The sequence below is a fragment of the Camelus bactrianus genome, chromosome 13 (genome assembly GCF_048773025.1).
Source record: "Camelus bactrianus isolate YW-2024 breed Bactrian camel chromosome 13, ASM4877302v1, whole genome shotgun sequence".
NCBI lineage: Eukaryota > Metazoa > Chordata > Mammalia > Artiodactyla > Camelidae > Camelus > Camelus bactrianus.
In genome coordinates, this window is record NC_133551.1 from 56,797,197 (window position 1) to 56,850,653 (window position 53,457).

At 39.9% G+C, this 53,457-nt stretch overlaps 3 protein-coding genes across 15 annotated transcripts; 2 read left to right on the forward strand and 1 right to left on the reverse strand.

Annotated features, from left to right (window-relative positions):
* The first annotated feature begins 239 nt into the window (after positions 1-239).
* SYNC (syncoilin, intermediate filament protein) lies at positions 240-14,972 on the forward strand. 5 transcript variants are annotated; one of them, XM_074376935.1, is made up of 5 exons: positions 258-1,099; positions 5,082-6,228; positions 11,772-11,896; positions 12,072-12,148; positions 13,408-14,972. In XM_074376935.1, exons 1-5 carry the CDS (start codon positions 1,047-1,049, stop codon positions 13,416-13,418), a joined length of 1,413 nt encoding a protein of 470 aa, XP_074233036.1. In that variant the 5' UTR covers positions 258-1,046; the 3' UTR covers positions 13,419-14,972. The 5 variants fall into 5 exon arrangements, with proteins under 5 accessions (XP_074233034.1, XP_074233033.1, XP_074233035.1 ...); XM_074376933.1 differs by having other exon boundaries at positions 240-1,099; positions 11,772-12,148; XM_074376934.1 differs by lacking the exon at positions 13,408-14,972 and having other exon boundaries at positions 244-1,099; positions 12,072-13,332.
* RBBP4 (RB binding protein 4, chromatin remodeling factor) lies at positions 14,781-33,160 on the reverse strand. 2 transcript variants are annotated; one of them, XM_074376939.1, is made up of 12 exons: positions 33,002-33,160; positions 32,289-32,436; positions 29,079-29,224; positions 21,745-21,918; positions 21,392-21,507; positions 21,118-21,278; positions 20,896-21,022; positions 20,684-20,761; positions 19,097-19,173; positions 18,933-18,990; positions 18,733-18,843; positions 14,781-15,767 (listed from the first exon to the last, which is right to left on the reverse strand). In XM_074376939.1, the coding sequence occupies exons 1-12, from the start codon at positions 33,015-33,017 to the stop codon at positions 15,702-15,704; spliced, it is 1,278 nt and encodes a 425-aa protein (XP_074233040.1). In that variant the 5' UTR covers positions 33,018-33,160; the 3' UTR covers positions 14,781-15,701. The 2 variants fall into 2 exon arrangements, with proteins under 2 accessions (XP_074233040.1, XP_074233041.1); XM_074376940.1 differs by having other exon boundaries at positions 32,289-32,433; positions 33,002-33,153.
* A 224-nt stretch (positions 33,161-33,384) lies between these two features.
* On the forward strand, positions 33,385-52,773 carry ZBTB8OS (zinc finger and BTB domain containing 8 opposite strand). Of its 8 annotated transcripts, none has more exons than XM_045514635.2 (7): positions 33,385-33,678; positions 41,054-41,078; positions 41,300-41,473; positions 41,837-41,919; positions 42,856-42,908; positions 44,503-44,539; positions 45,914-47,134. In XM_045514635.2, exons 3-7 carry the CDS (start codon positions 41,338-41,340, stop codon positions 45,998-46,000), a joined length of 396 nt encoding a protein of 131 aa, XP_045370591.1. In that variant the 5' UTR covers positions 33,385-33,678; positions 41,054-41,078; positions 41,300-41,337; the 3' UTR covers positions 46,001-47,134. The 8 variants fall into 8 exon arrangements, with proteins under 8 accessions (XP_045370591.1, XP_045370594.1, XP_010950457.1 ...); XM_045514638.2 differs by having other exon boundaries at positions 41,352-41,473; XM_010952155.3 differs by lacking the exon at positions 33,385-33,678 and adding an exon at positions 33,763-33,911 and having other exon boundaries at positions 41,352-41,473; positions 45,914-52,773.
* The last annotated feature ends 684 nt before the right edge of the window (positions 52,774-53,457 follow it).

A 53,457-nucleotide genomic window follows, 5' to 3' on the forward strand; every position in this document is an offset into this window, starting at 1 on the left:
CCCCACCCCCACCCCTTACTCAAGGCCTCTCAGAATAAACACATCCAGCCCCTTCGCTTGTTATAGAGTGCACGGCATTCTTCTGCGATTGAGTCAAAGATCTACCCAGACAGAGGGGCTAAGTGGAAAAAAAGGCATCAGAAGGGAGAACGCCGGAGGCCCAAGTCTGGGAAAGGGCCGGGCAGCCTCTCGCTTAGGGAGAAAGCCTTCAGTGTTGGAAGTCTGACCCTGACATTGGTGGGCTAAGGACTTGGGGGAGTGGGAATGTCCTGGAGTGGACAGAAGCAGGGCAGGCGGGGGTGACAGGTGGAGCAAGCGGAGAGACCCCAGGAAACCTCGCAGGCGGGGGTGGAAAGCGGTGTTAAATATGGACTCAACCGTAAGAGGCTTAGACCCCTCCCCCGCAGTCCTCCCACCGCCCTTCCCCAGGCTCCTGACTGTCCCCAAAAGCATGGGTGTGGCGTTACTCCTCCTCCCCTAACCCTAGGCAACAGCTGCGGGGCACAGCGCTCAGGCGCGGGGGGTATTGAAGGGCGAAGGCCGGCGGCGAACATCCCCGAACTCCTCTGGGCGGCGGGCCGGGTGCTTCATGCTCTTCTGAGAGGGTGCTGGGTCCCTCGAGGTTCCCAACCCTACCCCCTGCCCTCTTCCCGGCCGGGCCGGGCAAGAGCTCTCCTGGGCCGGCAGAACCACCTTCCTCCCTTGCCCCCGGCAACTAGGACCCTTGGAAGGGAAGGGTGGAGAGAAAGAAGGTTCGGGAAGACCTCAGGGTAGCTGGCTTTGGAGACGTCGATCCCCTCCATCCCCCTCAGGCTGGTCCCGGGAGGGGCTGCCTCTCCCCCAACCCGCCCCACCCCGAGCCGCGAGGCCCGCTCCCTCCTCCCGCGGCAAGAGCCCGGGCCAAGTGGGCGCGCCCGGCCCGGGGCCGGCGGGATCCGGTGTCGGCTGCAGCTGGCAGTGCGGCGGCCGGGCGGGCGCGGGCGGGCGCGGGCGGCCCGCGGGGCCTGCTATTAATACCGCGGCCGCCGAGCCCGGGTCGCTCAGCCATGGCCAGCCCGGAGCCCCGGCGCAGCGGGGACGGCGCCGCCCAGGCCGCGAGGTAGGACGGTCCCCGGCCCGTGTCGCCGCCCCTGGGGAGGGGGTGCTGCTCGGATTCCCTCCCGCCGCGAGCGTCTTTCACCGGGCGGGGGGCAGTGGTCCTGCGGGGGTGGGGCACAAGGCGGAGGAACCCCGCGAAGGGAGTTGAGGAGTCCTGCCTGGGGGCCCCGGCACCACCGTTTGCCTGGGTTTTTTTTTTTTTTTTTAAATAGTTCCCCCTCCCCCTCCCACAGGCGGTGTAAGGATTAACCCCTTCAGACTAATGGGCGTCAACCCTCGGATGCCATTCGGCCCCTAGTGGCCAAAAACGCTACCCGTTTTCTTTCATTCCTCACCCCAAATGCAGCTGGAGATGAAGGCTGAATCTGCCTGTGGAAGACACTTGGTGCAAGGTTGGGCGGCTGCCAGCTTGGAGTTGAGAGTTTGTTCAGGCAGCCCGTTCTCTCTGGTCTGGGGCCTGGGATTATGTGGGGAGGGTCTACTGTCCCAGACCAGCAGGAGGGCCATGGCTAGCCGGGGAGGCCTGGAAGGGAGGGCCTCTCCATCCATCCACACTGTCAGCTTGCCACTAGTTAGGGGGAAGGGACCTGTGGCTGAAGAATTTGGGGCAAATATGGTGCATTTCTGCCCCAGGTCAGCCTGAAGCCCTGGACTTCCCAGTGTCCCAAGAAGTGGAGGTGCAAATACACACACCTGACACCACTTCACTGTCATCAGGGCACAACTGAGCCTAGTTTGCACGTATACTCACCTGTACTGCCACACACACATATGGGTACATGCAAAGTCACACACCAATTCATGCCTGCACAGTGTCACAAACACTCCCAGCCACAGCCCTGATGGACAGGGTTGAGAGCTGCTGGAATCCTCTCAGGACAGGGACAGAGTGGCAGAGGCAGTCTGCTTGGGGCCCAAGGAAACCTGAGGTCAGGGGTCCCATCTGAGCTGGCTCCCTTGTCCCTACATCTTCCATAATCTGCTTTCTCCCCAGCAACTTAGAGAAGGGCACTGTATGAGGGCAGCACCTGGCAGAGGCCTGGCACTGTGGGTGAGGTGACTGAGGCAACAGGGTGTGTGGTAACAGCACTGCCTGCCAGTCAGGAGACCTGGGTTCTACTTCCAGCTTTGCCACTTGACCTTGGGCAAGTTTCCTCCTTGGATCTCAGTCAGTTGCTGCCTGCCTACCTTCTACCATTGAGCCCCACCCTGGGATATAGAGCGAATCACTGTACTTGTGCTTAGGAATGGACTCTTAGGGGAGACAGACACACACTTCTATAATACAAAGCACTTAGCGTGAAGATGAGCTGCATCAAAAATGCATCGAATGGGGTTGTCTGGGAAATGCTTCACTAGGAGGTAGAGTGTAAGCAGGACTTGAAGGAGGAGTAGAAATTTGTTAGGTAAATAGATATAAACACATTTTAAATGCTGGGGCCAGGCTCTGTTATACTTGTTTGGCCTCTTTTAGACTTCATGCTCTCCTGAGAGTGGTAAAAAGGAGCTCGGGCTCTGGGGGCCAGACTGCCAGTCTTCTCCAGGCTCCACCGCTTATGAATTGTAGAACTTCAGTGTGCTCTTTACTCTGTGCTTTGGTTTCCTCATCTACAAAATGGGGATAACAGATGAACATCATATAAATGAGTATTCATGTAAAATGCTTAGAATACTGCCTTGAACAGGATTACATCATTCCTGGGTGGAGGACTCCGCTGGAGCACGATGTAGGGGCTGACTGGCTGGGAAAGCAGAAACTGTGGAGGATTCGGAGGGTCTGGCTGGCCAAGCAGGTGCATCCTTCCTGGCACTAGGAGCTCTACCTTTGCAGGTAGTATAGGACTGTTCTCTAGCCAGGTGGTATTCAATGAGCTTTTTTTTTTTCCCACCTCAGCTGGACCCTTTAGACATTGTGGACTAGGAGTAGGAGGTGTAAGAAGTTAATGCATGTTCTGGATTGTCAAGCATTGGGGGGCTGTGGGGAGTCATGTGAGATGAGGCTGAAAAGGTACGTTTGGGGCCACATCTTTAAGGGCCTTGAATCTATGCTAAATAATTGGCTATCTAGGCGTGAAGTGGAGCAACGTGATTTGCTTTATGTTGTAGAAAGCTGCAGCTCTGTAGAGAATAATTGGGAGCAGGAGGACGGGGGAGAAGGCTCATGGGAAGGCTGGTACAAAAGTGCAGATGAGAGATGATGACTTGGACCAGGGCCCTGGCAGTGGGGTGAAGAGGGGGATGGAGACTGGGGACTTTCTGAGATAGAGGTCAGTGCTCAGTGACTTGGCTGTATAGGGGAGGGAAAGCGCTGTTTAAAGACTTCTCGTCTCATCATCACATCTCGTATATGATGATGTGTTTCTCTGAGCTAGAAAATACAGGTGAGACAAGCTCAGGGGAAAGGATAATTTGGTGGCAGTTGAGTTTGATGTGCCAAGTAATACCAGGTGAAGATATTTAAAAAACACTCCATCTCAGGTAAAGTGAAGTGAATGGATTAGGTGATTGTTGAGTTGTCTTCAAGCATTAGGTTTGGTGCAGGTGCCGGGGTTGAATGAGGCCAGTGATGTCTGGAGCCTGGTGAAGCCACACTGTGGTTTTCAGAGGGCCACTATGAGATACAAAAGGGAAGCTGGGGATTCCTGGGGTGTTAAGAGAGGAGGGCCAAGCGCACGATTTGGAATAAAAATAATCTCTTGGGAACTTGGAGCTAAGAAATGGAGCTTAAAACCTGGACACAAGTAAGCCTTTTCAAGACAAATAAATCAAATTCTTTGCTATGTGGCGCTTTTCATTTATACTTCCTATCAAAAAAAGTTTATTGAAAGCTACATTCAAGTTTAGTCTGTTTTATAACTGGTGCACACTGAGTATGAGTTTCCTGCAAATTACTTAATCTCTTTAACCTGTTTCCTGACCTGTAAAATGGGGATAATAAATGTAAACACCTTATAGAATTGTTATGAGGATTAAATGAATTGATATATGTAAAGCATTTAGAACAGGGCCTGGCACATAGAAGACCTTCCAAAGTGTAATTTATTATTATTATTTCCATGGTATTTTATATTTTTGAAGAATTGCTCAGAGATCCACAGGGGGTAAGATGCATTTGAAACAAGAAAGACCAAAGCCACTTGAGGGTGGCAGGAGAGCATTCTTTAACAGGAAGTGAGTAAGCTAGCAGGCCACAGGCAGCTGGATTAAGGGGCTCATCTGTTAGAGTCACAGAATCTGAATTCAGGAACATTTGACAGGCTAGAAGAACGGGCCAATGCTAACAAGATGAAGTTTTCCAGGGACAAGAGATGTGGTTTAAAAGCACTTGGTGTGAAAAAGTCTTAAGGATTTTACCCAAACTCAGCACTTGTCAAGAATATGATGGAGCTGCCCTTGATGCTGAGGGCATCTTGGCTGCATCAATAGGCATAGTGTGTCCAGAAATTCACTGCTCAGAGCACACCTGGATGCTGCTTCCACTACCCACCCCCAAGGGATAGTGACCCTGTCAATTTGGAGCCTATCAGAAAGAAGTGACCCAAATGACGAGGGCACCGGAAACCCTAGCATGCATGGAATAATAGAAGGATGAATCAGCTCTCTTCAAGTGTCTAAAGAACTTACATGGAAAAGAAGTTAGATTTGTCTGATTCTAGAAAGAAGAATCAAGTCCAGGGGAAATTTGCTGGGAAGGTTTTACCTCAATGCTAGAAGTTTCTTATGACAGTGTGACAAATAGCGGCTCAGGTATGAGTTTCCTGTCCTTGAAGGTATGTAGGCAAAGGCTCGACATTGACATCATGGGATGTTGTCAGGAGATCCAAGCAGTGGGCTGTGTGGGGACAGATCGAAGGCAGGGAGGGGCGGACAAATGTCCCCTGAGCTGTGAGAACTGATAGAATCTAGGCCTGTGGTCTAGTGGCTCTAGTCACCAACCATCTGGGGACTGTGACTGCCCTTTCACCTTGTCATTTCTTTTGCAGAGAAGCAAGAGCAGAGGCTACGTCTCCTCTTCAGGAGGAGAGTTCTGACTCCCTGTATGAGGTGGGCGTCTGGAACCCAGAAGTTACTCTGTCTTTGGAGGGGACCTTGAACTTAGAGGACATTCTCTACCTGGGAGACCCAGGTAACCTTGATGAGGCCCTGTATGTGGAAGAGACAGAGATGCCGGAGGAGACACTGTATATTGAGGAGGCCAGGCCACCAGATGAAGCCCTGTATGTGGAAGAGCCAGTGAAGCCCGAGGAGACGGTGTGTGTGGAGGAGCCTGCGGAGCCAGGAAAGACCACAAACCCAGAGCAGGTGATTTATGGGGGCGAGACTGCCCAGAGCGAGGAGAAACCTAACCTGGAGGAGAGCCTCAGAGCTGGGCCAAGTCCCAGCACAGAGGGAAGCCTGAGCATAGAGGACCTGGAATTGCTGGAGGGGCGTTTCCAGCAATGTGTCCAAGCCGTGGCCCAGCTGGAAGAGGAGAGGGATCAGCTCATCCACGAGCTTGTGTTGCTCCGAGAACCAGCCCTACAGGAGGTGCAGCAGGTCCACCAGGACATCTTGGCTGCCTACAAACTGCACGCCCAGGCAGAGCTGGAGAGGGATGGGCTGAGAGAGGATATCCGGCTGGTCAAGCAGAAGCTGTTCAAGGTGACAAAGGAATGTGTGGCCTACCAGTACCAGCTGGAGTGCCGACGGCAGGATGTGGCCCAGTTTGCCGAGCTCCGGGAAGTGCTGACCGCACGGGCAGCCCAGCTCTCAGAGGAACTGGCCCAGCTCCGGGATGCCTATCAGAGGCAGAAGGAGCAGCTACGGCAGCAACTCGAAGCACCTCCAAGCCAGAGGGATGGGCATTTCCTCCAGGAAAGCAGACGGCTCTCTACCCAGTTTGAGAACCTCATGGCAGAGAGCCGCCAGGGCCTGGAGGAGGAGTATGAGCCTCAGCTGCTGCGGCTCCTTGAGAGGAAAGAAGCCGCAGCCAAAGCGCTACAGAAGACCCAGGCCGAGATCCAGGAGATGAAGGAGGCTCTGAGACCCCTGCAAGCAGAGGCCAGGCAGCTCCATCTGCAAAACAGGAACCTGGAGGACCAGATCACCCTCATGAGGCAAAAACGAGACGAGGAGGTGCAGCAGTACAGGGTAGGCCCACTGGGCATGGAAGGAAGTGTGGTCTTTTAGCCTGGGGAGGAACAGGTGACCCGTCAAATACCTTTGGGCTGAAGGATACTGTCATATGTAAGAACAATCTGTTCTTTGGGGTCAGTCACTCACTTCTTTACTCCATGCTCCGTTCCATTCATTCTGACTGTGCTAGGGCTGAAAGTTATCTGCATTCTTAGTTTACACAGCACTTTGGCACCAATTATCTCACTTGATCTTTGTTAACTCTCCAAGTCAACTATTATCATTTTTCATAGATGAGGAAACTAAGGCTCAGTGAGATGGAGTAATCTGAACTCTAGTCTAACCAGCCCCAAATATTTCAGTGCTCTTTCCACAGCACAGTTTTCCAGTTCTGAGTGATTCACACTTGGGTTTATATAGAGCAGGAGGGAATGGGGCTGGGTAGAATTCATGCTCTCCCCTCTCCCATGTTCACCCTCAAGTCCCACCTGGCTGATCTCTGCTGATCTCTTCCAGTCTTAAAAAACTGAGATGAAATCTATAAAGCTCTATTCCTTATTTTCCTTTTTTGTGCATTTGTTACCATTTCACTTGTATTCAAGCTGCTTCTGCTGATAAGCCAGTTGTAATCTCTTTTATATAAACACTAGTGGGATATAAACACTAGGTGCATAAACAATTCTCTCTCCCCCAGACTGTGAGCTTTCAGAAGATAGGGAGTATATTTTACTTGTCTCTGCCACCAGGCTCAGAGTACACATCAGTCAAGTGCTGACTTAAGTGCTGCTAGGCGCTGTGAGAAGACTACGGTGTGGTGCTTTTCAGAGCAGTACATTTGTCTTGTGAAATACATGTTCTTTTAGATAAACTTAAAAACTTATGCCCTCTCAGAGATTTTGATACATCCTTAAGGGAATGTGTCCTCTTTTGAAAACAGCTGCATTCACTTCACTGAAGATTGTATTATGAAAACCATGGTGGGTTTTTTTTGTCATAATATTGAATATTTTCAAACTAGGCATATGTGTACACCCCTCACTCACCCAACACATCTCCAACACATTGCTTTTTTATAGGGTCACAATCTAGTGTTAGGGCACTAATTATTTTTGCATAAACAAATACTATCCTTAGCAGCTTATACTCAGTCAGATGTTCCATTAATAACTGTAACCCAGGGTAGAAAATAACATGTGATTTAAGAGGTGCAGATAAGAGTGTTATCGGATGATGACGTATTTTAGCCATGGATTAAATCAGAGAACCCTTCACAGAAGATGGTGTTGTTTGAGCTAGGTATTGAAGTATAGGCAAGATCTAGAACAGTGTTGTCCAACAGAAATATAATGCAAGCCACTTATATAATTTTAAATTTTCTAATAGCCACATTAAAAAGGAGAAATACATGAAGGTAATTTTAATATATTTTATTTGACTCAACAGATCTAAAATATAATTAGTAACTTGGCTGCATGTGAAAGGTGAAAAACTGAGAGGTGAGTTGAACTGTAAAGGTAGGTCAAGGCAGATCACATTGGACTTTGAAATCCAAACTAGGGAATTTGGACTTTATTCAGCGATAAGTTGCATTGTTAACAGTATTTAATCAAGGGCTTAACATGATTGTCTCTACTTTTAGAAACAGTATTGGTGTCAGTGTGTAAAATGGGCTAGGTACCCAGAGGCAAGGGACACTAGGAAGCTACAGTAGGTAAGAGAACACAACGGTAGCAGGAATAAAAGGAAGGGGAAGGATGTAAGAACAACTGTAGAATGAACTTGGCTATAGAATGAGTCAGGCAGAGACAGGTGAGAAGTCGAGAGGATGCTGACATTTCAGGCAAGGCTAACTAGGATGGTGGTGCTGTTAAATAAGGAATTCCCTGGATTAGAGTGTTCTGACATGGTACTGGAGTTGCAGAATTTTCCCCCGTGATTTTCATCACTGTACTCGTTTCAGATTTGATGATCTATGCAGCTTTCCATTATATGAAAAACAATCTCGGTGAGTGTCTTCTATCACTATGCCATGATTAAAATAGGGCTAAAGGTCTGAAGGAGCTAATTCTTCTTTCTGAAATGGCTTCTTCCTAAACTGTTTGCCAGAGGTTACATGTAGCATCTGATTACTTTTCAAGGATAGGTATCATTCTTACAATTGCAAACTTTGCCTCTTTCATCACCACCATCCATTCATTCAACAGATATTTTCTAAGTGTCTGTTTACTATGTGCCAGGCAGTGAGCTATGTGCTGGCAAAACAGATAAGAAATGGCATTGGGGGTTGGGGGTGGAGAGGCAGTCCCCACCCCCAAAAAGTTTATAGTCCAGGAAGGATACCAGATAAAATGATTTCAAAAATCTAGGACACTTGATTTTAAGATCTATCCTGAGCTAAGATGTTAAAGAGTGTGAGTTTTAGAATCAATGAAATAATTAATATGCTTCAATGTGATACTGTAATAGTTGTAGGAATAAGGCATTGTACTGATGAAGCAGGTCTAATTACCCCTGCCTGGGGAAACAGGGTATTTCATAAGATTAACAATACCTAGCATGTACTTGAAGTTCTTCACGTGTAATAATTCATTTAATTCTTACCTCTGAGATAGGTCTGAACTACTGTCACCATTTGAAAAACAAGAAAACAGGTGAGTCATGTGTCCAGGGTTACACAGCTAGCAAGTGATGGAGGAAGGATGCCACTGTGTGCAATCTTTCTCAAGTCCACATTCATCACTACAAGATGTCTGAGCTGAGCCTTAAAGAATGAATTCACTGTGTAGACAAGGGAAAGGCATTCTAGGCAGAGGGAACAGCTTATACAAAAGCATGAAAACACAGACATGTTGTGGGACGCGAACAGCTTGGTGTGGCTGGATCATAAGGAATTTGAGAAGCAGAAAGATGAGGCTGGAGAGGTAGATTGGGACCAGGTTGTAAAGGGCTTTATGTAGTCTTTCGGTCAGTGGTTTTCAAAAAGTTTTCTTCAAAGCCACAGACCCCTTCCCCAAAACAATCTTATATAAATGCCAAGATATAAAGTAGGCAAAAGTGGAGCTAACTTCTAACTAAAGAGTAGCAAGGACACTCCAATATGGCCTCCTTCTGGGGTTTCATGGAAAACAGTTTGAAGACCACTAAAGATTCTACTGGCAATATAACAGTTATTAAGAGGATGAGTTCTAAACCAATGGCAAATCCTGGCTCTACCACTTACCAACTGGGAACCTTTGGACAAATTACTTGACCTCTGTGGTTCAGCTCCCTCACATGTACAGTGGGATTAATAGAGCTGTTGCAAGAAATGAACTAGTTAGTATTTGTACAGCACTTCCAATGGGGCCTGGCACATAGGTATGTACTCTTTACATGGCAATGTGGAGGGTGGACTGATAGAGCCTAGAAAGTCCACTTAGACTTTAAGAGAGATGAGAGATGTGAGGTAAAATGGGTAGGATCTGGTGACTGCAGTGATGGGGTGAGGAATTTGCCATAGTTTTTAGTTTGAAATTGGTAGTGTGCCAATGCTAAAGATGGAATATGCTTACTATCTGCATGCTTCACATCAATAAGCATTGTGTGTAGGGTGCTGGACATACTGAGAACCAGGAATTTACAGTCTGGTTGGGAGCTAGACATGAATAAATTGGAACATAAGGGAGCAGATGCTGTCTAGGTCACAGAAATGGCAGGAGTCAAGGCCCAGAAGTCCGACTTGGTCAGACTAGAGCAGCACTGTCCAACAGAAGTACTATGCAAGCCACAGATGTCACTTAAAATTTCCCTGTAACCACATTTAAAAAATGTAAGAAGAGGTGAAATTAGTAATTTTATTTAACCCATGTCAAAAATATTATCATTGTAACATGTAATCAACATTAAAATTTGAGATACTTAGTATTTTATACATACATATTTTTGGTGCCAAGTCTCAGAAATCTGCTGTATCTCATCTTTAGAGCACATCTCAATTCAGACTAGCCATATTTCAAGTACTCAGTAGCCACCTGTAGCTAGTGACTTCCATACTGGACAGTGTGAATATAGGAGTCATGGAGGTTCTAGTTAGAGGTAAGGGTCAAACTAGAGGGGTTCTGAATGCCCTAAGGGACTAAGGAAAGTGGAATTTATGAAATTGAGATGATAAAGCAGTTTCTAGAAAGTTAACCTAGCGGTGCTACATAGGATTAAGACTGGAGATTGTCCTTTACTGTCTGTCACTGTAACAATACTTCCTTCAATCTGTGAGGTTCTCCTTGTCAAGAGTTTATCAGTGATGTGCAGCCTGCCTTCCCAAGCATGTACTTTTGTGAGGTTTGGGAAACTGGGGCACAGAGGTATACAGTTGCTTTCCTTTAGATAACCTGCTCTTTGACGGTAAGGCCACATCTCTGTGTAGTGTCAAAGCATGGCTAGGCACTAAAAAAATAACTTTTGACAATGTTGACAAAAGTTGAGATTCAACCAGAGTATTAAACCCTGCAGACTGACATGCCACAGGTATATCAAGGGCGACTCAGAACAAATTATTTAGATCCTTCTAATGATAGCATGTATCCAAACTGGATTCCTATGTTGTTATTCTTCAAAGTCTGCACTGAAGTCATTGCCCCTTAAAAATATGCCCTTCAACACTCCCTTCCCTTCCCAACTCCCTCCTGATTCCTGAGGATCCACGTCAGCTAGCAACTAAACCAGGCTGATTTGCTGACATCTTCCTTTCTTCATGCCTCAGGCGTTAAACCTTGGCAGAGACAGTTTACAGAATGTATCCCACCTGTTTTGGCAGAATGGGAACTAGTTACCTGAAGACTCCTGAGGGCCTCCAGGGCATACCAACTTCACCTTCCAACTTAGCATTTTAGAACAACTTGTCCTTATGTGTAATGAGTAAAGGATGTAGGAAATTAACATCCACGATAGCCAACATCCTTACTAAGGCATCTATTTGCATGTCAAGTTGTAGTAAATACTAAGTTAAGATTTCTGACTTCAGGGAGCTTCAAATATGAAACTGTATTTACTGTTTTTCCTCTAACCAAACAACTCAAAAATCTTCTAAACCTGGAATTCTATTAGCTGAACAATGCTCCTAGAATTCTAGTTAATATTTCAATAACTGCTCACACAAAGACTTTTTTTTTTCCAACTTAAATTGTTTAAGTTGCAGAATGCTATAAAAACTATTCATTATCTTAATGGGAATATCTAAATTTGCACATAGAGTGAGGGATCTAGAAAATTCTCAGCTCACCAATTAGACAAAATCCTCACCTTCTGAAGATTGTGAAACAAAGAAGTCCCTCTAAGAACTTGTCCACCCTTTGCAGGATTCTATACATTAAGAAGCTGTGGTTAACAGACAAGATTCCTTTCAGGTCACCATTTTCAAAAACAGCATCTCTGTCAAAACAGTTTCTTTGAATCTCAGGTTCTTAACCTCAACACTGCCATGAAGATTAAATGATGTGTAAGAAGGTGCTTTATAATAGTATGGGCGAAGTCAGGTTTTTATTGTTTGGCTGATTAGAAATGTTCTTGGCCTTCTCCTGCAGGAACAGCTAGAGGAAATGGAAGAACGACAGAGGCAGCTAAGAAGCGCGGTGCAACTCCAGCAACAGAAGAACAAAGAGATGGAGCAGCTAAGGATCAACCTTGCTGAAGAGCTCTCAGCTTACAAGTCAGTTTTTGCTGCTTCGCAAATCTCAACACTGGCTGAGGGATGGTGGGGAGGGGAGATAGATGTTCCTCACGGGAAATTTCACTTTAAAGTGAAAAACAAAAAAATAATTTGCAGTGATTTTCAAATTGTGCTCATCCATGACCAGATGGAAAATTGCTCTCTTTTTTTAAAGGGCTATGCTACCAAGGAGCCTGGAACAGGCTAACGCTCCCACTTCTGAGGCAGGGGGAATTGAGACACAGTCACAAGGTGATCCTTGTGGGCTTAAGAGTGGTGTTTGCATTGATGCTGCTATCCTAACCTAACAATACTAATGCCTTAAAAAAAAAAATGTGTCTAACGACAAGTAAGGATATCCCAATTAGGGATAACACATACCTTCAAATGGCCCATTGCAGGCATTCAGGGTTCATTTGTAATGTTTTAACTTTTAGTAGGACTCAAAATATGCCCTAATTATCACCAGGAAACCTGGAACAGGATAAAACATCTAGGCTCTGTGCAGTCTTACTTTCCTCACCCTATCTGACCCTCTCTGCTATTCATAAAGTTTCCTTAGAATAGCAGAGAAGGCAGTTATGCTACCAAATTCAGACTATGACAAAGGAAGCCAAGAAGGCTAAGTTAATTTGCTAAATAATCATTAAAAGCTGAAGAGGGTGTTGTTGAGATTGAAGGACGACAGTATTGCTTAATTTGTGAAACAAGCAACACATCTATCCATCAATTTCTTTACATACCAATTATGTTTTTATATTCCTTATAAAGTCCTATATTCTCTTAGATAAATTTAGGATTAAAAAGTCCAAGCTGGATACTAGATAAATGTCCATAAATTTAAATTTCTTAATTAATCCTACGTCTTGGACACAAATAACAATTTTTTTTAAAGCTTTAAAAATTAAAAAAAATCTTATTTTTAAAAAAATTTTTTGGGGGGAGGTAAATGAGTTTATTTTACTGTTATTTTTAATGGCGGTACTGGGAACTGAACCCAGGACCTCGTGCATGCTAAAAGCACGCACTCTACCACTGAGCTTTAACACCTTCCCCGCAAATAACTATTATAACTCATGCTTTCCCTAATTTACTAAGATTTTCTTTTACTGTTTTATCCAGGCATAACTGATAGTTTGGGAGGTTACTAAAAACTTGTAATTGAAGAAAATGATCTGCTAATTGCCTTTGTGTGGATCAAAGTTCACAAGGGAAAATACAACGATTCATCCAAAGAATCACAAGTACAGAATTTCAGTTCTTGTACTACCTGTGTAGTTAACATGGGCAGAGAAAATTTTTAGCTAGCCCCTCCCATCACCACCATAGGAGATACTCAAATACTTGCTGGGGGAAAAGTCATCCCTGATTTGATGTCAATCACACTCTAGCAATCTCTCCCCAACATGGCCTGCACTAAGCTTCAGAAGTTCATTGTTAAAAATTTTATACTGTATTATTTCAAGTTGCAGAAAATTTAAACTCATCCTTTTTTTCTCTCAAACTTACAGGGGCTGTTTAGAAACCTATGGCCGAATCTGTAACTGAGAAACAACAGAAAAACATTTCCTAGCAAAGGATCACTAAGTATCCTTTGGACAGACTTTTTTTTCCAAATAGAGAAGGGAGTGCCAGGGACTTGGCAAGCAGTTCTGGGGAAGTTACAAATACTGGCTGACCTGTTTAAAAAGATTCTAGGGCTGGCTGGAGGCAGAACACTATCAATCAGCTCTTGGCTGGATTCTGTTTTGTAAGCTTCTGGTACTGATCTCAGCGGACTGAAGAATATATAAATGTGCCTATCACCCAGAAGCAACCCTCCACGTGGCACTGAGTAAAGGATGAATGTATGGACACACCCACCTTGCAGTGCTGTGAAGAATGTTATCTTACCTTGTATTGACCCAAACCAAAAACCTCTTCAGGAACACAGATGGGGTCAAAGACAGCAGATTTTCATTACAGTTGACACTTGAACAACATGGGGGTTAATTTGCATATAACTTAGTTGGTCCTTGGTTATCTGAGGTTCCTCCACATTCATGGATTCAACCAACCACTGACGGTGTAGTACTGTGTGACATTTACTATTGAAAAATATCTGTGTATAAGTGGACCTGCACAGTTCAAACCCACGTTGTTCAAGGGTTAACTGTATATGGGTTTACAATTTTAACTTTTATGCCATGAGTGTTAAGACTTTAAATGAATTCCTTTACAAAGTTTACTTTTCTTTAAGTCTGTGCTGACTCATGTAGATTATGTGTCAATTTTCACTATACTCTAAAAGAACTACTGACTTACAGAAAAGAACCAATCCAGATTTGAACTTAAAGCTTACGGATATTCAGATTTCTCCAAACACCTTATCTCATGACAATGATGTGGGGTGAGAGCAATCTACTCAGTTTAACTGGGTGATTGGCAAGGAACCAGAAGTTTTATCTGGTTATGGCACTTGGCTTTCAAGAGCCTACTTTCCTAACCTCTAACTATAGGCCCCCAGTGAAAAACATACTGGGGAGATTCAACCTCTCTCTGAGAAAAGGTCAAACACCTTTTCCAAATTTAAACTTTGCCTTAAATTCTCTGCCACACTGCCTTTGATGTTCTTGAAAGTCCATGTAGTTCTTAGAGAGAGACTTCAAAAATGTGTTATTTTATCAAAGACTAATCTGTGCACCTCTGATTCAGTATTTTATGTCTTTCACTTTCCCTGGGAAGGAGTAAAGCTCTTTTCTATACTTCTGGGTCTATTATATTTAATTCTGCTCTTGGTTGTCAGAGATCATAGAAAACAACTGTCATCTGAACAACTCTTCTAGAAGCCAGAGACTGGTGTTTGATGGATGTTACATACTAAATAAAACCCATCAGCATGGGGTTATGTAGAAAAAGCAATTTATTCCATTATAAGCACTTACACAGTTAGTCATGGAGAGTAACAGGCCTGCTGGTGAAACAGGTCACCCAGAATAAGAGACGGTATCGAACTAGTGGTCAAGGACTAACTCCTAAAAAAAAAAAAAAAGCAACTCTTATCCAGGATTAATTTAATTTTAAAAACAAATACAAGCTATCAATTCACTCTTCTCAACTTAACTGGACAGTCTACCTGTGGTATAACTGTCAGGTAAAAACATACATCTTTACAACTTGGTGGTCCCAAGTTTTTTTTGTTTGTTTTTTTTAAAAAAACCATTTCACAGAAAGGAAAGAATATGAAAACAGCTCAAGAAATACACTACAAGCAAAAATATATGGGGAAAGAAGAACACGCAGTTTTGATTTAACTGAAGAAAATTAGAGGGGACTGGTCTATTTAAGAAAATGTGCATCCTGGAAAGTTAGGTGTGAAGATTTTAGAGTAGGAATTTATATGACTTGAATCTTCCCTATTTCCTGAATAAAAATGACATCTTGCAGTATTTATACTTCATGGCTCAGACACCTACCTCACTTGGCTCTATTTCTTATTCACTCTAGCCTTTCCTTAAATGAGTCTGAAAAACTTGGGGATATAGCATAAGAAGAAAAATAACCACACACAATATTCCCCCTTTGACCTCTGTTACTAGAAAATTCCTGAAGAAAATTTAAATATAAGTCTGTGGCTTTGCTGAATCAAGCCCCCCAGTTAATATTTAGAAAACACCTTCTGTTTGAGCTAATAACATTGTTGATGGAACTTATTACAGAGGGATAACCAAACAAAGTCTGGTTATATCAAAACCAGTGTTATATCAATCTCAGGGTTGAGAGGAAGAAAAGGGGAGTCTAAAATCACAAGAAGTGCAGACATTATCTAGGACCCTTGTCCTTCTGGATCCACGCTTCCTTCGGGGTCTTCATCATTATAAATGTTCTCTGCCTGCCAAAAACAAGAAAAAGAGAAAAGGATACTGAGCAAACTGAAGGCCGTTTCTTTAAGTTAAGTTTTCAAATACATGAGGCCAGGGAGACAGACTGTGGGGCACATCGTCTGTTTTAACTATTCAACTCTGCAGTTGCTGCATGAAAGCAGCCACAGACAACCTACAAATGAATGAGTACAGCTGTGTACCAATAGAAACACGCAGCTGTCCACAGGCCAACCCCCTGGATTAGGATATTCCCCCAAAACTGAAATATGGGTACCATCTGCCTTTAACCAGACATTATTTAGAATAGTCAAAAAGTAAAAATAATACAAATGTTCATCAACTGATGAATGAATAAAAGTCATATACTGTATGATTTCATTTATATTAAACGTGCAGACAGGCAAATCCAGAGAAAGTACCTTTATGACTGCCTAGTACTGGGTGGACTGGAGGAAAATGGGAGTGATGGCTACCTGGGTATGGGGTTTCTTCTGGGGGTAACTGACTGGTGATGGTTGGGCAATTGTGTGACTATACTAAGTATCACTGAATTGTACATTAAAAAAAAAAGACAGAATCCCTGGCCCCCCAGCAAAATCTTGTTCCAAGTCTCAATCTATAAATATTTAAAAAAGAGAAACTGCTCTTGTATAAAATAAACTCCACTTCTACTACTTGATGAAGTATCCACACCACAAGCATCCTAAATATAGAAACCACTTTTCCCTTGGGCAAAATTTACTGTTCTTAGTATCTACTATGCATAAATCACTAGGGTAGGTGCTGCAGAGGATGGATAGTCTTACCTTACAATCTGACTACAGGGGAAATGTATACAATTAGGAGATGTAGTCTCGGGGGAAGGTATAGCTCAAGTGGTAGAGCGCATAATTAGCATGTACGAGGTCCTAGGTTCAATCCCCAGTACTTCCTCCAAATATAAATAAATAAATAAACAAACCTAATTACCTCCCCCTCATAAAACAAACTCAAAAAAAAGGAGATGCAGTCTGAAAACAAATGTATAATGTCTTTTCGAACAGCAGGCTCAATCCCACAAGCCTGTCCTAACTTCAGAGGCCAGTGTTAAACCCTGAGTGCCCACGATAACCAAGCACTTCTGCCAAACTTGAGGGGTTCCCACAACCCTGGCTCAGGACTGATTTCCTGGAATGACTCACAGAACCCAGTAAAGTGCTTTACTGGTTTATTATAAAGGTTACAACTCAGGAATGGCCAAATGGAAGAGATGCATAGGGCAAGGTGAGGGAGGGAGCACAGAGCTTCCACACCCTCTCTGGTGACATGGAAATAGTCACCAACCCAGAAGCTTATCAAATCAAAAGCTTTTTATGGAGCTTTCCCTAGAGTGTTTACAGGGGGCCCCTAAGTCACCTCCCTGGCCTAAAACTCAGGCTTGGCCAAAAGAGGCTTCTCATAAATAGCAACAGAGACTCCTACCACTCAGGAAATCCCAAGGGTTTTAGGAACTGTGTGCCAGGAACCTAGACAAAGACCAAATACTACTTATTCTACCACAATAATTCCTAAAAAACAAACAAAAAACCCAGAACAACTGAGTAAACTGAGTAAAGTAACAACCTAAACTGGAGATGATGGCCTTGAAGGTGACATAGCTTAATCTACAACATTCCCATGACAACTACTAAAATACTTTCAACTGATAGGCTATCCAAGGTAGCCCACTGCACTTTCCATTAGAACTCTTTAATTTTTATGTAAATTGTGTGGGTGCGTTACAAGGGAAAGGGTAGACTTTCGTTAACACATGAAACATCCTTATTATAAAAAATTACAATACAGAAAGAGATAAAGAAGAAATCAAGAATTTCCTAAACATACCAACTACATTTTGGCAAATAACCTTTTATTAAGTCGTCACATATAACTAAATATAAGACTAGATACCCATATTTGAATATGAGGGATTCTATCCTGCTGTTCTATAATCTGCTTTCTTCCTATTTAATTCTGAGACAAGTTTGTTTTGAATTCTTTTGACTTATTAGGATACTGTCATTTAAAACTTACGTTAACTGTTTTTTAAATTGTGGTAAGAGACACATAACAAGAGTTACCATTGTAACCATTTAACTATGCAGTTCAGTGACATTAAGTCCATTCACACTTTGTGCAACCATCACCACTACCCATATCCAGAGAGCAACCATTTCTTATGTTGCTATTTATCAGACATTATAGTTATTTTTATTAAATTCCAAGTACTCTGAAAATTCAAAGGATGATCACCTTCAACAGGGGTATAAAGGCAGGGAATGTTTCTGCAATCTAAGGCAAGTTTCATGGAGAAATGGTACTATTATGCTGTGACATTGTGGTAGGAACTATGCTAGGCATGTTCACAAGTCATTTCAAGGGAATGACCATTCCTTAAAGAACTCAAATGCTTGCAAAGATAGAGAAACAAGAGGCAAGCCAACAATTAGGAGGTTACTACAACAGCCTAGGAAGCAGTATGAGAACTTGACCAAAAAACTAGGGTGTGGAGTTGAAACAGGAAAGTTTGGGTATGTCTGTATTCATAACATGAATATAGATGGGAGAAATAGTGCAGATAGACAATATAAAATCTGATAAGTAAACCAGACCGAGAGGTGAATAGACAATGGAGGGAAACTTACTGAGTTTTCAAGTTTGATGAGCTGGGGAAACACTGGAGCAGTACAGAAAACAGAAAAGTCAGGAGAAAAGAAAGGGAAGTAAGGAAAGGGAGGAGAGAAAAAAGATCAGCTTTGTTTAGCTGAGTTTGAGATACCAGTGGGACAACTAGATAGAGTAAGCAGTTGAAAATGATAATGTGCAGGTAAGCACTAAAGACACACTCGGGGAGTAAAATGAACAGAGCTGCCAGTTGTACTGATGAAGTAATATAAATATGAAATGATACTAGGTCTCATTTATCTGAACTTGCCCAAATAACTAAACACTTACCATTTGCCACACTTGCATGATATTGTCTTCTGATACAGAACAAATCACCCAAGGTTCATTGGGATTCCAGGAGAAATCAGATATCTTGGCAGTGTGACCACCATGAATAAACTGAAAGAGGAAGGAAAACAAAGATGAAAAGCAGATAGAGGACAATAAATTACAAACTCCTTCTGTATTGCGCAATATCTGTAACATACCAACAACTCTGGTGGCCCATCTTCTGCATCTTCTGGAGACTGTTCCTCTCCAATTTTACTAGCACAAAAAGATTTTTAAAAGTTAAAACAGATTTACCTTGAGTAACAAATTCTGGAAAGTATAAGAAAATAACTCAACAAAGAGTAATTAATACAAGATTTACCTTAAATCCCAGACATTCAGCCTGCGATCGGTACCACTAGAAGCCAAAATAGTCTCATTGTGAGGTGACCACTGAACCTATACATAAGAAAAAGCCATCAATTAGAAAATTGAGGAGAAAATACCTAACATTATATTTAACAATTTAACCCATTATTAGCCCTAGCTTATATTCTATTTTATCTTGCATTTTTTTGAAGATTTCATCATCTATACTTATTGTCTCAATCTGGCCTCTAGCTAAATGTCATCTAGTGCTGACTTAACTTCACACACACACACAACAATTATTTAATAAAGTACTTATAACGAATTCAGTATTATACATAGGACCGATTAAAAATGACTCCTTACAACAATGATTTTATTAAATTTAGCCACTACACATGCAACAATCACATGACCAGTACTTAAGAATTTGGATACTCTCAGCAAGAACCCCATTACAAGCAAAGACAGAGAGAGTGAAGACAAAATATTCATTGGAGTAGGCTGAAGAGTAAAAAAATAAGGTTAAGAGATTAAGTGTATACGGGTATGGCTCACCTAGGGCCGAGTTCAGATGTCACATTCACACACCAAAATTAGTTTTTTTGATTACCCTTCTGTATGTAATATTTGATGAAACAATCTTTTACTACAGCAGTTTTAAATGGGTTCTTCTTCATTATAGAATTTTAAGCTCTTTGACAGCAGACTATAATGTACTCCTCACAGTGCCCTTGCATTAAACTTTGATCATAATGCAACAATTCTTTTTTTCCTTTTTCTTTGAAGTATAGTCAGCTTACAATGCTGTGAAGCTTTGAGCATAATGCAACATTAAAAAAAATTTATATATATATTTTATTGAGGTATAGTCAGTTTATGATGTTGTGTCAGTTTTTGGTGTATAGCATAATGCTTCAGTCATACACGAACATACATACATTTGTTTTCATATTCTTTTTCACCATAAGTTACTACAAGATATTGAATATAGTTCCCTATACTATACGGTATGAACTTATCTATTTTATATATATTAGTTAGTATCTGCAAATCTCGAACTTCCAATGTATCCCTTCCCACCTCCTTCCCCTCCATAACCAGTTTGTCTTCTATGCCTGTGAATCTGTTTGTTTTGTAAATAAGTTGATTTGTCTTTTTTTTTCAGATTCCACATATAATTGATTCAACAATTATTTTTTGAACTGAGTCAGAAGGCTCAGTATACACAGAAAGCTTAATTAAACTGATGAGGCAGAAAACATGGAGCCAGTACTTTAGGCATGAACTGTGAAACTGACATAGCAAGTTATGAAAGATAAAGGAATGGAAATAAGGGAAGAGATAAGTGTCAGGAATGAGGTTGATAAAATAATCAGGCAGTAATTCTTAGTACTTCAAGAAGGTAGGTGACCAATGACCAGTCTGAGAAGTACAGACACAATGGAGGCAAAACAATGCCAATTCCTATACAAATTAGCACAGGCATATAGAAGATTTTTTTTTTAAATAGCAATGGGATTAAACACAAGTGTGCCCACTTCCACACTCAGGTTTTCCTTAAAAAAGAAAAAAAAAATTGGGAGCATTCATTTCTTACCTGGAATATTTCATCCTTATGTGATTCAAAGGAATGCAACTTCAGTTTCAGATTTCTCAGATCCCACAAGGCAACAGTCTACATACAAAAAAGAAAGCAAGATCAGTAGATGAACATATTTTTTTAAAATGAGAACACTAAAACGAAAAAGCTATGTATTCAAAAAAAGGCAGAGAAATTCACTGTTTTCTTGTAAAATAAATCAAACCGACCTTGTCAGCTGATCCTGTGGCAAGAATGAACTCACTATATGGATTGAAAGAAAGGCAGTTCACTTCAGCAGTGTGAGCATCAACTGAGTGGCTTGGTTTCGAAGTATTGTTTGAACGAGTATCCCAGCTTTAGTAAGAAGAAAAAATATGAAAAAAGCTTGAAATGCGTAACTAAATATAAAACTTAGATAATATATTGAGAAAAAGATGGATTCTACTCACATCATAAGTTTCTGATCATCAGCAACTGACCCAAACAGAGACTCATGGAGCAGATGCCAAGAGACGTCTTCTACTACTGCTGTATGCCCTGTAAAGATGGTCTTCGCATCCACAACTTTTCCTTCCTTTGGAACAGCACTGATGTCCCATAGGCAGATGGTCTTAAACGTAAAATTAATTATTATACAAAAGAAAGAGTCTCATTTCCCCACACACCCCAGAAAAAGAACTGATAACCAGCCCAGATTTGCTTCAAAATGGAAAGGATACGCACATGGTCATCTGAAGCACTAAGTAAGTGCCCACTGAGATTTGGGTTCCAAGAAAGCCCATAGCCTTCCTTCTGATGTCCACGGAGACGCAAGTCTGGGTTGCACTCTCCAGAAGGGTCTGCAAAGTAACAGACACATCAAGTCTATCCAGCCCACTGCTTCTTTGGATCTACTAAGCATAATGGAATTTTGATCAAGAGATCTAAACCTCTTAATTTTTGTAAGCAATATAGACCCATTATGATCAATATATAATGCTTAAAACTGCACATTCTATGTAAAACATTTTTTTCCCACCTAGAAAGAAGGATGAATACCCACACACATCAATATAAATCACAAAAAGGGCAGGTACCTGGTTTAGAAGGATGTTTCGTATAGTCAAAAACAAGAACATCACTGGATGGAGTCTTTGTTGCAATGATGCAAGGGTTCTGGGGCATATAACGTGCCCTGTTTACTTCTCCTTCATGGTTGATCTTGATTTCTATTTCAATTTTTCCACTAACTGAGCCAAAACCTCCGAATTCTGTAAATAAGATAAACTGCAAATGAGGACAAAGCAAGAGCTACTCTGTCCAAGTATGATGCAGGCAAGATTTTCAATCAGCAAACTAGTCTAATACTAGAAGCAATTTAGAGACTTGTTAGCAGTACAAAGTGCTTTCACACTCCTTATTTCATTTGATTCTTACCACAACACTACAGAGTATGGAAAAGTTACTGCCTCCAAAAATTTTACATGGGAAAAGAGAAGCTCCGATGACCTATGTTAATTTGTTCTTGGTGACCTGACAATAGCAGAACCTGAATCCTTATTTTTCTGATCCCTATACTGGTACTCTTTCCACTATATCTACAATGATTCTAGGTAGTTATATACTAAGAAGTATTATATATTACTATCTGAAAGTAAGGAACACTACTGACTCTACTTCAAAATTTCTCAGTAAGTGGCTTTCAAGCCTCATTTAAACTATCAAAACAATGTGCTGAATAAATAAAATCAAAGTTACTATTTTAATGAATATCAAGTACATGGTGTGCTAGGTACTAAAGAGTCCCTCTTATACTATTTGAAACTTTACATTGGGATGACCTTTCTGAAATATCGCCACTGTATCATCTCCCCGTATCCTTTCCCTTAATCTGGTGAGGAAAAACAGAACCACAACAGCTGTTTCCATTTTCCTGACCCGCCCTCCCCACTTATACTTGCCAACCAGTGTCCTTGGTTGAAATAAACCAAGTAAGCAAGGACTAGACAAAACCACTTTTTATTCACATTTGACTACTGAGCACACTTACAGAGTTCTCCCAAGTACCATTATAAAATGTGTAACAATGTAATTGGTGATTATGTAAATCCTGGCAAAGCAATATATAAACAAAGGTAGTTAATGATTAGTCAAAGAATTATAGAAAGCAGAATGATGAGGTACCTAGGAGTCAGACCTTGGCCTGACTCTGCCACTTACTATCTTGGTGATTTGGTGAAGGCTTTCAATTTCTGAGCCTCAAACACCTTATCCATAAAACAAAGTTGTGAGAGTAACTTGTAGATGAAAATGCTGTCAACAGCACTGTTACACAAGTGTTATACTTTGAAGGACAAAAATCTTTTCAAAAAGCAGAGATGTAGTTGGGTAATAAGGCTGGCAGATTAGAGAACTTTTAACCTCAAAATAACTTTGTAAGTTGAAAAGCAGTGTTTCAAATAAGTTAAAAACCTAAAGTTCAAAATAGAATCTAAAAGGGAAAATAACCACATTAAACAAAAACATCCCCCCAGAATTCTAGACCACAAGCATCTATAATGTAAAAAAAGAAGGCAAGATATGGTATGTGATCTCAAAAATCTTTTAGTCCTGACACAGGGAGATAAGCACACAAGGATGACTATGACGACTATGACGACGACAACAACAACAACAACAACAAATGCCAGAAAAGTGGTATCAACAAGGGAAGAGCAATAGCTGGCATGGAGCCCATAGAAAGGGGGTACTCGTTACACAATGTGGGGGGGTTATTCAGGCATCAGCTATATACTAAACAGAGGGTTGCCCGAACAGCAGTTAAGGCACAGTATTAAGAAATTAGCTTAGAATTGAGGTTTATGAAGACAAGTATTTATTTGAAAAATAATTAGGGATTTCCCAAGTTGAAGCTGATATGCAAAAGGCCAAATTTGAAGTAAGAAAGATTAAGCTATCAATGTACAATAAACTGAATTAATATCAAATTCTAATTATATTCCTATTTTGTTTGCTTTTCTCCATGTAAAACACTATTTAAAAAGACTTGAGATATAATATAATAGAGTAAAAAATTTTTTGATGAATTTTTACATATGCATACATCAGGGGACCTACCACCCAGATAAAAATATGGAACATTTGCAGTCTCCACCCCTCTCCGCTGGGTGCTACCGTATCCTTCCCAATCAATACTATCCCAAACTAGACAACCAGTATTGTGATCTCTACTACCATGCCACTTTTTGAGACCATAAACATTTTCATACTAAAAAGAACAAATGCTAACATCTTGAGTCAAATACTCAATTATTTCATGATTTAGTAAGTTTATTACACATAGTTCAGACAAAAGACTACAGATTTAAAAACAAAACCAATTCCCCAAATAAGTTGCTGAAAACAAACTTGTTGATATTTGAAGATCTTGGTAAGAGTCTGAAGTAAAATTTTAAACCTCACCTATTTCCAGGGCTTAAAATGTGACTGTAGCCAAGCTGAATCTAACATAAACACACAAACTCTTTTTAATGTCAAAACAGGCCTAAACCAGTTTTTAGTTCTTTCACGTTGAAAGATCAATGATCTTTGGAAGCTGTCTGCCACCAATTACCTCAAGCCAAATGGAGTCAAGCAGATGGTAATCAATTACAAAAGTTCAATCTGAGGGTTCAGGACATTTCATCTGAGGACAAGGAGAGACTGGGAAGCTCAGAACCATCCAAGAAACTACTTTCACCCTTGTTGAGACCATATGGAGAGAACACCTGACCACCTTTGTGCTAAGCACTAAGCTTATCCAGTGATCTGAGGATAATTTGGAGGAAGAAGGAGAGGTAAAAGGAAGAGAAAAGAAGGAATGGGAGGCGATATGCTATGTAATTTTAGGGCAAGTTACAAAACAATTATGAGTATCAGTTTCCTTGAGAGGATAACACAGGGTGATTTACATAGTCAAACAAATATATCATACATATTACTAGTATTTTTAATAGTTTCTCTATTATTAAGCATTAGTAAGGGGGATAAAGGTATTACCAGAACATAAAAGCAGCCCACAGGCGCCAGGACATTTTCAAGTCTAGCCACAAAAGGTCATAGTGGGCTGTGGCCCAATTCCTGGGAATCCCAGCCCCTTTACCAGGGTGGTTGGAATGGTCCTCCCACTTGTTAGTATATGAAGCTACCAAGCCCATAAAAACGTGGCTACCCTTTTTGCTCAACAAAAAAACCATAAAAGCAAACTGGTTTGATGCCACTCAAAAAATGCAGTTACTAGAAAAAGATTGGAGTGTCCATGTTAAACGATGCCACTTTAAAAACCAGCGAAAACATATGTGGAATCTAAAAAATAATACAAATGAATACACAAAACAGAAACAGACTCACAGACATAGAAAACAAACTTATGGTTCCCACAGGGGAGGGGGGGGGACGGGGTGGTGGTGGGGAACAAACTAGGAGTATGGGATTAACACATAAAAAACTATAATATGTAAAACAGATAATCAACAAGGACTTACTATACAGCATAGAGGATTATAACCAATATCTTGTAATGAAGAAAAAAACAAACCTCCCAACAATTCACTATGTTGTACACCTAGAACTAACACACTATTGCAAATCAACTATACTTAAAACAACAAAACCAAACAGTGAAGAAAATGGAATAGTCAGCAAATGACAGAAAAAAAAAACACAAAAAAAACCCGTTAACCACTCAGAAAAGCTTGGATTCCTATTCTTTATGTAAATCTAAAACAAATACCAGAAGGATTAAAGTTTTAATGGTCAAAATATAAAAGTACCAGAAAACAACAGCTAGCTTTAAAATTCTTGGAATGACGAGGGCCCTTCAACAGAATGACAAAATCTGAAGAACAGAGGAAAAGTTGGATAATTAAAAAGTTACCACTTCTAAACTAGAACAAATAATCTTAAAATTTATGTGATATCACAAAAAGACTCAGAATTGACAAATACTGAAGAAAAAGAATGAAGCAGGAGGAATAATCCTCCCAGACTCCAGACAATATTAAAGAGCAACAGTAATCAAAACAGTGTGGTACTGGCACAAAAACAGACAGATCAATGGCACAGATTAGAGAGCTCAGAAATAAACCCACACCCCTATGGTCAATTAATCTTTGACAAAGTAGGCAAGAATATAAAGTGGAGAAAAGACAGCCTCTTCAGCAAGTCGTGTTCAAAAACCGGACAGCTACATGTAAACCAATGAAGTGAGAACATTCCCTCACACCATACACAAAAATAAACTCAAAATGGCTTAAAGATTTAAACATAAGACAAGACACTATAAACCTGGAAGAAAACATAGGCAAAACATTCTCCAACGTAATTCTTAGCAATAATCTCCTAGGGCAGTCTACTGTGGCAACAGAAATAAAAGCAAAAATAAACAAATGGGACTTAATTAAACTTATAAGCTTTTGTACACTAAAGGAAACTATAAATAAAAAGACAACTTATGGAAAATATTCGCAAATGATGCATTTCCAGCATATACAAATAGCTCATACAACAACAACAAAATAACCTAATAAAAAAATGAGCAGAAGACCTAAATAGACATTTATTTCTCCAATGAAGACAGACAAAAAGCCAATAGGCACATGAAAAAATGCTCAATATCATTAACTATTAGAGAGAGATGCAAATCAAAACTACACAATCACTTCACACCACTCAGAATGGCCATCATTAAAAAGTCCACAGACAATAAATGCTGGAGAGGGTGCGGAGAAAATGGAACCCTCCTATACTGCTGGTGGGAATGTAGTTTGGTGCAGCCATTATGGGAAACAGTAGGCAGATTCCTTAAAAAACTAAAAATAGACTTACCCTATGATCCAGCAATCCCACTTCTGGGCATATAACCAGAGGCAACTCTAATTCATAAAGATACATGCACCCCAATGTTCACAGCAGCACTATTTATAACAGCCAAAACATGGAAGCAACCTAAATGTCCACTGACAGATGACCGGATATATATACACAATGGAATATTGACCTGGAGATTGTCATACTAGATGAAGAAAGCCAGAAAGAGAAAGAAAAATACTGTATGATATCACCTATATGTGGAATCTATAAAAAACAAAAGAGACAAATGAGCTTATTTACACAACAGAAACAGACTCACAGACATAGCAAACAAAATTATGATTACAGGGGGGTGGCTAGGGGGGTGATAGATAAATTGGGGAGTTTGGGATTTGCAGATAGTAACTACGATACATAAAATAGATAAACAGCGAAGTCCCACTGTGTAGCATAGGGAACTATATCTAATATCTTGTAATAACCTATAATGAAAAAGAATATGGGAAGGAATATACACATATGGATAAATGAATCACTATGCTGTACACCTAGAAATTAACACACCATTGTAAACTGACTATACGTCAATAAAAATGTAAATTCACAGCTTCTACCAACAGGACTTAAGATTATAAAATAAAATGAGGAAACGTTATCTACAACCTTAATAAGTTAGGGATAACTTACCTTATACATAGAGATAACCCAAGAGCAAAACATGAACAAAAAACATGAATAGTCAGCTTAAGAGAGACAGACAAGAGACAAATATTTTTTAAGTAAGTCCAACATCCCAAATAACTTAAAAAGCAAAGTAAAATAAGAATGTAGTATTAGGTCTAATGTTGGCAAAGGCATGGAGAAACAGACATCAATACATCTGCTATTGCTGAAATTCTTAGTTTTTTTGGAGAACAACTTAGCGGCATTATAGTTGAAAATGTTCTTGCCATTTGATCAGCATTCCACTTAAAAAAATTATTCTACAGCAAAACTATGCAAGATGATGTGTAGAACTGTTTTTGAAACCAGAAGATTAGAAATCACTTAAATGTCAATAAATAAGGGATGATTAATTGTGGCATAGTATACAGCCACCAACAGGAGACAGGTCTCCATATGTTCACATAGAAAGATGTCCAAGATACATCAGGCTGGAAGAGCATATTCTATGCTGTATCCCAGTACCAACAAAAATGCCTGGTATATAGTAAGTACTCAACATATCTGTTGTATAAGTGATCCAATAAATGAGATAGGTAAGTCATTCAGAAAACTACCAATTTAATGGTGATCCATAAAAGACAGACATATGGGGGGGGCAGGAATTCAGTTTTGTATTTGCTTTTTTGATTTTTAAAAATAATTGTATCACCAGTTGGAGTATTTGCTTTGTGCCTAAATAACCAAAAATCCTATTTAAAGACAATTTATCTTCACTTAGTAAAAAGGAAACAGGCTCAGAGAAGCTAAATGATTTATCTCCAAACGACACAGCTGGTGAGTAGCACACGGGGTCTCAAGCCCTAGTCTTTTATTCTTAAATTTTGGTGTTTTCCTCTTCCATCACTGATGCCTACCCAGAGAATAACTTTGTAGTAACCACATCCTATAGTTCACACACTTGGGTCAGTGACATAGAATTATGTTTGTTGACCTTTATCCTAAGAGCTTACTTTGCATTCTGCATCACCCTAAGCTAAATATGGAATGATTAAAAGATTAACCACACGCTATAATCCTGGCAAAAAACTGGAGCCCAAAATAACTTTGATAAAAGAATGGATTCTGCTCATCAGGAGAAATGTATGATAAAAAACATTAACCATTCATTTTTTTTAGAGCACAAATCTCAATACTGAGAGCCTATCTGTCCTCTACCTCTTGGTTATAATTTGAGCTCAAGGACAACAATAAAAGAAACTCACTCATTTCCACCTCTTCTGAAAGGGAAAAAATATTTCAGGAACAGTCAAACCCTTTGGTTCTCTCCTAAAAATAGGGTACAATTACTCATTTAATTTTTATATACTATATAGCAAATGCCATGGTTAAGTCAATTTTACCACTTAAACCTGGAATGGGTAATTTAAGCCAGTGTTTCTCAATCTTTTTTGTTTTTTCACTATTGCCCCTCTAAGAAACCTTGTAAGACATTTTTCCTGACACGCTGATGAAACTGTAATAGCACAGATATCCTGTATATTTGTCTATGTTCATCTGTGCTTTCAATAATTCAAAGAATGTTTTCAACCCCCCAGGGGCAGTATCACCCATGTTGAGAATGCATCATGCACAGCAATAATATATGGTGGGTTGGATTTTTGCTCTAAATTCTAGAAATTTCTCCACCATCAAATTTAGTCAAGGAAGGTTTATAGAAAAGGTACAGAACCAAGTATGTGTTAAGTATGTATTGACACTTAATGTATACACTGCCAACTCAGGCTTTCCAAAGCTTAGTATCTTGTTTTTAACTGGAGAGGCTACTTTATCAAACTATACACACTTTACACAATAATTCAAAGATATGAAAATATCACCCATATATCATTCCTTCTTTCACCTATAAGATTCCTACCTCCTTTTTCACTGTCGTAGTGTGAAGCATCAAACTGAGCATCATCATTAGGGAGCTGCACGCTGGCTATCACAAGGTGGTTCTGTTCATCCGATGTGTGTGTCCCCAGGACAAGTCGATGAATACTGAAATCTTTCCCTTCTGGTCTGTAACAGCAATATATGGTCACTATTCAAATTAGTAACACTAAAGGAGATTATGAAGTCAGTCACATAAATGTATGCAAAAGGCACTATTCTAACCAGGTTTTGAGGAAAAAGTCATTAAAAGCCACATTTCTTACTTTCAATGTATATTCCATGGAGCTGAGTATAAGGACTACATAGCACTTACTTTTTTAAGTATTTTTTAACTTGGCCAAAAGTTTACAATTACTTTTGGGGAAAAGTGTAATAAATGGAATAAAATATGAATTAACGACTCACCCTTTACAATGGATTGGAAGGAAAGAAAACAATTGTGGGTATATTAACATTTTAGGTTACTTCATTAGATCAACTTCATTAAAAGGGAAAGGAAATAACATCAGGTAAAGTAACTGTTCAAATACTATGAGAGCACAAAGATGATTAAGATGGGATTCCTGTCCTCAAAAAACCTGGGACAATTAGACAGTCTTATACACAGACGGTTAGAATACAAGTCAATATACACTTCATGAAAGATACCCAAGAGTATGGAAGTTTAAGTAAGAAAGGTTACTTCTGGAATGAAGAAATGTTCTTGAAAGAAGTGACACTTGAGTAGATCTCAAAATAAGAGATAAAACCCAAGGGAGGGTGACAAGGGCTTTGGAAGACAGTATTCCAAGAAAACTGAACTGAGCAAAGGAGAACGTTAAGCATGTCAAGCACTTTACATACCGTGTATCATTTAAACACCGCAACAAAACATGAAGTACTATTCTAATTTAAAGATGGCTTGGGAAAATTAAGCAATTTGCCTAAAATCACACAACTACTAAGAAAAAGAACTAGGACTGAAGTCCAAATCTGATTTTGAATGTGGGAAAACATACTGGGAGAGAAGGCTAGAAAGCAGATTAAAAGTAGACTCTAAGGTATTGAATGCCAGCTTAAGGCACTGTATACTGCAGAATGAAGAACCAAGAAAAATTTCTAAGAGACAGCATGATTTGTGTTAACACAGAAGGATTAATTTAACAGAGGTTCTTCAACAAGTGTGGCATCAGAAACAGCAGCATTAGCATCATCTGGGAACTTCATGCAAATTCTAGATCTCCTACAGACCTACTGAACCAGATACTGGGGGGGGAGGGTGCAGAGCTCAACAATCTGTTTTACAATCCCTCCAGCTGATTACAATGAATGTTAAAATCTGAGAATCCTTGGCCTAGATGGGAAAGATGCTGCATAGGTTAAATTGATCAGGGCTTACAAATGGCCTGACAAGTGGATAAAGGGGAAAAACCTACTAAGTGTAAAACCAAAGTCAACTATGATAAAGGGAACTGGAAACAATAGAAGAAAGTTGGGGTGGGACCTTCAGGGAAAACTGTACTTAGTCTGGAACATGTCCTGTTGGGGAAGCCAATAAGATACTCCGAAGACACAGAGGTAATAGACATCTATATCGTAAGTAAGAAAAGTAGTGGAAAGAAAAGAGGGCTGTCATAAAATTGGGAATGCGTTTAGAAAATTAAACAAAGAACCAGAGGAAGTGAGGGAGGGAAGAAGAGTATTATAAAACTACAACCGTGTGTTTTTTCGTTAGAAAAAGAAAACGAATACCAAAAAAAGAACACATAAAAAACAAAACAAACAAAAAAAAAAACACTAGACATTAGGGATGGCAAAAAACCAGAAAACATTGTTATATGAGTAGAAAAGCAAAAGGAAGGATATTTGGACCAATGTCTAACAATCCAGAAAAGTTTATTTACCTAAATCTGTTAAAAGCAGAAAGTTACTAAGACAGTAGAGACTGCAGCCTTGGGGGAACTTAGTCTTATTCACTGCTTTCCAAACTTAGCTAATCACATTATATGCAAAGTTTTTTAAAAACATGGGTTCCAGAATGATTTTGTAGGTATGGAGTGGCCTGTATTTGGGATCCACTGATCCAATATAATTTAGCACATAACCACAGTAAATCTGGAGCTATTTCTCAATTATTCTACCACAAGTTCTTAAATGGTTTGAACTACTACTGAGAACCCCTGACAGAAATTACTCCACTTATCCTGAAGTAATTCTGATGATCAGCTGAATATGGGAACTCCTGGTCATGATAAAGCAGCTTCCAACTTTAAACTTCTAAATATTAACTAAAATTAACTAAAATCTTATGACAGGTTTCCCCATTTTTTAAAATGCCACTGTGAAGGTAGCGGGCTCACTCTTATCAATAACATTTATATAAATTCCTATTACTTGTTGAGCTGAACCATAGCCTAATAGCCACATTTTGCAAATATCTTGACTTCTAAAGACCTGAGTTTTGAAACAATTTACTTTAATACACATACAATTTTTAAATGTTATTCTGACTAGCGGAGTTTTTTTTTTCTCTCTCCCTTAAGGGAGGTACTGGGAATTGAACCCAGGACCTTGTGCACACCAAGCGTGCATTCTACCACTGAGCTACTCCCTCCACAACGAAGTTTTGTAACAGAAAATTCACTATTCCCATAGGCATACTGGTTTTGCTAAAATTTTATATTATGTAAATTAACCTTCACCTTTCACTGTCACTTCCTGAAAGCCTTTCCTGATACTCTAAGTTGAAGTAATTTTTCCTATCTCGGATCATTTTATCTTTGCTACTTTTATAATTATACCTGCCTCTTCAACTAAACTTGAAGGCACGTACCCTGTTACACTCGTCTTTGTATTAACCAGGTACTATCAATGACTGTGAGATTCAAATGTCTTGTTTAAAGAACTGGGCTCATCATAATACTTTCTGAAAGCTAAAAAACGTTACATTATTATTTGGTCAACTAGTTATAACATGACTACTCAATTCACTATCAGGAAAAGAAAACAGCAACATGTTCTCTCTTATCAGGCAAATTAACAAAATAGTTTCACACTTTGCCTTACTTTTTGACCTAGAAAAAAAATGTCACCAATAGGTTTTGATCACGTGCCCTCCACGGGTGACTGGAGAGAAGAAAACAGGGAAAAATCAATGCGAGAAATCTACAATGAGGACACAACAAAATAACGTTCAAGTAACTCTTATCACCTGGTTACATCTGGAAGCCACTGTGCAGTTAGGCTGGGCCACTCCAGAGCATGGGTCATCACCAAATCGTAAAGAAAAGGGGTGTTCTTTTTCCATATTTTGTACTCTTCGTTGATCACACGTTCCTCTACTGCGTCATCAAAGGCTGCTAAAAAATTAGAAACAAATTAAATTAGCGAACACAAATGGAAACCGAGTAAACACTTCCAAAGCTACCGGCATGGCTCCCGAGCCCTGATTCTGAAATGGAGAGCTGTCTAAATCTGCCAGAGGCGCAAGCAGCAACGCCGCTCTCCAGCTCCGCCGGGCCGGAACGGCTCGGGTCATCCCGGCCAGACTCCCTGTTAGCCGCTCGGGCGACGGCGCCGGGCGTCGGGAGCACGCAACCGACGAGGAGGCTCCAGCACCGACCCCTGCGAGGAGCGAGCGCTGCAGGGAGAACCCGGAGAGGCGGGTAGACCGACAGGGAGCGCGGGGAGGGACCAAACGCCCGCCGGGGCCCCCACCGCCAGCCTCACGCAGCTGCGCCGGGCCTCTGCTCCCGAGCAGCTGGCGCGCCGTTAGCCCGCCCCGCGGGGCGATTTCTCCTCACGCCTGCGATGGCGGGGACGGCACTCAGCAGAGTCCGGCCTTCCCTCACTGTTAGGCCGTGTCGAGGCCGCAGCGCAAGCCTGGCACCCCTCGCTCTCTTGGGGCGACCCCAGCACCCTCACCTTCCTTGTCGGCCATGGCGGGTAGGCGAGCCGAGGGGATCCCGGGGTTGAGCGTTGCGGGAGGGGCGGGGAAGCTGCGGGCGCTCGCTGTGCGCGCGCGGCCTCTATTGTTTCCTGCTGCCCCTGCGTGAGGGCCGACTCGCGCACCTTCGCGCCAACACCGGCCAATCGGAGCGCGCCGAACGGCGAAGTGGGCGGGGAAGCCACGTTCACAGCCTATCCAGACGCGCGGAGTCGCTGGTCGCGGGGCTGAGGCGCGCGCTCCGCCCCTGCCCCCACACGGCCCCGAGCCGACTTCCTTCGATTGCGCGCGCGCGCGCGGGGTTGGTGGGAGTGCGCCCGCCCAGGGTCACGTGAGAGGTTTAATCCGCACGCTCCTGGGGGCAGCCATTTTCTTGAAGGGTGTTGAGCTACCAGCCCCTTCAAAGTAGTATTTTAGATGAGAAATCTAGGATGCTTTCGGATCTAGTTATCAGCTGGGGGTAGGGGTGAAGCAGCAAGCAAAGGTCTTTATCACTCAGACCTAAAGGTTTCTAATTTAAGTATCCCTTACTCCCAGGTCGTCCAATTTAGTCATTAGAAATAACTTGATGAAGCAAGCGCAGAAAATGGGGCCTTGGACTTTTAAAGATGTGCTCGAAGCGATGGGACCTAGAACGGCAGCTTTCGCGGATTAAGTACGTCCGCAAGAATGGAGTCCTGGTCCTTTAAGGGTGTGTGCTAAGGGGCGGAGTCTAGGGCGGAAGTTGTAAGTCACGGCCGAAGTCCGGCTGATGAAGGGCGGAAGTTGGGTTTGGATCCAAAGCCGCAATCATGGCGCAGGAAGGGGAAGATGTTAGAGATTACAATTTGACTGAGGAGCAGAAGGCGATCAAGGCTAAGTATCCTCCAGTCAATCGGAAGTACGAGTGTGAGTAGGTGGCTCACTTCTCTCTTTGCCCTGGTTTCCGGCTTCGCCTTCCATTTTGCCCCATAGGGTGCTTCAGGCAAATTATTATTTCGCCCTGTATTGTAGTCCCTTCTGTACTTGTATAAGGGATGCCGAAGGGAAAAACCACGTGATCTGAGAGTCGGGAAACCCAGGCTCTCACATTTACAAGTCTCTTGAAGTTTTTCTTTGTATGCCTAATCACACTTCTTTTGTGGAAATTTTACTAGTGTATTCTAAAGATAACCGCGTTTTCAAACTTGGCGGGGTTGTCGCCTCTGTGTATCTCCAGCAGTGGGATAGTTTATAGAGTGTGGCTAGGTTAGAGGACTCGGAAAGCTGTAGGTAGGGGACTTCTAACTTGGTGTTTTACCTGTATCGTGTTGTTAGTAAAAAGATCTGGTTTTGCCATTTTTGGTTTAGTAAAAAGATCTGGTTTTGCCATTTTTGGTTTAGTGAAATTAGGCAAATCACAACCTCTCTGCATTCTGTTCCTTCATGTGAGAAGTAAATGAGATAATAATAAATATGAAAGTGTAGTGCAGGCCCTGGAGTTCTATATATAAAAGTTAAGCTGTTATCCCTAAAGGTGAGTGTAGTTTGGGGGTGCACAAATCTGACTTATTTCCCTGCTTAAAATCTTTCATTAATTTCCCGGTGTCCGACTATTTGCCACAGCATACTAGGCTCTGTACTTTCTGAACCCGGCATACCTCCCTAGGTCATTTTTCTCTCACTTAACAGTTTTTAAAAGTTACTTTTAATAGGTCTTATATATGATTCAAACTTTAAGAAGTACAACAGGTATGCATTGAAAAGTAAGTCTTTCTTTCAGCACTGATCCCCAGCCACCTAGTCTTCCTCTCCAGATCAACCATCCTTAACATTTTCTTCTCTGTACATGCAAAGACATACATTTACTTTAGTTTGTTTAACCAGTTTCTGGTTGGTGGTCATTTATGTTTATACTCTTTTGCTATTAGAAAAAATACAGCAGTGAATTACTTGTACAATCACTGTTTGGCACACATGCAAATGTGTCTGGAGAAGAAACTTCCAAAAGTTACATTGCTTTGTCAAAGGATATCTGCATTTTTAACTTCATTGATTATTGCCAAATTGCTGTCTATTGAGGTTGTGCCAGTTTACACTCTCACTAGCATTGTATGAGTGTGCCTCTTCCCTCACACCTTTACCAGTTTACTGTGTTACCATACTTTTTGGTCTTTTCCAATTTGTTAAGTGTCTTGTTAACACTGAGTGCATTTTTATTATAAGTGAGGTCGAAAATATTTTAGCATATTTGGAAGTATTCATATTTCCCCTTCTGAGATGTGTACATTCATATTTTTTAACCCATTTTTCTATTAAGTTGTTGGTCTTTTTCGGAGAAATTAATTTTTATGTAGTGAAATTTATTACCCTTTTTAGAGCTTCTGGGATGTCATTCTTAGGAAGGCCTTGCCTACTCTGAGACTGTAAGATAATTCTTCCATTTTTTTTCTAGTACATTTGAAAACTAAACTTATATTGGCATATAATATACATATAGAAGAGTGCACATAAGTGAATTTTCACAAACTGGATACACCTGTATAACTAGTAACCAGATCAATAGAATATTACAGCATCCCAGATGCTCCTCGTGATGCTCCTTCTCTCTCCCTGCTTCTCCCATTAATCTGACTTCTAACATGGTAGATTAGCTTTGGCTATTTTTGCACATTATCTAAATGGAATCATACAGTGTGTATTCTTTTTGTGTTTGGCCTCTTTTGCTCATATTTGTGAGAATAATATTTTTCCTGACAGTTACAGCCTGTTCCTGTTTCTAGTATTTACGATTTTTAAAAAAATTACATTTTGACTACCTTACAGTTAGGGTAAGGTGGAAATTAAGTATCTGATATAATTATTTTCCAGATGACTTACCAGATAATATAACATTTATCAGCAGTCTGTTTTTGCCCATGTGATTGAAATGCGGTCTCTTTATTGTATACAGAATTCCCCTACCTATATTTACGTCTAGAGTTGGACTTACTAATCTGTTCCTTTTTTCTTGCTCTCTTATGTGCCAGTGCCACATTTTTATTTATTGAGGCTTTATTGTATCTTTTAATATCTTGTAGGACAATCTCCCTCTCAGGACTTGCTTCTTTTCTGCCATTCTTGTTTTTTTCCCTCTATATGTAGATAAAAATCAACTTGCTCAGATCCATAAAAATTACTATTGGTATTCTCCGCTAGCCCCTTTGATCATTTGTTTCATCTTCTCTTCGAGGTGACTGCCCCATCCTGAGGCTCTGCAGGGGCTCCACTCTGAGTCACCGCATTAGCATAGACTCAGGTGTGGTCAAAAGGGGCTCTATATGAATAATGAAAGACATTCCTGTCACTCAGAAAATTCCCAGGGTTTTAAGAGCTCTGTGCCAGGGACCAGGGACAAAGACCAAATATATATTTTTATTACACCACAAAGACATTAAATAAAAAGCAGCAATTAAGATGAGAGAAAGGGGGAGGGTATAGCTCAGTGGTAGAGAGTGTGCTTAGGGTACACGAAGTCATGGGTTCAATTCCCTAGTACTTCCATTAAAAATAATAATAATAATAAACCTAATTACCTACCCCACAAAAAAAATTTTTTTAAAGGAGAGAAAAATAACTTTAATTTTTTGTGCAGGAAAGACCTTTTGCTGAAAAATACTGTTAACATTTTCATGTTATGCTTCATGATTACATCTATGAAGATGACTGTACCTTTATATGAATTACATTAACCTACTTCCTAATAATTGAATCTTTGCATTCCAGGAATAAATCCCACTTGGTCATTACTGGATTCTACTTGCTAACATTTTGTGCATAATCTTGGCATGGATGTAATGTTAGTCTGTGTTTTCTTCCAGCTTCATTTTTTGCCACTGACTGCCCCCAGATCTACCCGAAGCTTCCCTGTAGCTGTTTTTCCTTTAAGACTCAGCTCAGTTGTCCTCCCATTTATTCGTTCAGCAATATTACTGAGCACCTGTTGTGTATCAGGTACTAAGTAGAAATTGGTAATAAATGGCACAAGCAGGCAGATAGAGATCATCCTTAGTCTCTTGGCACTTAAAAGTGTTAAGTCCTGTTTCCTTTGGGAATTCGTACCTGACCCTCTTAGCCGAGATTAGTGTATCTCTTACACTGTACTATAATAGCGGTTCTCAAAGTGTGGTCTGTAGACCCCTAGGGTTACCCAGACCCTTTCAGAGGATCTGTGAAGTCAGAACTACTTTTTTATTTGGTCTTTCACTGTGTTAATATTTGCACTGGTGGTTCAAAAGCAGTAAAGGTAGAAGTCCTGGCTCCTTAGCACAAATTGAGGCAACAGCATCCAACTGTATTGTTGTCATTGTATTGTTTACCACCATGTACTTAGAATTAAAAAAAGAAAAAGTCATTTTTTACTTAAAAATATCCTTGATATCTTGATAAGAACTATTGATTTTATTACAGATAAGTACACGGCTTTTTAGTATTCTGTTTGGCAAAGCAGGAAGTAAGCTTAAAGTGTTTCTGCTGTATCTCAAAGTATTGATGATTACCGTGAGGAAAAGAACTTGTCTAATTGAGTTGTGGGCTGCTTTTTTTCATGGAACACTTTTTTCTCAAAAGAATAAAAAAAGACATACCATTGTTATTCAGACTTGGGTATTTGGCAGATATCTTCTTAAAAATAAAGTGATCTGTCACATCAAGGGAAATAACACAGTATTTGTTTGCAGTGATAAAATTCAAACTTTCAAGCGAAATCAGAATTTTGGAAAACTTGTATTTGCCATCATAAGCTTGACAGGTTCCCAGTGCTTAAAGATTTTTTTCAGGTGGAGGTTGGTGGTGCTATTAACAAACAGGTTTTTTTATAAATTCTATATGATGTGTCAACATTATTTGTAAAATTCAATAAACTAATACTTTACCCAAAACCAATGTTTAATATTATATAATCAGGCATGGATATGATCTGTTCTAAGCACAAGATAGAGCAATGGATTTTAACGTTACAGAGTGTGAAAAGTTCATTGTTACAGCTTCAGATTCTACATTGCAACTAACCCTTAAAAAATTGTCCCCTACATTGCAACTAACCTTTAAAAGACTGCCACAATTCTAGTTTGGTGTGATATCAAGAAAGACTATATACAATTTTTTTTAAAAGCTGCTAAAATATGTCTCCCTTTTTCTCCTGCATATCTGTGAGGTTAGATTTTATTTATGTACTTCAACTTATTATGTTCTGTGCTGAGAGTTCTGCAATTTTCACTTAACATTTTTAAAGACACATGTTAATGAACGTATCAGTAGTTCATGCTGCTTTATTGCTGAGTGGTGTTGCGTTGTATTCCTCAGTGTGTTTATCCATTTTCTGACAGACATTGGATTTTTTATTTGGGGGAATAAAATTGCTGTGAACATTCTGATATTTCCACATACTTTGTGGCCACATACTTTCATTTCTCTAGGGTTAACATTGCAACACGTTGAAAAGTCAGACATTAAAAATATTTGCAGACATGCTAAATGGTGCCACTTTTCTCACTAAATTTTTTGAAAATGTAGTTGTGGTTTGTAAAATGTGAAATTCATGTTCAATAAAATGGGCTTATTATTTTTAAGTGAATTGATAAGTATTTTTAAATTGTTTCAATTAAAATTTCTAGTATAGTTAATATTGCCAGATACAACCTTTATAAACAAAAGGTCTTTGGGGTCCTTAATAATTTTTAAGGAGTAAAGATTTCCTGAGACCAAAAGATCTGAGAATCACTGCCCTACAGCAATCTGTCACTGACTTTTTAAACTGTGTTTTTAATTGAGATACAATTTACATGTAGCAAAAGTGCTCATATCTTAAGTATGAAGTCCAGTGAGTTTTGATAAACAGATACATCTGTGTAAGGAACACTCCAGTCAGGCTCTAGAACATTTCTGTCACCTCCGAAAGTTCCCTTTTGCCCCTTTCCAGTCAGTCTACCCCCTTACCTTGAGGCAAGCACTGCTCTGATTTCTCTCACCACAGCTTACTTTCGTCTGTTTTAGAGTTGCGTATAAGTGGGATCACACAGTATAGATTCTTTGATGCCTGATTTCTTCACTCGGATCAAAGATAAACACAGCTAGATATTAGAGTGGTGAATGGACTTTATTCAGTAACTGCTGGCAGTAGGGGAAAGAGCTGAGCTCCCTTTGGATCTGTGCAGAGGTGATTGGGCCTATTAAAGGGAAAATGAGGGGTGAGGGGAGAGCAGGGGCTTAGCAGACACTGAGAAGTGAAAAATCACAAAGGTTGGTCAGTAGAAATTCGTTTAAGCCCTTAGTGTTTGCTGGCTGGCAGTTATCAAGGTCAGGATTCTATCCTCCCACAGGGACCGGGAGTCCTTCCTGATGATTACATTTCAAAGGAATGGCCTCCAGTCCTTGAGAAAGACACTTTGAGTTGTAAGAGATAAATATTCACAATTGTAAGCCCTTTTTAGTAAATGTGCTAAGAAAGGGAGGTCAAGGGCTTATTGTCAGGCTGGAAAGAACAGTAAATTCTCACTCAGTGTAGAGCTTTCTCAGGCAGGCATTATAATGGTGGGGCTGGGGTGATGCTAGGAACACAGCCTCAAGCTGTTGGAAGCCACGCTAAAGTTTGGTCAGGTCTCTTAGTCCAGGGGGTTTGAATGGCGTTGTTCTGTGCTGAGAGTTCTGCAATTTTCACTTAACATTTTTAAAGACACATGTTAATGAACGTATCAGTAGTTCATGCTGCTTTATTGCTGAGTGGTGTTGCATTGTATTCCTCAGTGTGTTTATCCATTTTCTGACAGATATTGGATTTTTTATTTGGGGGAATAAAATTGCTGTGAACATTCTGATATTTCCACATACTTTGTGGCCACATACTTTCATTTCTCTAGGGTTAATACCTGTCATTTTCTTTATCTTGTTTGTCATCTCTATTAGTCATGGAGCCCCTCTGTGATTAAAATGTATTGGATCCTTGATAATATTTTTGAGTAAATTAGAGTTAAGTTTGAATCTTGAATGCCACCAGAAGATGTGTTAAAATGTAAAGTGCACTAACCTGGGAGTGAGAAAATCTCAATTCTAGTCCCAACTCTGCTTCTAATCAGCAGTGTAGTCCTAAACAAGTCACATAGTCTCTGGATTTCAGGTTTCTTCTTGTAAGTGAAGGAATTCTATTAAATGATCTCTAAGACTTCTTTCCAGCCTGAATATTCTATGATCCTAAGTAGAAAGAATTGATAGAAGTCATACTAAGAGTGAAGAGTAGACTCTGAAATGTTGAGATAACAGATCAAGGGGGACCTTGCTGTTCCTGGCAGCTGTTACTTCCTGGTGTTCCCGTGAGAGTATCAGGAAAAAGCTTGTAATATATATTGTAGAGTTTACTTTCCAAAACTATTTTATTGGCCAAGGATATCATTGAGGAGTCCTTCAAATGCAAGAAACCAAGAAATGAAAAAACTTGGCTTATGTTAAAAATAAAAACCTGTTTTGTCTGGGAGTTGGCTAGCTGTTCGTGAAAAGGTGAGACAGGGAAATCTGGAATTTTCTATCTTCGATGATGTAGTTCCCAGAATTTTGATCATTTACATAGTAGATATTTAGAAAAGATACTGACTTGTTTTATTGAGGAGAAGTAACAAAGGCAGCAAATGGCATTTGTTTATTGAGAAACTACGATGTATGAGACATTTTGTAAATAACCTTAGAAGACCGTGGCCCTCCGGAAATTGTCATTCATTTAAATATAAATCTTGGCTTAAAAAAACAACTCTTTAGTATCAATATGCTAATATTATGTAACTATGAGTTCTTTTATTTAATATTAGTTCAGTTATTTAACATTAGCAGAATAACTGTAAATGCTTAGAAGAAATTTTTGAAAACAAAAAATAACCCTTAAGAAAGTAATTAGCTTTGGGGTAATGGTTAGTAAAAGGTGTGTGATCGGCCCACATTTTCTTGTTCTTCAGGGATGATGTTCTTAATAATGATCTAGAGTTATTTTCTTGTGATTTGCAAGTCAGTCTTAGTTACTTACAAGTGTTTTTCCTTCTCTCCCTCAGATTTGGATCATACAGCCGATGTCCAGTGAGTATAGCTGGAGTTTATGCCTTTGAAATCATGTGCTTAAAACAGGAAAGCTGATGTTTTAATCTTGATGTCCCTAGTTTTAATTTTTCTCTGCCTATTTTGGTTCCTTTAGAACATGAAAATGAATATTTAAAAGCACCCAGTTTGTGTCATTAAATTGATTGAGGCCTTTGGTTTTGTATTTAACATGTTGATTTTATTTTTTCTTTGCTGTCAAGTTTTCTCTCTTGCAGCAATTACATTACACAGGGCATGAATGCATTTCTTTAGGTTACATGCATGGGGAGATACTCTGGAGGAAGCATTTGAGCAGTGTGCGATGGCCATGTTTGGTTACATGACAGATACGGGGACCGTCGAGCCCCTCCAAACAGTAGAAGTGGAAACTCAAGGTAACCAGTTTATTCATAAGGAAGAAATTGTTATACAAGTGTTCAGTATTCTACATAATTTCTGTAAATGTTCACAGTAAGAACAACAAAATTGATTATGAGCTTGTTCTTTCAAGTAGCCCAAGAAATTCATTGCACTGTTAAATTCAAGCAAGTTTTTAGAGATGAGAATTATTAAACACCATACCATTGTGGGTTTTTTTTTTTTTTAATTTTGGGGGTAAGGTAATAAGGTTTTTATTTATTTATTTATTTTAATGGAGGTACTAGGGTTGAACCCAGGACCTCATGCGTACTAAGCAAGTGCTCTACCACTAAGCCATACCCTTCCCCCTCATTGTGGTTCTTTTTGATCCTGTGTAGGAGATGACTTACAGTCTCTTTTATTTCACTTTTTGGATGAGTGGCTTTATAAATTCAGCGCTGATGAATTCTTCATACCCCGGGTAAGCAAAAGTTTTTCTTTTTTACTGAGCAAATGGATTCTTAGTTCATATTTTAGAATAAAACTAATGATTTAAAATAGAACATGTGATGCAAAACCTAGCCACAGAGATATGTAAGATGATGATTTGCAGAAATTATAATAACCATAGGCTTTTCTTGGTTAACCTGAGTTTGCCCTTGTATATGCATTTTGCATTTAAATCTCTTATTCCAAACTTGCCACTCATCAGGATTGTATGATAAGAATGCACCTACTGTCCTCACTGTCTCCATCTGAACTTTTTATGTCTCCTAAGTTTGAGCTATATTTACATCCATCCATATGTTTCTTTTGTCCCATTTGAAATTTAGCAGTTCTGCCATCTTGGCCTAAGTTTAAAAATTGAAGCTTTTAGTTTTCCTTAATGTGAAAAAGGAGAAGCCAAATGGTGATTACTTATCGCCATCAACCTCTAGAAGGGAACGCCTCTCCAGCATCATTGTTATCTGACAAACACGGCCTTCCTTGCTTCCACAGTTCCTCCATTCTCTCCCTGCCCAGCTCCACTACGTATATTCTTCCAACTGGGTCATTTGTCCTACAGAATTCAAGTGCTTACCATATTATATAAAGATAGGCTGAGAGTTTTGTCAACTATAAATAAATAAAGGTGAAAAAAACCCAGAGTGATTGAAATCCTGTCATCCTCCTCTATGTATCTTACATAAAAATCCTTTTGACACATATTTTTAGACTGTACATTTTCAAGAATACTTCCCTTGAGTATGTAAGGGAAAAACCTTATTTCTTTGAAATATTTAGTTTGTTGTTCTGTTTCCTTTGCTTCAGAGAAGTTGTATGCTGTTATCTAGAAAAAGTGATAACTAGGCAAGTTTTAGTAGGCAATCTGGTATGAACATATATTAAAATTAAAAGAAAAATTTTTTTTCTTTAGGAAGTGAAAGTGCTTAATATTGATCAAAGAAATTTCAAATTACGGTCAATTGGGTAAGTCCTGAAAACCTTTTAAGTAGTAGGTTTAGTTTAAGTAGAAAATGTTTAGTTATATTCTTCACTGAACTCAGTGGGCAGGAAGAGAGATAGAAATGTTAAGTCAGAAGACCAATTGCAGCCAGTAGGGCTTTGCAGGTTAAGCTTTGTGAGATACCTAGGAGCAAGGGTTCACCTCAGCTTTGGAGAACCAGAAACTTGCCAGAACAAAGTTGATTTGGGTTGTTAAACCTGATGCCCAGTATTTTGATTTTTAGCACAAAGAAGATACCATTGCTAGATGGCACAGATAACTTGCATACAGCCTAGCTTGGTGGTGGGAAACACTGGTGCATCCTTTCTTGTAGATCCTCACACCTGACTCCATTCAAACCAGTTCCTTCTATTTACACGTTGATCACTCCACCACCCAAATCTGGGTGACAGTTGTGTTCTCTCAGGGGCACCTGGTCCACAGTGGGCGATCAACGTGTTAACAAGTTATACTTTTCCTTCCAGAGTCTGCAAACACTTGATTAGGCCACTTTGATTGGAATTGGTGTTTTCTAAGTTTGTTCAGTCATTTAATGATATCTTTAGGTTATTTCCATATGAAGCCATCTTTTCCGTGTTATGTTGAATTTTTAAGTTTCTTTTTGTAAAGTGATGGATAAGAAAACACGCTTGTCCAAGGTCTAAGGGTATTTTGCTAATAAATGGTTGAACAGAATTTTAAAACTTTGCTCTTCCTGCTACTGCTTCTGCTGCTGTGATCTTCAGCCATGTTAGTGTTGAAGAGAGAGAGGATACTTACCCAAGTTCTCCGAGAGTACCTTCCTAGGGCCAGGCCTTCTATGTACAGACCATGGACATTTTTTGAAAGGTTAAAAAATATAAACCAAGTTCAGACCATATTACAGAATCTAGTATTTTGCCTTTATGATGCTCAGACCTGCTTTCTCCAGTGGGAGATACTATTTAATTTGTTCTATAGCCCTGAGTTTAGTAAAACTTTTGAACATACTACTCTATTATGAACCAATATTTATTATTGTTTCATATAAACAAATTTTTTTTAGGCGGGGGAGGTAATTAGGTTTATCTATTTATTTCTTTTGGTAGAGGTACTGGGGATTGAAACCAGGACCTTGTGCATGCTAGGCATGCACTCTGCCACTGCACTATACCCTCCCGCTATGAACCAGTGTTCATTAAACAATGTTTATTGAGTCTCTACCTACGTGCACTATATGAGGACACTTTTTAAAAAATTTTTTTTAATGAAGAGAGGTAATTAGATTTATTTACTTAGTAGAGGTACTGGGAATTGAACCCAGGACCTCATGCATGCTAGGCATGCACTCTGCCACTGAGCTGTACCCTCCCGCCGAGGACCCTTTTTAAAGAGCAGCTATCAACCTTGTTGAAATGGCTAAGTCCCTCAGCAACTGAATCTGCTGACAGTTAGACTGAAATTAATAGCTCGCTCCCCCATCTGCTTTTGGCTTTCTAGTATCCTAACCACATTTATAAGGCTTATTTTAAAATATGGAAAGAGAACAAATGTTAAATTGTGGAAATCTTAAATCATGTTTTACTTTTCCTTCTCAAGGTGGGGAGAAGAATTCTCATTGTCCAAGCACCCTCAGGTATGTTTTTAAATCCAGCCACTAAAAACACCACCTTACCATAAAGTCAGTATCTATGGCAGTTAACTTGCTAGTTCTAATAAGTTGGTGTCAAGTCCTACATCTTTCTCAGACTTCTCTGACCTGTCTGGACACATGTTCAAACACCGTGATGTCACACATCGGATTTGGAGGGTTAGGAGTCAGTGCTTGGGTGATAGGGTGGTGCTTGTTATAGAAGTTATGGGGCTTAAAAGTCTTTTTGTCTTTTTGAACTTTGATATCTTCCCCTGTAATGACGGTGTTGGATTGGATGTTCTCTAAAGTACCTTCTCCCTTTTGTGCTTCTCCAGATTCTGTGTTTGCCAGCATGTATGGCTTCACTCTATACTATTCAAATCTGTTGGAATAGGAGTAGGCAATTTGTTTCTGATGTTTTACACTTTGTGGGCAGAGAACGATGCAAGAGCAACTACTCAACTCTTATGTTATGTATGGCACTAAATAGAGATAGACAATACATAAATGAATGTAATTGTGTTCCAGTAGAACTTTTGACTCCCCCCTCAACCACTTAGAAATGTAAAAATTATTCTCAGTTTGTGGGGCTGTACAAAAGTGGGTGGCAGACTGGATTTGGCCTTTGATTTGTAGTTCGCTGACCCCTGTGTTTAGGCCAACGAGACCTAACTTAGTTGGAGGTGACTGGGAAATCCTGTTTGCTTCCGGTAGCTGCAGTAGCATTTCTTCAACCACAACATAATGAAATGAAGCCTGGTGAGGGGGTTCAAGGGAGAGAAGCAGAAAAAGAATAGAAATCAATAGAGGGGTAACATGTGGAGTGAAAACAAATTATTTTTGTAATATAAATGACACCGTGGAATTTTCCTTTGAACACACTATGTTTGAGGTGCCTATTAGACATCTAAATGGAGATGTTGGATAACAGTTGTTTGTAGGATGATTGTCCTTCAGAGAAGGGAATGGGCTGAGTTCCCAGGGCCCAGGTTAGAATGTAAGGAAGAAGTCTTCAGAAGGAGCCCTGAGCCAAACAGTAGGAAAGCTTTGTGTTACTGGGTTCAACCCATTTGATGAATGAAAAAGCTGATGCCCAGAGAGGTCGAACAGCTTCCATATCCAGGTACAGACAAAGCCAGGACTATAGTCTGCTCCATCTCCTAACTCCAGGTCAGTGCTTTTTCTGCTGTGCACATTTGCCTCTCATTTTTACTGGATCAGCATATAATACTATATTTATTTGGTAACTAATTGTTTCATGTGAGTCATCAGAATAATATTAAAATTTTGACTTCCTGCCAGTTGTTACTAAAGTTAATGATTCTGATTTTGATATCCTTCCCCCCCCCTTTTTTTTCCCTTTAACCCCAACTTTAGGGAACTGAAGTCAAAGCAATAACATATTCAGCAATGCAGGTCTATAATGAAGAGAAGCCGGAAGTTTTTGTGATAATTGACATTTAAGATACCAAAAAAAAGAGAGAGACTCCTATGAAGAACTGTTTTTTGTTTTTGTTTTTGTTTTTTTGAGAAGATACCATGATACCATGACATAAATTCTACCATATCTGTTAGTATATGGAGATCTGCAGAACAGAACTTTTTAACTTGAAGTGTGACTTTCAGAAATGGAAAATCAAGGAACAGCCTTGGTCTGTGTTATCCAAGTAATCAAATTTTAAAGGATTCTTCAGGTGACAAATACGGTTCCTCATTTATTAATTCCCTGGGTAGCAGCAGGTGCCTTACAACCTGCCAGGGGAATGCAAGCCATCCAGCGTGGTCCCAGAAAGGTTCATTGATGTAAGGGCAACCTGTGTTCTTATCTGTGCAGTTTAAAAAGTAATTTGAGAACTCCTACAACCAGTCTTTTGCTTTTCATCCAAATTGGTTGAGACATATTTTCTATGTATATTAAAAGAGGTTGTGTTTTACATTGCTGTGGGACAGAGCCATCCTGTATTCCAGCTGATTTTCTTAGATGAAGTAATTATAGTTGAACAATGAAAAGACTTCTCTAGAAAGAGCCCTAATTTACTCTCACTTTTTTTTAAGCACTGATATACTGACACTTTCCTATTTTCCCGTAAGAAAAATTCGATGCATTTACAGATGGGCTCTTCTCTCTAACATGTAATTTTATATTAAAGCCAGTATATTTATACAACTAGAGAAGAAAAAAGAATTTTTAAAAATTTCTTTGGTTTTTAAGAATTACCTAAGTTCTTCATTACTAACAAGACAGGAGTCCAGGAAAATAACTTTAAAGTTATCTGAACTTTCCAAAGTAGGTAATTTTTCAAAAATGAAAGTGCTTTCATTTGACTTGTAACGTTGTTCCATTCCCTGTTGGTTGAGGCAGTTATCCCTGTGATGCAAGTGTTTGCAAAGTTGAGGGGGGTGGGTATACCTCAAGTGGTAGAGTGCATGCTTAGCATGCATGAGGTCATGGGCTCAATCCCCGGTACCTCCTCTAAAAATAAACGAACCTAATTACTTCCCCCCTGCCAAAATAAAAAAATTAAATACAATTAAAAAATAAAGCTAATTTGTAAAAAAAAAAATGTGCAAGCAAATATTAAAAGACTTTGCAAAGTTGCTGCTTACTCACTGGTACATGAAAAAAAGGCTGCCACTGGGTGGTGCCAGATGTCATTATAGCATGCTGAGTTTTGCCTAATAGGAAGAGATTGTGAGCTTTCTTGGTGTTCTCTCTGAGCACTGCATTATTTTCCTCTGGGTATTTAACAGAAAGTAGGGGTAATGGAGACTAGGCCAAGAGCCTGTGGTTTGAATAGCAGCTCTTCAGATGGCTACACAGCAGGATCACTGAGGTAGCACTCCATCTTCTTTGTTCTCTGGCACATTTTCTAAATTTAAATTGTGGACCTCCAAGCAAAAAAAAAGAACCTTTTAACCTTCTGTTAGGATGAATTTCCAGGCTGAGATGGGGCTCTTTTTTTCATCGCCTTTACACATCATGGGCTACTTGGGGGGGTGGGGTTTGATGGTGAAAATGATCAGTGGGATATCACTGAGGGCAATGGGAGAGCCGAAGCCAGAGTAAGAGCTCTTGGGATGTATTAAGCCAAGTAGGGTACAAACTTGGGTACAGACTTGACTAGGAAAAAAGTGTAGCTATATCTCTTACCACCAGAGCTGTATAATGGGGTTTGGTAAAAACAAGTCAGATGTAAATATGCAATACAAATTATATTTCCATATTTATAATCAATTTATAATTCATTACAATTTCAGGTACATTTTAAAATTTAGTTTGTGTTCGTTTTAAAATATGCTAAAACAAAGGTACTAAATAGAAAGAAAATGAGTATGTTACCCCTTAAAATTTTTTTTTTTTTATTTTTAGGGGGGGGTAATTAGGCTTATTTATTTATTTATTTATTTTTAATAAAGGTACTGTGGATTCAACCCAGGACCTTGTGCATGCTAAGCATGCACTCTACCACTGAGCTACACCCTCCCTGGCCCCCTGAGTATGTCTGACCCCCACCTTGAGTATGTTACCCTTTATAAGTGTAATGATGGCATTTCTGATCCAGCAGCAGCAGCACACATTTTGTTTATTTTTAGTTTATTTTTTGAGATGCTTGCACTCACCAGATCGTTCTCCTAGTTTCAGGTATGTGTCTTATCCAAGGGAACAGATACCCCCATCGCAGAGCTAATTCTACCCCATAACATACCCACTCCTCTTCACTTCTGTCTTACTGTTCTCTTGTCTGGGCTGCTGTTCTCATTTCTGAAGATGTCAAGGTAGCAAATCCACTGCCCAAGCAATCAGGCAGGTACCGGGAGTGGGCTGTGGGTGTTGAGCTGAGGGTTTATGTGGTGGTCAAGCCAGCAGCTGCCTCTTAGCTCCAGCCCTTAACACTAGTGGGAATACAAGCCTAGTGTGGCAGTTTTTCATGACACCCCGGGAACTGGGATTTTTATGTGAAGGCACCTTAATTTTTGGAAAGAAACCCAAACCACTGTGGGTCATCACAGTGAAGAAGAAACAAATTGTGGGGGGGCTGAATCCAGTCCACAGGTTGCTAGTCTGCAGCTCTGCTTTACAACCCAGCTCAAATCACACTTCATGATGCTTCCCTAACCATTTAGTCTTTAGGGGTCTGAACTATGCCTCTCCAGTTAGCTTTAAAGATTTGCAGCCTTATTCAATTTTACAATTGTTTAATGTTCACTAGTCTTGTCTCTCTAAATAGAAGGAAACTCCTAGATAGCACATAACAGTTACTAAGTTATGACAATGCTCAGTGGATTAAGCATCTTTAGAGCTACATCAGACTTAGACAGAGACTGCAGGTCAGCTCCTGGAGCTGGTCTACGAGAACGTGAGAACCGCAAGTCACAAGCCTCAATTCCTAGCCTTTGCTCTACTGTTTGACGTTGGACCTACTTCCTCATCTATGTATTACAGGTATGTTTTAGTGATTCCTTAATTCCTTCGCAGTTCTAAGTTTCTGTGATCAGTAATATTCTAAACAACTGAGCTGAGAAAGAGAAGGTAGTTGTTACTGAAACAGTTTTCAGTTATTTAGCCTAAAAGGTCCAAATCACCCCACCCAAGGGGGAGGGTATAGCTCAGCAAAGAGTGTGTGCTTAGCGTGCAGGAGGTCCTGGGCTCAATCCCTGGCACCTCCTCCAAAAATAAACAAGTAAACTTAATTACCCCCCTCCTCCAAAAGAAAAAAAAAGACTTAAAAAACAAAACAAAACAAAAAAAAGTTAGCTTCAGAAGATTTGAGTATTCTACACTGAAACTGAGAATTTAGTTTCTTCCTCTAAAAAAACCCAGGAAATTGGAAAAGATACCCTCTCCAAGCTCCTTCTAGAGCAAACTTCCTCAGAATTTAATGACTGTGGGACTTTTTCAATGTTGTTTCCCATATAATATGCTCTGTACATTTTCTTGTTTTGTTTTGTTACCTGTAAAATGAACAGGTACTTAATGCTGAATTCTGAACATGCAAGAAGGAACTCTTAGGGCCAACATACTTATTTTGTCATAAATGCATATCCAGTTCTTCTCTGTACAAAACATTTTTCCAGATGCTTTCAGTATATTACCCATTTGTCCTAGCAATTCTCTGTGTAGTTTAGTTGTCCTACATTTTACAAATGAGATCAGTGACACCTAAAACCATCTGGCTAGAAGAGGCAGATTTGGGACTTCAGATTCTGTTCACTACATTTATATAATATCCTTTAATGTATAACAAATCACATTTACGTTCTATTGTTCTTTTGATCCAGATAGTAACTGTGAGGTTAGTACAACAGCTGTTATTACTCACATTTTATATATAAGGAAAACACTTAACGTTTGGGTGATATTTGTAAGGTGCAACTCAAAAACAGATGATTGACAAAGGCTGTCCCAATTTCTCTTGACACTCTGAAAGTTCAAAAGCTAATGTTATTTAGCAAAAATATTTTGACTATAGAAATGCATCAAGACAAGATAGTAGGAAATAGTGGACTTACATTGTTTTTATCCCACTGCCAAATAAATACAGAACTATGTGTTGTTTCAGTTACCTCCAAATATAAACTTTAAATACATTAGAATCATGGATTCATATCCTGCCCCTGTCTCTCACTAGCTGACTTTGGGAAATTTCTTTTTTTTTTTAAATTGAAGTGTAGTTGATTTACAATGTTAGTTTCAGGTGTACAGCAAAGTGATTCAGTTATACATATATACATATTTTTTCTTTTCAGATTATTCTCCATTGTATGTTATTACAAGAAATTGTATATAGTTCCCTGTGCTATACAGTAGGTCCTTGTTTATTTTATACATAATAATATATGTTTGTTAATCCCCAACCCCTAATTTATCCCTCCCTGTCCTTTCTCCTTTGGTAACCATAGTTAGTTTTCTATGTCCATGAGTGTTTTTGGTTTGTAAATATAACTTGTATCATTTTTTTTTTAGATTCCACATATAAGTGATATCATATATTTGTCTTTCTCTGTCTGACTTACTCCACTAATATGATAATCTCTAGGTCCATCCATATTGCTGCAAATGACATTTCATTTTTATGGCTGAGTAATATTCCAGTGTGTGTGTGTATGTATGTATATGTGATATATGTATACCACAGCTTCTTTATCCAGTTATCTGTTGATAGACATTTAGGTGATTTCCATGTCTTGGCCATTGTAAATAGTGCTGCTATGAACGTTGGGGTGGATGTATCTTTTCGAATTAGCGTTTTCTCTGGGTATATGCCCAGGAGTGGGATTACTGGATCATATGATAAGTCTATTTTTATGGGAAATTCCTTTAACCTCTCCGAGGCTCAGATTCTTCAACTCTAAAATGGAGGTAATGACTACTCACAGACCAGGTGTCCCCAGCTCTGCTACCATAGTTAAGATTCTTATTTTGTAAAAGAAGAAAAAGGGAGTCCTTTTGAAATTATACTTGGAGCTGCAGAATTTAAACACTACTGTGTTAACATTTTTGAAGATTTTGGAGGTATAGTGGTTAATAGCACAAACTAGAGCCAGATCATGGGGGTTCAAGTCCCGGTTCTGCCACTTACTAACTGTCCACTTTGGGGCATGGTGCTTAACCTCTGTGTGCCTTAATTTCCAAATCTTAAGTGGTGGAGATAGTATTTACAGAGTTGTTGAGAGAATTAAACTCAAGACAGTGCCTGACACATAGTAATGCTTGGTAAGTGAGGGCTAGTACTATTATTGAGACAAGCTTAAATGCTAACAGCCCCCTTACTTTTTCACCTTAATTTTTTAAAAAGTCCACTGCATTTGGCTAGGGGGTGTGGCCAGCCTCAAGGACAACCTTGGCAGCCAGTGCCATTCTGTTAGTCTTTGTTTATGAGGAATGGCGAACAAAGCTACTCCCTTCTGCTTCTCCTGCTTTCTCTTCATACTTAGTTTCTTTTTCCACTTCTCTGCTCCACATTGTTCCTGTGTTTTCTTTCTCTCATATCTGACTTGAACTCTTTTCAAAAGCTGACTGTCCCTTTATGCCAAACCAGGTGCCCTTCCATGGGGCTCCCTTCCATTTATTGTCCCTGATTCCTTTGCAGCTCACAATATTAATCATTCAGGGGGCATATCACAGTGAAGAGAAAGATGAATCAATTTGGGGTACTTTGTTTCTGCCTCTATCCATGTTCCCATAGCCTCTCCAGGAGTCTTCTCTCAGTACCAGTGCAGCCACCTGCTGTCATCCACCATCAGAGTTCACGCCACACAACTCAGATTCTTTGAATTTTTGTCCAGATTCTTTTCCTCTCTGTTTTTATAACAACTTTCTTGAGATATAATTCACATATTATACAATTTACCCATTTGAAGTGTACATACAGTTCAGTGGGTGTTAGTATATTCAGTTTTGCAATGATCAGTTTTTAGAACACTTTCCTCATAAAAAGCAGCCCACTGCCTTTTAAGCACTCACCCCCCAGACCAGCCCTCCAAGTCCTAGGCAACCACTAATTAATCTACTTTCTGTTCTGCAAATCTGTCCTGTTGTCCAGATTCTTACTGCCAATCTCGTCCTTTTTCAATATAACTGAAAGTTTTCCTCTTAAGCTGTGTGGATTCATCCCACCTGCTTGATTCCTGCTTTACTGGGTCTTCTCAGTTCCAGTGAAATACTTAGACAACATTTTAAATTACAAATACAAATTTCATAAAGTTCCTTAAGTCAGTTAATATATCTAGTAGTCAACCCCCTTTTAAGTTGCAAGCACCTTAAGGAGCAAGGGAACTGGCTTCTGGTTTTGTATCTTCCTACCTTCCATCTTTAAATGGTCTGTTTCAGTGACACATGCAGTTCTTCCTGATTCCAAAGTCCCTGGTGACATGCTCCTCAGGGAGAGATCTTTAATATCAAGTTTTCATATCCAAATTCCCCATTCCTTGTTGCGATCAGTAGTGCCCTTACCCTCCCACAGCCCACACTGGAGTTGTCTTGAGCCCCTCTTACACTTTCATTCTCTGCTCTCAACTATTTGCTAGTTTTCCTTAGTTATATTGATAAACTTTCTTCCTTTCATTGTGTCTCCTAATTGGATGGCCTTTCCGTCATTCAAGGCATAGCTCAAAAAAAATTTTTTTTGAATATAGAATCGCTATTTTGCATGTTAGCATTAAGGACCATTTTTGTTATCTGTATTTGTTTTTGTGCAAAAACAAAATTAATAAATGTGATACTCTCCCCGCTCAAATTATTTGTCAAAAATTCCATCTAGGAATCTGGGTGCTTGGAGGAGATGGCAAATGGTAGATGGTGAGACATTAGTTGGATGAATAAATGGACGTACTTCTGGCACTTGGTACTTTCTACCTCACATCATCATTGGCCATGTATGTGTCTCTCCAGCTGGAATGTAAAATTGCTCCAGGACTTTATTTCTCTCCCTTGCATGTGACAGGGGTTCCCGAAGTCATTATAAATGCCTCATCTTCCAATATGACGATATTTATATCTATGTCTATTACCTAAAGGTAGGAGTTAAAGCCTCTGCTTCCAGTTTCTTTTTTTTTTTTTTTCTTCCCAGTTTCCTTCTTGAAACTTCCTAACTTGGTGAACTTGACCAAGTCTTTTCACCACTCTAAGCCTTGGTTTCTTCATCTGCTGTAATAGTGCCTACCTCTCATGGCTGTCAGGCTAAAACATTTGTTGCTCTATGTTTCTCTTTAAGAGTGATGACACCCTCAGAAAGAAAGAAGGGGAGGGAGGGAAGAGGGATAAACGAAAATACATCAGTGAAGGAGTACCAGCTGCATCTGGCGAGCTGGGCTGCAGACTCCGGGATCTCATCAGGGCTGCTACTCCCAGCGGCAAGGTCAAGCGTGCAGTCCCTGCTTTGTGGGGAGAGAGGGGCGACGCCCGAGGCAGTGACGCGCGG

What these genes read in the sequence shown, in the direction of transcription:
- SYNC (XM_074376933.1), top strand. Translation starts at nt 1,047, where the DNA reads ATGGCCAGCCCGGAGCCCCGGCGCAGCGGGGACGGCGCCGCCCAGGCC. An exon ending in GGCGCCGCCCAGGCCGCGAG is followed by an intron (nt 1,100 to 5,081) that starts GTAGGACGGTCC and finishes TTTCTTTTGCAG; the next exon opens with AGAAGCAAGAGCAGAGGCTA. An exon ending in AGGAGGTGCAGCAGTACAGG is followed by an intron (nt 6,229 to 11,771) that starts GTAGGCCCACTG and finishes CTTCTCCTGCAG; the next exon opens with GAACAGCTAGAGGAAATGGA.
- RBBP4 (XM_074376939.1), bottom strand. An exon ending in GATGATCAGAAACTTATGAT is followed by an intron (nt 21,023 to 21,117) that starts GTGAGTAGAATC and finishes TTCTTACTAAAG; the next exon opens with CTGGGATACTCGTTCAAACA. An exon ending in CTGAATGTCTGGGATTTAAG is followed by an intron (nt 18,991 to 19,096) that starts GTAAATCTTGTA and finishes TTTTTGTGCTAG; the next exon opens with TAAAATTGGAGAGGAACAGT.
- ZBTB8OS (XM_010952155.3), top strand. Translation starts at nt 33,815, where the DNA reads ATGGCGCAGGAAGGGGAAGATGTTAGAGATTACAATTTGACTGAGGAG. An exon ending in AGTAGAAGTGGAAACTCAAG is followed by an intron (nt 41,474 to 41,836) that starts GTAACCAGTTTA and finishes GATCCTGTGTAG; the next exon opens with GAGATGACTTACAGTCTCTT. An exon ending in CATTGTCCAAGCACCCTCAG is followed by an intron (nt 44,540 to 45,913) that starts GTATGTTTTTAA and finishes CCCCAACTTTAG; the next exon opens with GGAACTGAAGTCAAAGCAAT.